This window comes from Budorcas taxicolor, chromosome 4 (assembly GCF_023091745.1).
Source record: "Budorcas taxicolor isolate Tak-1 chromosome 4, Takin1.1, whole genome shotgun sequence".
Taxonomy (NCBI): domain Eukaryota; kingdom Metazoa; phylum Chordata; class Mammalia; order Artiodactyla; family Bovidae; genus Budorcas; species Budorcas taxicolor.
In genome coordinates this window covers 114,001,245-114,071,037 of record NC_068913.1, presented here as the reverse complement: position 1 = coordinate 114,071,037, position 69,793 = coordinate 114,001,245, and the positions used below count along the sequence as shown (strand labels likewise).

General features: G+C 52.3%; 3 protein-coding genes across 14 annotated transcripts; all 3 read right to left on the bottom strand.

Moving 5' to 3' along the window:
- Positions 1–12,372: 12,372 nt before the first annotated feature.
- Positions 12,373–17,329, bottom strand: LOC128046763 (zinc finger and SCAN domain-containing protein 2). Of its 2 annotated transcripts, XM_052638957.1 has the most exons (4): positions 17,206–17,329; positions 14,639–15,550; positions 13,611–13,751; positions 12,373–13,049 (listed from the first exon to the last, which is right to left on the bottom strand). In XM_052638957.1, exon 2 carries the CDS (start codon positions 15,520–15,522, stop codon positions 14,911–14,913), a length of 612 nt encoding a protein of 203 aa, XP_052494917.1. In that variant the 5' UTR covers positions 15,523–15,550; positions 17,206–17,329; the 3' UTR covers positions 12,373–13,049; positions 13,611–13,751; positions 14,639–14,910. The 2 variants fall into 2 exon arrangements, with proteins under 2 accessions (XP_052494917.1, XP_052494916.1); XM_052638956.1 differs by lacking the exon at positions 13,611–13,751.
- A 7,665-nt stretch (positions 17,330–24,994) lies between these two features.
- ZNF775 (zinc finger protein 775) lies at positions 24,995–46,770 on the bottom strand. Of its 5 annotated transcripts, XM_052638752.1 has the most exons (6): positions 46,680–46,704; positions 45,192–45,264; positions 44,647–44,737; positions 44,126–44,187; positions 37,223–37,294; positions 24,995–27,264 (listed from the first exon to the last, which is right to left on the bottom strand). In XM_052638752.1, the coding sequence occupies exons 5-6, from the start codon at positions 37,248–37,250 to the stop codon at positions 25,751–25,753; spliced, it is 1,542 nt and encodes a 513-aa protein (XP_052494712.1). In that variant the 5' UTR covers positions 37,251–37,294; positions 44,126–44,187; positions 44,647–44,737; positions 45,192–45,264; positions 46,680–46,704; the 3' UTR covers positions 24,995–25,750. The 5 variants fall into 5 exon arrangements, with proteins under 5 accessions (XP_052494712.1, XP_052494714.1, XP_052494715.1 ...); XM_052638754.1 differs by lacking the exons at positions 45,192–45,264; positions 46,680–46,704 and adding an exon at positions 46,219–46,251; XM_052638755.1 differs by lacking the exons at positions 44,126–44,187; positions 44,647–44,737 and having other exon boundaries at positions 46,680–46,714.
- Positions 46,771–50,647: 3,877 nt separating this feature from the next.
- On the bottom strand, positions 50,648–55,743 carry REPIN1 (replication initiator 1). 7 transcript variants are annotated; one of them, XM_052638695.1, is made up of 4 exons: positions 55,612–55,743; positions 54,694–54,891; positions 53,740–53,946; positions 50,648–53,415 (listed from the first exon to the last, which is right to left on the bottom strand). In XM_052638695.1, exons 2-4 carry the CDS (start codon positions 54,848–54,850, stop codon positions 51,722–51,724), a joined length of 2,058 nt encoding a protein of 685 aa, XP_052494655.1. In that variant the 5' UTR covers positions 54,851–54,891; positions 55,612–55,743; the 3' UTR covers positions 50,648–51,721. The 7 variants fall into 7 exon arrangements, with proteins under 7 accessions (XP_052494655.1, XP_052494656.1, XP_052494657.1 ...); XM_052638696.1 differs by having other exon boundaries at positions 50,648–53,412; XM_052638697.1 differs by lacking the exon at positions 53,740–53,946.
- Between the last annotated feature and the right edge of the window lie 14,050 nt (positions 55,744–69,793).

Here is a 69,793-nt window from a genome sequence, read left to right as displayed (position 1 = left end):
AAGTGGAAGTTCTGGAGGGTTTACCAAGGGCCTTTTGGAAGTCCTGGAAATCCCGACCCGCTGATCACTGCATTTCCCTGGTCAGGTGCAGATCCCCAGAGCCAGCCATGGCCCTCCCTGCTCAAGGGTCCCCCCGACTCTCCCCTCCATGCATCTCTTCTGCCTGCCAGGTGGGGTGCAGGCGGTCAGGGTGGGGTGGCACCTGTCCCGCGCTGGGACGAGGACTCAGGGGTGCAGCCCTGAAATGGACACTGAAGGAAGTGCTTTGGAAAGAAGGGGACACCTCACACTAAGTGAAGTAAGCCAGAGAGAGAAAGGCAAATACCACCCGATATCGTTTAGGGGTGAAGCCTGGTGAAATGACACAGACCCACAGCATAGAAAACAAGCTTATGGTTACCAAAGGGTAACAGGGGGAGGGATAAATTAGGAGTTGGGGATTAACATATACGCACTACTATGTAAAAAATAGATAACCAACAAGGACCTACTGTATAGCACAGGGAACTCAACCCAATATTGTGTAATAACCCATAAGGGAAAAGAATTTGAAAAGGAATATATATATATAGCTTCCCAGGTGGCACTAGGGATAAAGAATCCGCCTGCCAGTGCAGGAGACATAAGAGACTTGGGTTCAATCCCTGGGTCGGGAAGATGCCCTGGGGGAGGGCTTGGCAACCCACTCCAGTATTCTCACCTGGGGAATCCCATGGACAGAGGAGCCTGGTAGGCTACAGACTATGAGGTCACAAAGAGTTGGACATGACTGCATCGACTTAGCACGCACACACACACACACACACGCACGCACACACACACACACACACATATATATATAACTGAATTGTTGTGCTACACCCTTGACACGAACACTAAAAATCAGTTTTACCTCAATTGTTTTTTTAAGTTAGGAAATAACAAAAAAAAAAAACAGGAAGACACTCCCCAACAGGCATTCATGCCTTTCTTCGGGCAGAGAAACAGAAAATTCCTGTTAGGAGCCAGTTCACCCAAGATCACAGCTGGAAGTGACAGAGCTGGGATTCTAACCCAGTTTTAATACCAAGACTCACGCTCTTCCAACCTCAGCCATTTCTGTGCGGTGGTCACTGAAAAGTCAGTGGAAGCCCCAGCAATGCAAACAGCAGTCCCGTGGCATCCCACCGCCCATCCCACCTCATCCAGAAAGAAGACCCAGAGTGTGGAGCCCAGAACCTGTCTCTACTGGAAGCTGAATTAACGCTGCCTTTCTCAATACACTCCCTAGGCATTCCTAGTGTTCCTTAGAATTTTTCTAAGGTCAGGCAAACACCAAAATGACTTCCAAAAATTCAAAAGAGCAGCCATTCACTCAGAGAACTCTGTTACAGCTGAGCCTCAACCTCTGAAATCCAGGCAGGGGCTCAGCATTCCCCACCGGCTCTCTTGATACTTCAGAGGCATTGCACCGCACCTCCACCCCAAGGGATCAGACTCCTCTGTGATCCTCTGTGATCGTAATCACGCCAAAGACCTAGGATTCTCTCAGAAGTGCTTTATGTTGGTTTTCCTTTTAAACACATTTAGTTCAACAACAACAACAAAAACCTTCAAGACATCCCAGCTTAGAACTGCCATTCTCGAGGTCAAAAATCGATTCATACTCAACCAGCTGATTGTCTTTAAGGCAATTTTCTTTCCTCAGCAGCATTTGGGAAAGTTTTCAAATTTTCCACTAATGTATCCTTAAGTCGATCCGGCCACGAAGCAATTTGGCCCAATTACCTATTTAATAATTAGATCATCTTTCCTCGTCTTGAAGAGACCCGTATATGGCATCACCCCTTAAGAGGGCATCCTCTGGACTCCTCCCCATCCTCATCTTTTGGACAAAAGGAAAGGGCTCAAAACCAAGACTTTAAATCAGCCTCAATCATTTCCTCCCCGCCCCAACACTTCTGCTTTTTCAGAAGTATTAAGAAGGGAACATTCTAAGGGCTTGAAGGATTGGGCTCGAAGATACTTCACCTTGTTATTACAGAAATCTTCTAATACATGACAGTGGTAGACAGAAGGCTGTAATGACCCCCAGTCCCCTCTCACCCAGCTTCAAATCATCAACACACAGTCAATAGTGCCTCACCTCTAGCTGCACCTTCTCACACCCATGCCCCAGAAGGTCTTGAAGCAAATTTCAGAGAGCATTGCATTCCCTGCGTAGGAACACTAAAAGTCCTTTCATTGTACAAGCACAATAACCTAGTTAGTAATTCCATATTATCAAATATCCAATAAGCATTCAAATTTTCCTAATAACAGCTATATATTATCAATATTTTTACTGACATATAGATGATTTACAATTTTGTGTTAATTTCTGCTGTACAGCAGTGTTTCCGTTATATGTATATACACATTTTTTTAATGTATTCTTTTCCATTATGGTTTATCACAGGATACTGAATATAGTTCTCTGTACTATATAGCAGGACCTTGCTGTTTATCCATGCTATATATAAAAGCTTACATCTGCTAGCCCCAACCTCCCACTCCACCCATTCCTCAACCCCCTCCTCTTTGGAGGAGTCTGCTCCTATCGCCAATCTGCTCTCTATATCCGCCATTCTGTCTCTGTTTCATAGATAGGTTTGCCATGCTAAGCTGCTTCAGTCGTGTCCAACTCTGTGCGACCCCATGGACTGTAGCCCGCCAGGCTCCTCTGTCCATGGGATTCTCCAGGCAAGAGTACTGGAATGGATTGCCATGCCCTCCTCCAGGGGGATCTTCCTGACCCAGGGATCCAGTTGGCGTCTCTTACGTCTAACCTGGTAGGTGGGTTCTTTATCACTAGCACCACCTATGAGCGTGAAAGTGTAAGTGCAAGTCCCTCAGTCATGTCTGACTCTTTGTGACCCCATGCACTATACACTCCATGGAATTTTCCAGGCAGGAATACTGGAGTGGATAGCCCTTCCCTTCTCCAGAGGATCTTTCGAACCCAGGTCTCCTGCGTTACAGGCAGGTGTTTTATCAGCTAAACTACAAGGGAAGCCAACAACTGGAGTGGGTAGCCTATCCTTTCTCCAGCAGATCTTCCCGACCCAGGAATCGAGCCCAGGTCTCCTGCACTTCAGGCAGATTCTTTACCAACTGAGCTATCAGGGAAGCCCACTATACACTGGTTTATTTGTGCCATATTTTGGATTCCACATGTAAGTGTAACGTCTATATTTTAAAGATTTGCTTACAGATGAAAACAACCCACCGTTTTCAGCTGGTCTTTGTGTTTCCCACTCTTACTGCATTCTTCTTTTTCTCTCATCCTGTGGTCGACTCGGCAGCCTGTAGAGTTTGTGCCTCACCCCATTTGGGGCCTATTCCCGTTTAAAAAGTCCCTTTAAATTAATTTTGATGAGCAAACTTTCATCGCCAGATTTTTGGCTCATTCCCTTTGGAAAGTTACTCCACGTTTTCTTCTTCTCCCCTCTTGAAACTCAGACAAGAAATGTATGTTGAAATTCATTACCTCCATGTTTCTCTTCTCATCAGCCTTTGGGTTATCATCAACCTTCACTTCATCTCTAAGGGGACAGTTTACAGCTGTGATTTTTCTTTTTCACTCACTTCCATAGGGCACTCGAAAGCCTCATGGTTCTATTTAGTCATCCAGCAAATATTTACTAACCGCCTGCATAGTCCCTGATTTGTACACTGTAATAAAAACGCGGCCAGGCAGGCCTCAGAGAACAAAGTCCAATTCAAGCCACATCAGTTCTCGAAATGTGCGCTAGAGGGCGCGTCTTTCCCGTTGGCATCTGACAAGCGGCGTGGCTAACTCTATGTGCAGCCTACACCTCAGGACACAGGAAACCGATCATCTCACACAACTTGCACCTTAAAAACGAAGTAAATTCCATTTACTGGATTCACGGACAAAAAGAGAAATATATAAATTACATAATTCCCCCCAAAAGGTCCAATTTTCCAGTAGACATCACAGGTAGAATGCCTGGGGCTTACAGGTTTTGCAAAATTATAAAAATGTTAAGGACTATTTTCATTCCAGAGTACCTAAAGAAAACTGAAAAATTGAAATCAATAAACTTTCAACTGAATGTCGATGAGAGTGACATATAAACTTTGCTGTTAACTGCAGACTCAAAAAGACTTCCTTATACTTAGAACAATTAACAAGTTTAATTCTCTATACAGTAAAATTTCCTGCGTATGCCCCAGTAACAGCCAAGAAACCCAAGTCAGCTGACACAACCAGTATTTATACAGCACCTAACCTGTACCAGGCATTGTTCTGGGCTGTGGATGGACAGAGTCCCACTACCCTTGGTACTTACATTTGAAGTGAGAGATAATGAACAAACCAACAAATAAATAAACAAGGTCATGTCTGTGATCACTGTGGCAGAGGAAATAAAGCTGGTTGATAGGGAAAAGCACACATAGGGAGCTGTTGAGTCAAGCATTTAGAAAATGTCTCCATGAGATGACAGCTATACAGATATCTCATTGACAAGAGAGCACTGGGAATGTCTGGGAGCATAATTTTCCAGAATATTCCAGGAAGAGGAAACAGGGGCAAAGTCTTACCCATGAGAGTGTGAGTTTTTAAAAGATAAAGAAGAGTAGGAAGAGCACAAATAACAAGTATTAGGATGTGGAGAAAAGGGAACCCTCCTACACTGTGGATGAGAATGCAAATTGGTGCCATCATATGGAAAACAGTATGGAGATTCCTCAAAAACCTAAAAATATAGTTACCATATGATCTAGTAGTCCCAGTCCTGGATAGGTATCTGAAGAAAATGAAAACCCTAATTTGAAAGGATACATGCACCTGATGCAGTGGTGCAGTGGCAAAGAACCCCTGCCTACGCAGATGATGCAAGACTTGCGGGTTCCATCCCTGGGTTGGGAAGATCCCCTGGAGAAGGAAACGGCAACCTGTTTCAGTATTCTTGCCTGGAGAATTCCATGGACGGAGGAGCCTGGTGGGCTACAGTCCATGGGGTCACAAAGAATTGGACACAACTGAGCGGCTGAGTGCACACACACAATGTTTATAGGAGCTTTACTTACAGTAGCCAAGATATGGAAGCAATCTAAGTGTCCATTGACAGATGAATGGATTAAGAAGATATGGTGTATATATATATATACAATGGAATACTATGCAGCCATTAAAAAATGAAGTTTTGCCATTTACAGCAAGATGGATGGACCTGAAGGGCATTATGCTTGGTGCGATAAATCAGAGAGAGAAAGACAAACACTGTATGTTATCACTTATACGTGGAATCTAAACTATAAAACAAATGAAGAAATGTAACAAAGCGAACAAGCTCACAGATATTGAGAACAAAACTAACCGTTACCAGTGGGGAGCAGGAAGGAGTGAGGGGCAAGATAGGGGTAGTAGCCCGCCAGGCTCTTCTGTCCATGGAATTCTCCTGGCAAGAATATTGGAGTGGGCTGCCATTCCCTTCTCCAGGGAATCTTTCTAACCCAGAAATCACACCCAGGTCTCCTGTACTGCAGGCAGATTGTTTATCGTCTGAGCCACTCGCAGGCACAAACTAGAGGTAGAAAATAAATAAGCTACAAAGAGGCATTGTACAGCACAGGGAATATAGCCAGTATTTTATTATAATAACTTTAGAGTGTAATCGATAAACAATTTGAATCTCCATGTTATATATCTGAAAGTAACATAATGCTAATATCAACTATACTTTCACTTTTTAAAAAATAGCAGAGGAGGAAGGTAAACTGAGGTGAGGAGGAAGACTGCTTTTTCTGAATATACTGAGATGGCCATGCCCTGTCTCCATTAATCTGTTGCAGCGGTATATTTTTTAATAGATTTTCCTTATGTTGAAACCTCTTTATATTTTTTTAATAAACCCTTTTTGGTCATGATACATTTTTAAATATATTTCTGGATTTGACTTGCCAAGATTTTATTTTGGATTTTTGTGGAGATCCTCATATGTGAGACGGGCTGAAAATTTTCCTTCATTGTCCTGTCCTTGTCTGGTTTCATTTTCAAGGTTATACCAGCCTCATTAAAACATTTGGGGATATTTTCCCCACTATTCTCTGTTTATATATGAAGAATTATCATTAGAGGTTGAAAACTTTCCCAAATAAAGCAATCTGAGCTCCTATTTTAATTAAATTTTACCTCTCTTATTATTTTTTTTTCTTTCTTTGGGCATATTCTGTTGTTCTTTTCCTAACTTTTTAAGTTAAACTCTTGACTTCTTCATTTTCAAAATCAAGAAGTCCTCTCTTCTGATGAATATATTTAAGGGTTAAATTGTGGTTGCATGACTCAAAGTTTGTAAGGTGGTGTTTTCACAGTCATTCATTCATTTTGTCATCTTTTTGTTAATCATAGGCATACATCTTTTTATTGCACTTCACAGATGATGCGTTTTTTTACAAACTGAAGGTTTATGGCAATATTGTGTTGGACAAGTCTACCTGTGTCATTTTTCCTACAGCATCTGCTCACATCATGTCTGTGTCACATTTTTCTCACAATATTGCATACATTTTCATTATCATGATATGAAATAATGTTAACATATTACATTACAGTGATCGGTGATCAGTGATCTTTGATGTTACTCTGGGACTTACTGAAGACTCAGATAATGGTTAGAATTTTTTTGTAATATAGTATTTTTAAATTAAGTTGGCATACATTGTTTTGTTTGAGATATAATCCTACTGCACACTAAACAGACTATAGCGTAAACAGAATTTTTATATGCACTAGGAGACAAAGAATTCACGTGACGCTTCGTTACAATATTCACTTTATTGCAGCGGTCTGAAAGCAAGCCCACAATATCTCGCAGGTGTGCCTGTATTTCTAATTTCATTGTATTCACAGAATACAACCTCTCAATGATACCTTTTTTTTTTTAACATCGTCCCATAAGTGGGACTGAAGAAGGAAATGGCAAACCACTCCAGTACTATTGCCTGGAAAATCCCATGGACAGAGGAGCCTGGTAGGCTACAGTCCATGGGGTCACAAAGAGTCAGACACGACTGAGCGACTTCACTTCACTTCATAAGTGGGACTGTTGTATTCACTGGCTCTGTCCCTTGATTTTCTCATATTGCAAGATTTCCTGAATATACTCGGAGTGCTGGCCAAGCTAACAGTCCCCCTTTATATAACCCTCTCCAGGCATTAGGGAGAAGGGACTCCAAATATTAACATACACCAGCCAGGCAGAGGTCATGGGAACAGAAAGAAGGTCCAATGGGGATTTTTTTGTTGTTGTTCCAACTCCAGCACCCTACTCAGAGCTCGAATCCAATCAAAACTAACATGCCCTCCACCTATCCCAGGGAGGGGCGGGGGGCGGTGGCAGAGAGATTTGCACGTAAAAGTGAGGGAGAAACCAGAATCCAAGGCTGGACAAGTCAGACCCCAGGAGCCTGTCAGCTGACCCTCCCTTCCAGGAACACGTGCTCAGGCATCCCCGAGTTCCCGGGACTGAAACTTTCAGCGGGGCCACTGGGCCTGCGCCTGGGATGCCAGCTCCAGGCTCACAGGTCACATGGGAAGCGCGGGGAGAATGAGCTCTGTCCAAGGGACGGTGACTAGTCACATCAATCCTGTCCCTGGGATTCTGCAGCTGGAATAAAGAGGGGCACACAGGGCAGGCAGCCGGGCTGTCGAGGGCGTTGGCAGAGAAAACACGGTAACAGGCCCCCTGAGCCAGCACAGAGGCAAGGTGGGAAAGCGGTGACCAGTGTCCTGCTCCAGCAGCCTGAAACAGGCTGTTACATACAGACCAAGCGCTCCCCTGCCCCCAGGACTCTGCGGGGTCCATTCCTCCCCTAGGAGCCCACAGCGCACACCTCTAGTCATTTCTGGGGGTGCTCACGTGCGCCAGAGGCTCTGTCCCCTCTATCCTCCAGCCACTGTCTCTGCCACCTCTAGGGACCCACAGGCACCATCACACCACCCCACTCCCGAATCGCTCAGGCTCCACACCTGGACACAGTTCACACTGCCCCTATCAACTCAGGCCTCCAGAACCCATGCGCCTGAACCCTGATTCAGGGTGCTGCTTGTCTGCTAGCAGGTTTCCAGGAGCGGAGAAGGACCAGCTCAGCCCCTAGGGTCTTTCCACATCTCCAAGCCGCCTTGGTCCTCTGGTGCTCTGCCTAACAACAGCCTTTTAAAAATGATTTTTATTAAACACAAAGGGCTTCCCAGGAGGCACTAGTGGTAAAGAACCCACCTGCCAATGCAGGAGAGGTGAGAGATGCGGGTTCCATCCCTGGGTGGGGAAGATCCCCTGGAGTTGGGCATGGCAACCCACTCCAGTATTCTTGCCTGGAGAATCCCATGGACAGAGGAGCCTGGCAGGCTACAGTCAATGGGGTCACAAAGAGTCGGACATGACTGAAGCAGCTTAGCACGCATGCCCAAACACAACAAGCTAATATGCTGGTCTGAAGCATCTGTGTTTGAAATGCTACCTAAGTCTAAGGCTGGCACAAGAAAAGCAATGGTTATCTGTTCTACGTGGGTTTCACCACCTCACAAAGAACACAACCACCTCCAATCTGTCCACCAGCGCTCTTTGATGAAAGCCCACAGCAGCAGGCAGAACTCGATACTAGTCACGATCTCATCTGTGCGAGATGCTTTGATCATGTAATTGAGCGTGTATGTCTCAGCGACACTGTCTTAGATTGAGGTCCTAAGAAGTGGAGGCTGAGCCAAAGATTCTGTTCAAGGGGAATGAGAAGTGTTGGGAGGGGCTCTCAGGAGCAGGGGAGTGGGACGCAGGCTCAGGTTGGGGAAGGAGCCAGAGATGTGGTCTCAGCAGGAGCCCAGTGTAGCCTGATCCCCAGCACAGCCTGCCCTCAGGTCTGGCCCCACACCCAGACACAGTGACTGCTGGGTCAGCGCTCACTCGCAGTGGCGGGGATGGTCTGGGAGCAGCCCCCAGGCTAAGCAGCTGTGAAGCTTAGCAGTCAGCGCTGGAAGCAGCTTGCAAAGGGAATCCACAGGGTCCTGGCAGCCTCCACTGTAGACATCCTCCACTGTAGACATCCTCTCACGTGGGCATTACTAGGGTGAGGAGAGGGAGGCTTAGTGATGCTTCGAAGGAGGGTGGAGCAGGGAGTCAGGGAGGGTGCACAGACTGGGTGGAGGAGCTGCTCTGCTTTCTCAGGACCGGCCCTTTCCTGGACCTTTCTCTCCTGTGCTGTGCTCTCTGCTGATGGAAAATTCTCATAAAGCCAGGCTGCCCAGGCCAGGCTGGGCACCGCTGATGAATGCTCTGTCCCCTGGGGACGTGGGATGGAGGGGCATTGTGTCTGGGATCCTGGACCCTGGAGGTTCCAGAAGGTGGAGACAGCGTCTTGTCTCTACATCCAAGCTGCTTAAGACAAATGACATGCTTTAGTCTCCTGCCTCTATGCACAGTAGGGTTGATGGCATGTCGGAGTCAAAAGGCCCACCCGAGAGAGGTGGGAAAGTGCGGTAGGGCAGACCACCTGCACACACGACAGCCTGGACCTCTTGTTAAAGGGCCGTTTCTGATTAGAGGTGGGAGGGGGCTGCAATTTTGCAGTTATAACAAACCACGAGGTTGCTGGGTATAGCAGGGGTGCTGGACTGCCACTCGGAGTCCACTCGCCCGCCCTCTCAACTCTGGTTTTCCCTGGTGATTCGTCCCTTCCCACCACCACCTCCCCCCCGCCCCCCCGCCACCCAACACACACACCACGGCCTCCAGGTGGAGCTGAGCCTCTTGGGGCGGCATGTGCCCAGGCCAGGCCATCCAACATGTGGCGCTCCCCAGGTCTAGTGAAGCCACTGCTCTGGCAACAAGCATCAACAGATTCCGGCCGAGGATGGTCAGCCCTGCAGCTGGTTCTGACTCTCAGGGAAGGAACTGAGCCTGGGCAAGCAGAAGGCAGAGCTGCTGCCTGCTCCTTCCTGCCCTGCGAGACAGGGAGGCAGCAGAGAGGGAGATGGGCTGGGTCCCGGCACCACGGTCAAGTCCCCACCCTTCTCAGTTACAGATCCCATGGTTCCCCTTTAAGGTGTCAGTGGATCTGAGTTGAATGAGGTTCCTGCTTTGACTCACCCCGACCTGAGTCTGGTCTCCCAGGCCCTTGTCCACAAGTTACCCCGACTCAAGACCCCCATCGGCTGATAGACACGATTGACGCAGCCCCAGGTGTGAGTCGAAGAGTGAGGCATGGAAGGAAGGTTCAGGAATGAGCCCATAACCATGGGCCATGACCAGACCCAGCCCTCACCAGGGACTGAAGGAGAAATCACTCATCGATGTCTTGGCAATCCGGCGGCGGGCCTAGCACAACGCCAGGCTCCAGCACCTCCTGCGCCAGGAGACCCCGGGCTGTGAAGCTGAAGCAGCGTGTCAGCGGCCGGACCTGCCTTTGGTGGGAGACACAGCAGGATACGCCCCTCCCTCTGCGTGGTCTCTGCAGTGCATGCGGTACTTGTTCGAGTCTCAGAACCCGTGACGCAGGAGGAGCAGAGTCAGGAGAGGGACAGGACCGGCCAGGGCCTCCTGGTGGGGATGGGCTGGCGCCCAGGTGTCCCAGCGCTCAGGGACCAGCAGAGGGAACCACCTCGAAGGTTCTCTGCAGTTCTGCCTGGCCTCAAGCTGGGCAAGCTGCGGGGGCTTACTCCAAGGCACCTTGATATCTATCTATTACCCAAATCCAGTAGCAGTCATTAGCCAGCTGGGGGGAGCCCAAGCTGACTCACTGCTGTGACTTTGGAGCTCTGTGACCTTGAACGTAACCCCGAAAATGAAGGAGGCCGAGGTAGAGGCTTCCCTGCTCCCAGCTGAGCTCAAATGACCACTCCTCACACGAGCTGGTGTCGCGAAAACATCAATTCCTGTTAGTCAGCTCCGGCAGGCGTCGGTCACCTAGGGAGACATCCAGCCTGAACGTCCAATGCCACACACTCCTGAGGAGCCAGACGGGGTTGGGGAGGGGTGGCGGGGGCAGGAGGGGGTGGGGGGACGGGGTCTCTCTTGTCCCACTGCCCCAAGGAGGGGAGAACCAGAGGCCTCCCATGACTTCCCATTATTGTCTGGGAGACCAGCCCACAGCCCAGTAAAATGCACTCAGTGGGCACACCGCCCCCCCCCAACCTCCCATCCCGTGGCCTCCTGCCCTGGACCCACCAGCCAGTGGGCAACTAATTCCTGGGTGTATGAGTCCAGCCCTGCTGTAGACCCTGCCAGAGTTCAAGAAGGAAGGACACGACCCTCGCCTTCAGGGAGGCCCCCCCATCGCCCCCGTGACACACACAGAGGAAACTTGAGTATAAGCCTGCACATACCTCTCATGGGCGAGATGGTGTGTTAAAACAGGGACTGTTCCAAGGAGGGAGGGGTGTGTGCTAGGTGGTTCTAGAAGGCAGGCCTGGTGGAGAAGAGGGCTTAGGAGGGAGGAGCAGAGGTGGGCGGAGGGGCACAGGTCAGACCGGCACCAGGGGAGGTGGAAGATGAGCAGAGCAGGGGTGTCTGCGAGGGTCCCCCCAGGTGAGCCAAGGACCCAAGTGATGGGAGTTCCAGAAGCGTGGGGCCTTGTTCTCTGACCTCCGCAGAGTGGCCTGTTATCCCAGAAGCTGGCGCATGGCAGGCGGTCAGTAAGAACCCATGTGCAAATTGCACCAGAGACCCATGGGGGCCCCCAGCAACCCTGACTGAACCCCAGCTCAGCCCTGGGAAACCCCCACCCCCACCTCAACACAATTCCCCCTCACCCCGGCACTCACATCCCTGGGATTTGACCTGCATGTCATAACTAAAGTCCTATCCCACCCCCAAGGGTTTCACTCTCCATAACCCACCTTACAAAGTCTGGTTGTCCCCAAAACCCCAGCCGGGCCATAGTCGGTCCCCCTTTTTCTGAGGGGCGGTCCACTCTGGGGAGGCCAGGGAGCTCCAGGCCAGGTGTGAAGCCCGGAGGAGCCCTCGCCCTGTGGCTGGCCCCAGCCTCGCCCTCCTCTTGTTCCTCTGTGCCCTGTGGACAACCGGAAACTTGTCTGCCAGCCTCTCTCCCTGCCCGGAGCTGGCGGGCACCAGCAGGGATGTGCCGCTTCCTCCCCAGCCTCCCTCCTCACCCTCTCTGCATCATCCTGAGCCAGCACTCAGGAAGCCAGAACAAGCAACCCCAAACCAGAGGAGAGCAGAGCAGCGCCCCCCAAGCTTCCGGATGATGACGACGGCTGGGGAAGGGAACTGAGGCTCCTGATGTGCCGACTGTGGGCTGTGCGAGGACAGAATGACTATTTGGAGTCCCTCCTCAGAATTCTTTATTCCTGAAAAGGGAACGAAGGTCGATGGGCACAGAATGGGGGAAACGAAATGTGACTCGAACGAAGACCCTGACCCAGGACTCTGTGTCAGCTCAGGAAGGAGCAGCGGGCTAGCACCAGGGCCCAGGGATCTCAGCCTGGAGTCCCGGAGCTCCTGGAATCCCTCGTAGATTCTGCATCCCCATGAGTATGTGCATCTTCCTAGGGAGAAGGTTCATAACCTTTGCCATCTTGCCAGAGGGCTTCGTGAGCCCAAAAGTGTGAAGAAACCACTGCCCTGAAAGGAGAGGGAAGCCTGCAGGCGTGCTCATCCCTGGGGGGCTGGTCTTGCCTCTGGAGCCGGGTGTCTGCTTCCACTTGCTGTGTCCTCCCCAGAAGCTCACTTCCTGTCTCTGGTGGGCCAGGCGGGAGCACAGAAGTGGGTTCCCCACACATGCACCATCGCTGCTACCACAGGAGAGGCCAGGCAGCCAGGACCACCTCTCCTCTGGCTGTAATTCCCAGCAGGCCCGGGGAGTTTTTCCACCAAGGCACAAAGTCTGTTTCCAATTCCAGGCTCCATCGGACCCTCTGCCTTCTCCTCCCGAGGTAGGTCTTCTTAGGGGACATGTCCTCATGCTGGGGCGCAGGCCCAAGGCCCCATTCCGAGTCTCTGTGTCAGAGGCGCCCTGCACACTGCCCAGAGCTCCTGACCACTCCACATCTGTGCATAAAGACAAAGAGACCAGGGTCAGGTCTGGGGTGGAACATGGCCCCGCCCAGCCTCCCCGCTCAGCCAGGGCTAGGAGGGAGCAGTCATGGGCCCCCTGCACCCAGTCCAGGGTTTTGCATCCTCTTAGCCCCTACCAAGCACCCCAGGATTATAATCCCATTTACCACTGAGACATTGTGGGTTCAGGGTACTTGGTGACTTGGTTCCAGATGTCCCAGGTCCCGACTTAATCTCTTAATCTCCACCACTAAGCACTAGTCCACATTGCAACAGCCACCTACGGGCTGCAGGCAGAGGACAACTGATCCCCAAGAAGCCACACGGCTCTAAGGAAAGGGGGGAGGGCAGAGACAGGTCTCCAGCACTAAGCACCAGCCTGGGTGTGGAGCAAGGGCCCTGTGGAGGCAGGTCCTCTCCCAGCCCCCAGCTGCCTTCTTCCCAACCCACCACGCAGGAGGCCACGTCCCCTGCACACACCCATATCTCCCACCAACGCCCCGGCCCATGCTCCTACTACATGGTCCCGCTTCCTCAAAGCCCCATTTTTCCCACCTGTAGGAGCATCTCTTAATGATGGTACAGGAGAGATACAAGGTCTTGGGGTCCAGAATCCAAAATGAGGTCCAGGCTTGCACTGCTGCACCACTAACTCCTGTGTGTGACTCAGGGCCAGCCTGGGGGAGCCTCACTTTCCTTGTCGACCACATGGCGGAGAAGCCCAAGCATCAGCCTGGAATCTGAGGCCTGGGGGACAGGTCATGGCTCACCCCTTTCTCACTGCATGACTTTGGCCAGTCCACTCATGGAACCTCAATTCTCTTGCCCGGACGACCCCAGGACCCCGGCCCTACTTCCATCTCTCTTCCATGCCTCCAGTTGTCCTTGAACTACACTCGTGCTCACTGGGCTCTTTCCATTAAACATTTTGGCGTCCCCTCTCCCTGCCACAAATCCTTTGTAGAGCAAATATAAGCCTCCAAGTTCAGACGCCCACCTTAGAAACCTTCCATACTCTATGGAAGGCTCTGTGTTCCCTATGAGTCCCCAGGACCCAGCTCAAACCATCAGATTGTCTTGGGTGTCACCAGTCACCTCTCCACCCCCCAGAACACTTTTAGTCTGTCCCCTACGGTAGCTGGCATCACCCTGTATGAGCACCCCAGGGACAGGGCTGTGCTCCTCCCAAGGACCCCACTCAGCAGACGGCTTGGCACACTGGGGCACTCAATTAATGATGTCACCCCCTCTTATCTGCTAAACTTAACAGTCCTCAGAACATCTCCGGGAGGAGGAGGCCCTCCTCATCTTTAGCCCCTACTTATAGATAAGCAAACTGTGTCGTGAAGTGAAATGACTTCTCAAAGGTACTAAATAAGAAGCACTTGTGCCAGGAGACCTTGGGGCTGGGGGAAGCCTGAGGATTGTGGACAGTATCCTCTCCAGGGGGCTTTCAATTCTGGCATTCAGGGAATGAGGATCTAGTAAGAAGACAGTCCTACGCCTAGAAGCCCTGTGTGCCCCACCTTCCCCACGTGACCCCCAACAAGACCGAGAGGGCTCTGGCCAGTGCTAAGTCTCACCTGCTCTAAGCTGCGTGTGCCTGTGGAGGAAACCAACACTGGGGCCCAAAGCAGCCGGGTGCAGCCACCCGGAGGGTCCTGGAGGATGAGTGGAAGGAGGCGGCCCAAGCTAGGCAGCGGCCCACTCCTTTTGAGACGCCCCCCAAGCCAGCCCTTATAGTCTCGCAGGATCCCGTCCAGAGAGGGGGCCCCAGCCCAGCGGCATCTCCAGGGGTCATAGATGCGGCTCTGGGGCGGGAAACAGTCGGCGGCGGCGGCAGGTTCTGCGCGCATCAGAGCACGCGGCCTAAATGGGCCGCCTGGCCCTCGGGCCCGTGGCCGTGGCTGCGCTGGTGGGTCTTGAGTGAGCCCTCGCGCGCAAAGCTTTTGCCACAGCGTGCGCAAAAGTAGGGCCTGCGCTCCCCGAAGACGCCGGGGCGGCGCGGATGCGGCGCGGGCATGCGCGCGTGGGTGCGCTGGTGGTTGAGCAGGAAGCGCGGCTCGCGGAAGCAGCGGCCGCATTGCGCGCACTGGTGCGGCTTCTCGCCGCTGTGGATGCGCTGGTGCGTGAGCAGGTTCTGCTTGAGGCTGAAGCAGCGCCCGCACTCGGGGCAGGGGAAGGGCCGCTCGCCCGTGTGGGTGCGCTGATGCACCTCCAGGTTGTGCTTGACGCTGAAGGCCTTGCCGCACTCCGGGCACACGAAGGCGGCTGCGCGGCCCGCCCCAGCGTGCGCCTTCTGGTGCCGCACCAGGCTGGGCTGCTGAGCGAAGGTCTGGCCACACAGCGGGCAGCGGTGCGGCTGCTCCTCCGCCGGGTGGTGGATGACCAGGCCTCGATCGTCCCCCAGGCCCTCCTCCCCGTCCCCCGCAGGGGACCCGCCCCCGGAGGATGCCAGCTCGGTCATGGGCACGTCCGGCTGCAATCACCAGCCCCTGAGGAGGCAGAAGCAGAGAGAGGAGTCAGAGGGCACCCGAGGGTCGGCCAGCCCCCAGCCTCAGTGCCCATCACTCCCCAGTCCTGTTCGAGCCAGTGTCCCCCTGCTGGAATGTCCTTCTTTCTTCTCTACCCCTTAATCACATCCTACCCCTCCTTCAGGCCTTTCTCAGATGACACCTCCTGCTAGAAGCCTTCCTTGACCCTTCCAGCTTCTTTTGAGCCACATGGCCCAACCCTGTGACCCTCATGCATCACACAGCACACGGGGTGGTCATGCCACCTCTGTCTCCCTAATCTGTGAGCAGCTTAAGGACAGACCTGCTTCCTTTTATGACCCACATCAAACGCTGTGCCTGCCACACAAGGCATGGAATAAATGCTGATGAGTAATACTCAGGGGCTTCCAGTCTTATAAGTTGTCCTGAACCCGGGTGCGCCTTATCCCTCCAACCAAAGTCTCAAGGAGGAGGGGAGGGACAGACATCCCCAATCTGGAGGGAAGGGTGGGGTCGACAGTGGTTTAAAGATATTTTTGCAGAGCTTAAAAGAAGAAACAAAACAAAAGCCCTGTAAACTTGAAAGTAACCTCCGTTAAACATTAAAGGCAGCAGCTCTTTGTTTATCAAAATGAGGCATGCCTGTAAAAGGTTTGCAAGTCACTGAACCACAGTGTGAGCTCGCAGGGGGCGGGTCTCAGCTTGATTCCTCTTGGCAGCCCCCCAGGAAAGCCTGGCCCAAGGCTGAGGAACACTCTCAGCTCAACAAACACCCCCAAGTTCAGTTCCACCTCACACTGCTTCTCCTAAGGATCCTCTTTCCCAGGGTACTGTGTCCCTCTTAAATTGTTGCCCACAACAGCCCTGAGGAAGGGGCAGGCTTATTGAACCCCAATTTATAGATGGGGAAACTGAGGCTCAGTGAGGTCGACTTACTTGCCCAAGGTCGCCCAGCAAGGTGAACCGGGACTAGGCCGTAAATTTCCTCATTGTCAAAAGTTCTTCTCTAGGTACTAGCTGCTCACCAGCTAAGTGCCCCTCAAAACACACACACAGAAGACCACCACTCTCCTGGCCCCCACAGGTCATCAGGACCCAAAGGACCGCTGCTTCTGTGGGGCGCTGTCTGTGGCCAACACCCTCACACCTCCCCCAATCCTGGGCTCCAGCTCCTGCAGAGCACTGAGGCTTGCTTCAAGGGGTCGAGCTGACCTCCCCCCATGCTATTCCCCGCCCCTATCAGGGAAGCCTCCTGGCCCTTCACCTGGACCTCCATGCAGGCCTTCTCCACACTTGCAGATCTCCCTGCTACCACCGCCTCAGTGGACCTACCAGCAGAGTGGGGTCTCAGAGGCACCCCCTCTGTTTCCCCCTACCCCCAGGCCCCCGGTGGAACACCACTCACCCCGGGGAAGGGGACAAGGACTACTTGCAACAGACCCCACCCCCAACTCTCCCCAGGCAGCTGCACGGATGTTTGCAAAGACAGATGATCTCTGTCCCCTTGGGCCAATCTCAGCCTGGCCTTGTCTCTGAGCCGCCTCCCCACTCCCCCAGCTATACCCCTGGTCGAAGGCCCCGCCCGCCGAGAGGGTCTCAGGCCACGGTCCCCAGTCTTTCCGGCGGCAAGTTGCTCCATCCCATCCCGCACTCACAGCCCAGGCGGCGCCCCAGGTCCTTCGGCCTCCGGCAGTGGCTCTTTCCTCGAGTCTGCGCTGCTCAAAGCAAATACGGTAACTCTCCGCAACGCCTCCGGGGGCCCCTTCTCCCTCACCCCCAGAAAGACGGCCAGCCTCCAGCACCTCTCTTCTTATCAGATCGCGGCGTGAATCGGAAGAGCTGACCCCACCCACCCGAACCCCCGCACACAACCTTGCCAGCTCCTCGGGCCAGAGCAAGATCCTGGAGAAATATGGTAAACTCTGCGTCGCAACCCCACCCCCACGAAAATATGTAGGCCTCCCACTCTGCTGCAGCAACCCACCCCATTCCGCTGCAAGCCCTGGCTCCCTTAGGGGATTCGTGCAACCCACCCCGCTCCCGCAACGCCGGGGGTAAGGCGGGGGGGGAACCACGCCACCCGGGATAAATACGTAAGTCGCGGCGCTCTCCACTCCCGGAAAGGGTCTGCGCGGCTTCCGGCAAATACGGTAGCGCGCCCGCAGTGACCCGCCCCCAAGGGTCCGGCACCGGCCTGGGTAAATACGGTAATCTCCCTCCACGGCCTCCGCCCCGGCCCCGGCCCGGGACTCCCGAGGCGCCGCCTCCCCGCAGCCCGCCGCTCCCTCGCAGCGCCGCAGCCGCCAACGTCGCCGCAGCCGCACAGCAGCCCCGTGAGGCTGGGAGGTCTAACTCGCCCACAGCCTGGCTGGAGCACCGAGGAGGGCTGCGAGCGTGGCTCCCGCCAGGGGCAAGACAAGGAACCAGGCTGGGGGCCAGGGTGGGGGCTGTCAGGACGCCCAGGCGGGCGGATAGCCCCGGGTCCCCTTGTCCCAGCCAATCCCGGTTCAGGATTCCCCGAGGCCCCCCGATTCAGCAGTTAGAGCCGTAGCCTCGCCTCCTTCATCCTACGGCTGTGTGCTCGGTCGCTCAGTCGTGTCCGACTCTTTGCTACCCCATCCATGGACTGTAGCCCGCCAGGCTCCTCGGTCCATGGAGCTTCTCCAGGCAAGAATACTGGACTGGGTTGCCATTCCCTTCTCCAGGGGGTCTTCCCCCACCCAGGGATTGAACCAGGGTCTCCCGCAGTGCAGGTGGATTCTCTACTCTGAGCCACCAGGGAAGCCGAGCTACCCTAGTCAGGCCCGCAGACTGGCCCCAGCACCTGGGAAGCCGGGTCTGGGGGCGCTGGAGGGACAAAGCCTTTCCTTGCAAGAGAGAGAAAGGTGTGTGCTCAGGAAGCTGCCCCACCCCCACCCCCACCCCCGGGGAACCTTTCTGAGCAAGGGCTTCATGGGTGGGAGACAGAGCCCAGTCTACCATCAGGTTGTGCCATCAGGATGACTGGATGACTGGATGCCTGGGTGGAATAGAAGAGACACTTATTCCCCTACTATCCCATCCTTCCCACAAAGGAGGCCATTACAGTCAAGCTAAAGACCACCCATGCAAGAGTCACTTGTAACACCCCAGGAGGCAGCTGGTGTGGACAGAGCTGGGCTGAATTCCAGCTTCCAAATGTCACTTAATAATACACCTTACCTAAACATTACTTCTCTCATTACAAAGCCCTTTCCCATGTATTATCTTGCAAGAGCCTTCCAATAACCAGTGCCAGCTGACCTATACAGGTGTTATTATCCCATTTCATAGATGGGAAAATAAAATAAAATTGAAACACAGAGAGGCTCTGCCGACACCCCACCCCTGCCTCTCCCCATCCCCCCTTCCCCACTGCTCCACATGGCAGAGTCCAGGTGGAAAGGCAGGCCCAGCTCCCTCTCCTTGGCATCACCCTGGTCCCTCAGCGGAGAAACAGAAGCAGCGTGCTGACCAGGATCAGAAGGAATAATCTCATCCCAAAGGGGAAAATCCTCCAAATTTACATTTTACAGATGAAGTAACTGAGGCTGGAGAAGGAAAATTATTTTTTAAATTAAAAGTGCTAGAGGAACATTCTGGGCTTCCCAGGTGGCACTAACAGTAAAGAACCCCGTCTGCCAATGCAGGAGACATAAGACTCAGGTTTAATCCCTGGGTCAGGGAGATCCCCTGGAGGAAGACAAGGCAACTCACTCCAGTATATTCTTGCCTGGAGAATCCCATGGACAGAGGAGCCTGGCTGGGGGGGTGGGGGGTGCGGGGGGGGACACAAAGAGTCAGACAAGACTGAAGCGACTTAGCATGCATGCATGCACACACGCAGAGGAATATCAGTTGGCCCTTTCCACCCTGGCCCTCTGTAGCTGCCGGGTGGATAAAACTGCTAGGATTCTGGAAGGTCCAGGCAGGGCTCCTTACAGCAGACCGTGGATATGGCTGTTGGGGTGGCAACATCCCTGATGAAGGCTCCTGGGAGGCACGAGCCCCCCAGCCTCAGGAGGTGGCCCCCGCAGCCCTGCAGGCACCCAAGGTCCCTTCCAGGGCCTGGGAAATGAATTCCAGGTGGGGGTCCATCTGGGAGTAAAACCAATCCCTCATTCCCGACACCAGCTTTCACAGCTTACCCCGTGGACCAGTTCATCCCAGCAGGTCCCCCCTTGGGTCACTCTCAGCCTCTGAAGGACCCACCCCATCCACGCTGCTCCAGTAGCCCCTCACTGAGGTTTGTGGAGCTCCCCAGAGGAGACATCCCAAGGAGACTGCTATTTCAAATACAGTCAGTGGTGGGGTGGGGGAGGAATTCTGGGAAAGCCGAAGACGTGAAGCCACCAGGGCAGATGTTTACTCCAGGGCCAAGTGTAGATCGCCCATGGTACTGACAAAAGGACCCTCTAACCACTGACGATAACCCACACCCACACCCCACCTGGCCCGTGGAGCTTGGTTTGTGAACAGCCACGCCACCCAGCTCTCTTTGGTTGCAAACATCACCTGCCAGACCGACCAGCTTTCATCTCTCCCACAGGCTACAGGAGAAATGGGAACACTTAGGAAATGACCAGATTTCTCAAAAGCAAAATAATATACCTGAGGACGTCACCCTTATTTTTAGCATCTGTGCCATATTTCCGGGTAAGCTACACCAACATAGAAAGGGAAGGAACACAGCTGCGGGGGTTGGGGGAGGCAGACACCACCACCTAAAACTCGTTGCTCTCAGTGAAATGCCCAGGGCTCCGAGAGGCCTCCTTCCTCGGCCCTGCCTGTGTGTGTGTGATTTCTGCTGACTCACTTCACTTCTCTGGTTTCATACACATACGCCCCCGCACACATCTCCCGCTGCCGTTGGCACGTGCTGTCGTGAGCACAATAGAATGACAGCGAGGAAGTATTCTGCAAACACAGTCACGGCTTCTCCGTCCAGGCAGGGCCAGGGGCTGGCATGGAGATCCCCACCACTCCACGAGGCTCAGGTGACAGCTGGACTCTGGATCCTTAAAAAAAGGCCCGGGCTGCTCACAGCCAAGAACAGCTGGCCTGTGAGCCCCCTCTGGGTGAGGCATGTCCAGCTCAGCTGAGTCCTGCCCAGGGCCCTGTATTCCCTCCCTCCCCCACCTCCAGGGCACACTGGCTGGACCAGAGATCCCCGTGACTCCCCTGGACACGTGTGCTCCCTCGCAGAGGTCAGCCTGGTCATCCTGTGGCTCCCCCAGCTCTGGGCTGCAGCCCCAGCGCTTCTGCACTCAGTTCGGTGACCATGCCACCGGTCTCCATCAGCTCATCCCATCTCCCCAGACTGGACGGTGATCCCTAACCTCCCTCTCCAAGGGGACTTAGCTCACTGTGGTTTTCCCACCAGCTCACGAGCTTCAAAAGGCAGGGACTGTGTTCTCAACATCTCTGTATCCCAAGAGCCCAGCATATCATAGACCCTCAGTCAGTGTCTGCTGAATGAATGAATGAATGCATGTCTGCCAACTTCACCTGGGGGAGGGGGTGGCCCACAGCCAGCAGGTATGCTGATGTGATGTGTAAGGGGTGAGGGACTGCAGGCAAGCTACAGCCCCAGCCACAGCTCCGAAGGCCAGGAGGCACTGTGAGACGATGGTGCTGTGGGGCTCTGGGCGCGAGTTCTAATCTGCTCCCATGTTCTCTTTCCTTGAAATTAAAACCCCAGATGTGACCTAGGACATCCATTCGACCCCTAAGCTTGCAGCCTGCTTGATAACAGCTAATTTCTATGGCAACTGAGCTCTGTTTGGGGAAAATGATTTCTTCTCTTTCCATGGTACGACTTCCATTTCTACAAATGCCATGCAAGTAGCCAGACATGGAGGTTCATTTTTTAAGTGACAACAGCAATCATTTATTGACTGAGTGCTGTGTACCAGGAACCCACACTACATGCTCTACCTAGGTGACTTGCCCAAGGTCCCCCAGCTTACATGGTTAAGGCCAGAATTTAGCCCCAGAACAGAATCTATCCACTATTCCTAACAACAAAAGAAAGCTCTTTTTAGACTGGGGTGAGAGATGGGGGCAAGAGAAAACATTTCTACTTCTTCTCAATAGGAGCATTATTCCTAGGGCTGTACTGTCCAATAGCCACATGTGGCTCTTTACATTGAAATTAACTAAAATCAAATAAAATGGAAAATTCATGTTTTCTGAGGTCCACCACCCCACCAGCTACAGCTAAGTGCTCCACAACCACACGTGGCTGGTAGCCATGGCATTGAGCGGCACAACATTGTTGTACAAATGATGTACAACATTTCATCATCACAGAAACGTCCTCTGAACGTCACTGGTCTAGGGCCCCTCTCCCTCCAGATCTGGGAGACTCTGGTCTCTTTTTAACCCAAAGATCAACCTATGCTGGGATCATTCATTTCCCTCTGTCTGCTGGGATCATGTAAAAGCCTACTGTTTTCAGCCCCAAGGACTCCTCTTGCCAAAAGGTCAAGGCTATTTCTTTAGCAAACCCAGACTACTTTAAAAAGGAAAAGTAAAAAGCTCAGCAGAGGCTCCGCTCCTGCCATGCACTCCCTGCCAAGTCCCTGCTGGTTCTCTTTTCTCCTCTGGTCCCGGGACTGCTCTCTGGGGCTGGGCAGTGGGGAACCACACTCTCCCAAGAAGGCTGCCATCTGGCCAGCTGAGTCGAAGCTCATGCTGCTTGCCAAGGACAAGCATTTGCCCAGTACCTAAGTCATTTGTCGTAACTCCCAGCCTGCTCCTAACAAAGGACACAAGGATGCTGTAGGCAGTTACTGGAACCCCACCCCACCAAGCTCATCTGGTGTGTTGGAAGCTTGGCCCGGGGTAACCCCACTGCAGACTTGCACTTACCTGGCTGTGGTTAGGCTATAAATAAGTCTTTGAAGATCCTGATTTATTTACTCATGGTTGTTTTCTGTTCCCCCACGCAAGCCTTTAATCTCAGCATGCTCTGGAACATTTTGAACTGTAAAACACGAGGCCAGGTCTGACCTTCTTGTCTTTGATTTTATGGCGTGCCTCTTCCTAAATTTTCTCTGACCTAGTTTATTTTTAAATGAAAGGGGATTAAAAATTGAAGCTGATGATGCCAGACCTCCCTTGGAGAAGCCTGAGCCTTGTGAAGGTGGAAGAGGTGGAGGCTAACAGGAAGTCTAGGACCTACCATCCACTGGCAAGGGGACTTGGTGAACTAGTCCGACCATCCCCACCCCCTCCCCATATCTCTGTCCTGCCCAGTTCACAGCTCACAGTGAGATGGCGAATAAGAAAACCTTGTTGGGAGAGCCAGGACTGGGAATTAGTTGTTGATTAACTGTATATAGATTGTTCCAAGCTATGTATCAAAATGAACTCGAGAGCAGGGACTGTGACTGCTGTAGACTGAACTGTGTTCCCCAAATTTGTATATTGAATTCCTGACCCCCAGTATGATGGCAACTGGAGATGGAGCCTTTGGGAGGCAATAGGAATTAGGTTTAGACAAAGTTGCTCCAATACTTAGGCAACCTGATGCGAAGAGCCGACTCATTAGAAAAGACCCTGATGCTGGGAAAGATGGAAGGCAGGAGGAAAAGGGGACGACAGAGGATGAAATGGTTGGATGGCATCACTGACTCAATGGACATGAATTTGAGCAAGCTCCAGGAGATGGTGAAGGACAGGGAAGCCTGGCGTGCTGCAGTCCATGGAGTTGCAAAGAGTGGGACACGACTGAGCGACTGAACATCAACAAATAGTGCGAGTGAGGTCCACCTGGTGAGATGAGTGTCTAAGAAGAGGAAGGGAGAGACCAGGTCCTCCCTCTCTTTACTTTTCCCTCTCCCCCTCCGTCCCACCACGTGAGGACACCAAGAAAAGGTGGTTGTCTGCAAGCCAGGAAGCAGGCCCTCACCAGGAAAAGAACCTGCCATCTCCTTCATCTTGGACTTCCAGCCTCCCAGACTATGAGAAGCGCATGTCCATCACTGAAACACCTAGCCTGTGGTGCTGTTCTGCCAACCCGAGCTGACAAAGACAGTGGCTCTTCATCACAGCGTCCCTGAGGTCTGGTACAGTACCTGGCACACTGGAGGCTTGTTTAAGAAATCAGTGACCTGGTCAATGGGCCCTGCACCTCAGTTACTCTTGGTCTGATGGACTTGGTCCTGTCCCCACTGTGACCCAGAGCACCCATTTGTGAGGGGGTGGTCACCTGGGGTCAGTGAACAGGCTTTCATTCTCATGACTTTGGTGGCCAGGGGTGGGGAGAGGAGGCAGTGGATGGGGTGCTGCAACCAGACCTCACTAACCCCAAATCCTACCAATACAGCTGTTTGATTGATCTGATCATCAAACACAGGACATTTGTGAATGGTAACACATTCACTGTACAGAAACTCCTGCCCAGCTGATCTCTTCAGTATCACAGACATGGTACCTCTGGGATGCTTCCTGGAGGAGGAGGGCTTGCATGAGTTGGCCTCAGGATTTGAGGAAGCGAGTTCCCCATCATTAAAGTGGGTTTTGATGAGATCCCAGGCGCCCAATTTCCCTGAGCAGGGCAGGCTGGGGGAGGCACTGAAGAAGAGCAGGACATCACAGGGACACAGCAGAGCCCCTGGGGCGGGGGAGGGCCAGAGAGCCTGCCCAGGAAAACCCTTCTGACTTGGTCTCCAGCTGGTCCTCAGAGCTGAACTCCGGATGGACACACCTCACCCATTCATGAGGTTTCACACAGCATGGTTTGCGATCAAAGGCCAGGACCACGAGTCAGCAGCCCTGGCTGCACATTAACCATCCCCAGCATCGTTACCCAGGGAAGCTGGATCACCTCCATGTCTTTTTGTGATGCTCCTGCCAGATGAAAGGGATTAAATAAAACCTGAAAAGAGGGGTGGCCGGAAGCCAGGGTGACCGCACAGATCCCAGAGAAGGTCACACTTGTCTTAGTTCAAGGGAGAACCCGGAGAGCCCCTGGGAGGCAGGAAGGCAGAGCTCCTACTACAGAATCATCCTGGGGTCCCCCTTTTCCCTCCCTTCCCAGCTACCCAACCCTGGTACCCCCATACCCACCCCCTCTGCAATTCCTTCCCCTCCCACGTGGGAATATGTGGTCCAAGGCCACAGTTGGGCTGGAGCCCTGGGTTCTCTGTTAGCACTAGGGCCCCAGATGACTCTGCTTTTGGAAGGGTGTGAGTGGTGACCTCAAGGGGTCTAGAGGTTGAGGGGGTTATGTGGGAAGCGATCAAATTGTCTGAGAGAGGGAAAGGGGGAAGAGAATCCTGCCCTCCACCCCCAGCAAGAACTGGCCACTGGGACTGGCTGCCCCCGGCCGGGGTGGGGGACAAATGGATCCCTCCGAGCACACAGGGACCCGGAGTTCAGGAGGGCAGCTTAGAGAGGACAAGGAGACCATGTGAGGCAGGCAGCCCTTCATTTCTCTCTTCTGCGACATCGGCATCAATAAGGGTCCCAGGTAGCGCCCCCGAGAGGGACCAGCACGTTGGGTGCTCTCCCTCTGCAGGGCCCTCCCCAAGGAACCAAACCCCAGTGAGACCACTCTCCGAGTCCCAGCCGTGACCATCACACACACACACACAATCCAGTCCTAGGCTCAGGCCGCCCACGATAGCACCCAGGGCAGTGGGTACTCAGGGTTGAGGGCCACCAAGCCATTCACGCCTTCCTAGCACATGTATTGAGTGGCCATCAAGTGCTGGGCGCTGGCTTCGCACTGGGGACATGCTTGCCCCTCCCCAGCTGCAGCTTCTAGCTCCCATCTGGGTATCGCTCAGTCTGTTGAGACTCCTCCCCAGGGATGGACCCTGGACGGCCACAGCTGACCAGTCCAGACTTGGGCCACCTCACCCAGGGCCTCCGACAGCCCCCTCATTCAATGCCTGAGAGCTGGGGTCCCACCTCCCAGGAAGGACACATCCAGGCTCCACAGTGCGGGATGTGATCTTACTTCTGCCTTCGGCCCTTCCCAGGACTTTTCCCGATCCCCTTTTGGGGGTGCTCCAGGAATTTGTTGTCAGGTCTCGGAGCCTTGAGGAAGGCACCTTTGGAGAGGGTCTCAGCCCCTACAGTTCTAAGCGTCACCATTCCTGGTCACTCGCCCACAAGCACGAGGCAAGCCTCCTCCCACCCCGCCCACGGGCCTGCGTTGGTCCAGCCTCACTAGAGCGCGTCTCCCTTGGCGCTGAGGGTGGGCGCCAGAGCCCCCAGGTGAACGCGCTGGTGCTTGAGCAGGTGCTGCTTCTGGCTGAAGCCGCGGCCGCAGGAAGCGCACAGGTAGGGCCGCTCGCCCGTGTGGTTGCGCCGGTGGCGCGTCAGGTTGGGCTTCTGGCTGAAGCGGCGGCCGCACTCAGGACAGGGGTAGGGCCGCTCGCCCGTGTGGATGCGCTGGTGGATGGTGAGCGCCGACCACCATGAGAAGCTCTTGCCGCACTCGTTGCAGATGAACTGGCGTGGCTCACCCGGCGCCCCGGCCCGCGCCCGGCCCCACGGCAGGTCCCCGGGTCCCCGAGCGGGCGAGGGGCCCCGGGGCGGCGGCGACAGGCCAGAGACGGCTTGGGCGGGCGGCTGGGCGGGGGCGGCGGGGCGCGCGCGAGGGTGGGCCCGCAGCGCGGCGCGGCCGGGGCGGGGCGCGGCCCGGGCGCCGGGCTGGTGCGTGCGCTGGTGCTTCAGCAGGTGCTGTTTCTGGCGGAAGCGGCGGCCGCAGTGCGCGCAGGGGTGCGGCCGCTCGCCCGTGTGGTTGCGCAGGTGGCGCGTCAGGTTGGGCTTCTGGCTGAAGCGGCGGCCGCACTCGGGGCAGGGGTAGGGCCGCTCGCCCGTGTGGATGCGCTGGTGGATGTTCAGCGACGACCACCACGTGAAGCTCTTGCCGCACTCGTTGCAGATGAACTGGCGTGGCTCTCCGGGGGCGGCGGGCCGGGCCCCGGGCGGGCGCCACCAGGCCTGGCCGAGCCCCAGCCAAGCCCACTCAGGGCGCCCCCGCTGGGGCCCCGGCCGCGGGCGCCGGCCCCGGGGGGCTGCGGTGTCCCGCCGCAGCGCCTGCAACCCGGCGCGGGGGCCCTGGCCGTCCCGCGCGTGCGCGCGCTGGTGAATGCGCAGGCCCACCTGGTGGCGGAAGCAGCGCGCGCACTCGGGGCACGGGTGGGTGGCGGGCCGGGAGTGGGTCTTCTGGTGCTTGAGCAGGTGCTGCTTCTGGCTGAAGCACCGGGCGCACTCGGGGCAGCAGAAAGGCCGCTCGCCCGTGTGGTGCCTCTGGTGGCGCGCCAGGTTGGGCTTCTGGCTGAAGCTCTTGCCGCACTTGCCGCACGGGTACGGCTTCTCGCCCGTGTGCGTGCGCTGGTGGATCTTCAGCGACGACCACCAGCTGAACCTCTTCCCGCAGTCGGGGCACACGAAGTGACCCTCGCCAGCAGGAACAGCCGGGCTCAGGGGGCCGGGGGCCGCCCTTGGAGCCCGGTCTGCCGGCCCCACGTCCTGCTCAGAGGGAGGGGCCCACTTTGGACCCCCAGTCTCATCCGGGCGCCCCCAGGCTCGAGACTTCCCCACCGCCGTCTGGCATGGTGGGGGGACCCGACGGGGCCGGAAAATGTTCTCCTTATCCTTCTGCGAAAGTGCGGCCTGCGTCTGCAGCAGCCACTCGGGCTTCTCCTGCTTGATCTTCATCACCAGCCCATCTCCTGCCGGAGGCAAAGGGAGAGAGGTCAGGGAGAGTCATCCGGTGGGTGCTGTGCTCCTAAGGTGGAGGGAAAGGGCGGGTGGGTGGCAGGGAGCATCAGGAGGGTAGGGCAGGGTAGAAAATGGGATAGGAGGAAAGGATGCGGACGGAATAGAGTAGAGGGAGAAGAGGAAATGGGGGAAAGGAGAGAGCAGGGAGGATGGGAAGGACAATAAAGTCAGAGGAGCTGGAGTGTGCAGGAGGGCAGAGAAGAAAGAAACGGTGAGTGTCGCAGGTGCCAAGCACATCGCTGCCCGCCTCCTCTACCCTGAGGCCCAGGAGAGGCAAAGAAGATAAGCCAATCCAGGGGAGTCTTCCGACTCAGGGAGCAAGCAGAAAGTGGCCAAGTTTCAAAACATCTGGTTCTCATCCTAAGAGGATGGACGTGCTGGGCGCTTGCTGGGTGAGTGCATGCCCAGTCCCCCAGAGGTTGGGCAACCAAGCCCGGCATCAATGCCAGGCGGCTCCCGGGCAGCAGCTGTGGTGCATGATCACCTCACCCGCTTGGCAAATTCTTCCTTCAACAAAACCAAGAACAAGAAAGCCAGCCAGAAAGCTCTCAGCACCCAGAACAGGTTAAGTGTTGCCTTGTCCTGTACTAAAGGAAGCCTGCACACCAGCGGCACACTGTTGCTAACCCACCCTTTAGACTAGACTCAGGTTTGCTGGGAACTTTGCTTCCAGGCTCCTGGACATAAGCCATGATGGAAAAGGTCTGCTACAGACACCACATATACAGGCTATCTGAATTCCATTTATACAGAGGTCAAAAGCTGGCAACTAAAGGATGAGTTAGAGTTAAGAGTAATGCCCCTGACAGAGGGTGCTGTGGTTGGAAGGCGGCCTGGGGCACTTCTGGGGTGGATATATATAGGTAGATATATATATCTATATATATCCATATATATGTATATACATATATATTGTGTTTTTTGTGATATATATATGTTCTCCTTGTGGATCTGGGTGCTGGTTACATAGGCATGTTCACTTTGAGAATTTATAGAGCCCAAAACCTGTGCACTTTTCTGTGTGTTATATGTCAATAAAAAGTTTATGGCCTATAAAAATAGATGAAACAGGGACTGCCCAGGCAGTCCAGTAGTTAGGACTCCATGCTGCTAAAGCAGCAGATGTGGGTTTGATCCCCAGGCAGTGAACTAAGACTTCACATGCTGTGCAGCCAAAAAAAAAAAAAGTTGAAAAAAAAATAACTGTGAACAAAGGAAAAGAAACCCTAAACAACAGGTGCCCATATGAAAAAGACAGTGATGCAAACCCAAAGGAAGTAAGAGGAAAGAATTAATACAGACAAAAGCAGAGATTACAGGATAAAGGGAACATAAAGATATAGACAGGATTCTGATGAATCCCCAAAACCTATGTATAGACATATCAAGTTTTTTTAGACATATCAATTTGAAAGACCTATCAATTGAAAACCAACAGACATATTAATTGAAAACCAATTTGTAAAATGGATGATTTTGTGAGAAAATAAATTAACAAAACTGACTCAAGACGAGGTAGAAACCATGTCTGCATAAACATAGAAGAGACTGAAAAGAAAGCTAAAGTTAGACCTCAAAAGTGGGTAACAGGTCACTTAACTGTGCAAAAGTTCTGCTGAAACTTCCAGGGAAGGACTGTTCCCAGCTTACATAGACCATGACCATAACTAGGTAGGCAGGGCAGTGGGGTGGGGTGGGGAATGTGCTGGGGAAGCTTACATGATACATGACCCCAAAGAAGGCAAGGGTGCGGTAGGCAGGAAATTATAGGTTTATCATTCTTTGAAAGTAGATGTAAAAAAACAAACAAGCGAAAATACTGGCAAAACAAGTTTGGCAATGTTAAGAGAACAAACTTTCATGACTTTGCTGGATCTTCCCCAGGAAAACAAAGATGACTCAACACAGTTCGTGACACTGACTTTTCAAATATTAAACACATATGCAGAGTACATCATGAGAAACGCGGGGCTGGAGGAAGCACAGGCTGGAATCAAGACTGCCAGGAGAAATATCAATAACCTCAGATATGCAGATGGCACCACCCTTATGGCAGAAAGTGAAGAGGAACTAAAAAGCCTCTTGATGAAAGTGAAAGAGAGAGTGAAAAAGTTGGCTTAAAGCTCAACATTCAGAAAACTAAGTTCATGGCATCTGGTCCCATTCACTTCATTGCAAATAGATGGGGAAATAGTGGAAACCATGTCAGATTTTATATTTTGGGGCCCCAAAGTCACCACAAATGGTGATTGCAGCCATGAAATTAAAAGACGCTTACTCCTTGGAAGGAAAGTTATGACCAACCTAGACAACATATTGAAAAGCAGAGACATTACTTTGCCAACAAAGGTCCGTCTAGTCAAGGCTATGGTCTTTCCAGTGGTCATGTATGGATGTGAGAGTTGGACTGTGAAGAAAGCTGAGCGCCAAAGAATTGATGCTTTTGAACTGTGGTGTTGGAGAAGACTCTTGAGAGCCCCTTGGACTGCAAGGAGATCCAACCAGTCCATCCTAAAGGAGATCAGTCCTGGGTGTTTATTGGAAGGACTGATGCTGAAGCTGAAACTCCAATATTTTGGCCACCTCATGCGAATAGTTGACTCATTGGAAAAGACCCTGATGCTGGGAGGGATTGGGGGCAGGAGGAGAAGGGGACGACCGAGGATGAGATGGCTGGATGGCATCACCGACTCGATGGACAAGAGTTTGGGTGAACTTCGGGAGTTGGTGATGGACAGGGAGGCCTGGCGTGCTGCATTTCATGGGGTCGCAAAGAGTCGGACATGACTGAGCGACTGAACTGAACTGAACTGAACCATTTCAATAGAGGTGGAAAAGGTGCACAATAAAATTCAACATCATTTCTGGAGGAAAAGGAGGAGGAGAGGAAGTTAGGAGGAGGAAGGGAGAGGGGGGGAAAAAGAAAAAAGAAAGGAAGAAGGCTCTTAGCAAGCTAGGAACATAAGGAAATTTCCTGAAGTTGACAAAGGAGCTGCACTAGAAACTGTAGCAAATGTAATAACCAAAGGCAAAAAATTAGAAGCCTATTCCAGTTAGGAACAAGGAGAAAAAAGAAAGATATATATAAATATTGGAGATTAAGAGAAAACTGTCATTTGCTGATTATTATTAATCTATAACTATCATTTGCATGAGAATCCACTGATGAAGTTTGTATTAGAAATTAAAAGTTTCAACAAAACTACCAGCTTAAAAAAATTAAAATTCATAACTTTTTAAAATGGCAGTAAAATAACTGTAAGTATACCTAATATATAAGCAAAACATAAAACTATTATTTATTGAATGAATTAAAAATGTAAATAAAAGAACAGGTACATCATATTTCTAGATAAGCTCTTCACTCCAAACTGACAAATTCACTATAATCTTAATTAAGTAATTTATAAAGTTTACTGTGTAGTAAATCACCCACAAATTCTAAAAATGATCAAGGAAGAATTTGACTTATACAACACTAAAAGGTAAAATACTATCACCGCACACCTGTTAGAATGGCTAAAATCCAAAACACCAACAACGCCAAATGCTAACAAGGTTGTGAAGCAACAGGAACTCTAATTCATTGCTCGTAGGAATGCAAAATGGTACAGCCACTATGGAAGACAGTATTGTCAGTTTCTTACAAACCTAAATATACCCTTACAATACAATCCAGCAAATCATTCTCCTATATATTTACCCAAAGGAGTTGAAAACTTATGTCCACACAAAAAAACCTGCCCACAGATGTTTACAGCAGCTTTATTTGTAGCAGTCAAAACTCGGAAGCATCCAAGAGATGTCCTTCAGTGGGGGGATGGATAAACAGTGGTATACCATACAATGGGTATTATTCAGCGATAGAAAGAAATGAGCTCTCCAGCCATGGAAAGACACGGAGGAAATGTAAATGCATATTACTAAGTGAAAGAAGCCGATCTGAAAAGGTACACTGTGTGATTCCAACTATATGACATTCCGGAAGGGGCAAAACTATGAAGACAGTAAAAAGAAGATCAGTGGTTGCCAGGGGTTGAAGGATCAGGGGGAAGGGATGAAGGAGGCAGAGCACAGAGGATTTTTAGGGCAGTGAAACTGCTCTGTATGATACTATAGTGGTGGGTATAGGACGTTAAGCGTTTGTCCACAGAATGCACAACGTAAAGAGTGAACCCTAAGGTAAAGTATGGACTTTATGTAATAAAAATGTATTAATAAAGGTTCATCAGTTGTAACGAATGCCCCATCCTAATGCAAAATGTTGACAGTGGGAGGAAATGGGGACTTCCCTGGCAGTCCAGGGGTTACGACTTTACCTTCCAATGCAAGGGGTGCAAGTTTGATTCCTAGGGAGCTAGGATCCCGTATGCCTCACAGCCAAAACACCAAAACAGAAAACAGAAGCAATACTGTAACAAATTCAATAAAGACTTGAAATATGGCCCACATTAAAAAAAAATCTTAAAAATTGTTTTAATAGGAGAAACTGGAGAGAGGGGGCATAGGGCACTCCTTGAACTTTCTGCATTTTTTCCTATAAACATAACACTACTCTAAAAAATAAAGTCCATTTTTTAAGTCTTGACAGATGCAGTTGTTATTGACATGGTTGCTCCATAGTGAGCCAGGTAAGGTGAGGCTGTGAGTAAGGGTCTTTCCCACCAAAAAAAAAAAAGAAAGCTAAAAACAATTATAAGTGTTGAATACACATAACCAGCAGATAGATCAAGAGAACAGAAATATTTGATAAGTGATACATGGTAGCATTATACACGGTAGCATTCCAAGTCAACAGTGAAAGGCTGGCCTATCCATCAGTTTAGGACTAACTAATTATTTGGGGGAAATATTCAAGTTAGATTTCTAGTTCATACAGTTTATAAAAATCAGTTCCAGATGGATTTAAGTGCTGGTTTAAAAGAGGCAAATATAAGTAGTAGAAGAATTAGGAGAATTTGTTTAGAATCCAGAAGTAATTGAAAATCTTCTTAAATAGGATGCAAACCATAAAAACTAAATTTAAAACACCTGTATAACAAAAGTCCCACATATGAGTAAAGTAGAAATGATTGTTTGGGGTGGCCTTTCCTAACAGAGCTTTCCACAAGAGTGAAAATGTTTTGTTGCATCCAAGCTGTCCAACACATGTGGCCTCTAGCCACGCATGGTTTCAGAGCACTTGAAATGTTGTGAGTACAACCCAGGACCTGAACTTATTTTCTTTCATTTAAATTAACTTAAATTTAAATAACCACATGTGGCTATTGGCCACCTACTGGATAGTGCATGTCTAGGAGAACACATATATAGATATATAATAGACCAAGGATTAATATTAATAGACCAAAGGGGTTTCCCTGATAGCTCAGTTGGTAAAGAATCTGCCTGCAACGCAAGAGACCCCAGTTTGATTACTGGCTTGGGAAGATCCCCTGGAGAAGGGCTAGGCTACCCACTCTAGTATTCTGGCCTGAAAAATTCCATAGACTGTATAGTCCATGGGGTCGCAAAGTGTTGGACACAACTGAGCGACTTTCACTTATATAAAGGACTTCTATAGACAGATGAAAAGAGGCTCACCATCACTAGTAATTAGCAAAGTGCCAAATAACAGTGTAGCATCTCTTCACCCATCACACCAGCAAATACTGAAGAAATTGATAATATCCTGACTTCATGATACACATGGAAACTACACAGGAGGATAAGCACAACATGGATATGCTGGGGGCATAAATGAATTCAGACTCTTTGAGGATAACTTGACAGTGCTTATTAAAATTATAAACGTGTTCTATCTTTTGTCATGTAAGGATGTGAGAGTTGGACCATAAAGAAAGCTGAGCACTGAAGAATTGATGCTTTTGAACTGTGGTGTTGAAGAAGACTCTTGAGAGCCCTTGGACTGCAAGGAGATCCAACCCGTCAATACTAAAGAAAATCAACCCTGAATTTTCATTGGAAGGACTGGTGCTGAAGCTCCAATACTTTGGCCACCTGATGCCAAGAGCTGACTCATTGGAAAAGACCCTGATGCTGGGAAAAATCGAGGGCAGAAGGGGATGACAGAAGATGAGATGGTTGCATGGCATCACTGACTAAATGGACGTGAATGTGAGCAAACTCCAGGAGATGGTGAAAGACAGGGAAGCCTGGCGTGCTGCGGTCCATGGGGTCGCAAAGAGTCAGACATGACTGAGTGATACACTGACCGAGCGACTGAACAACAAGCCTTCACCTCTTCCGCCCAGCAGTTCACTCTAGGTATTTATCCTAAGAAATACATGTGAGTCCAAAGAGGAATGTCCAAGCATATTCACTGAAATGCTATTTGTAATAAGCAAAAGGGAGGATAACAACCAGATTACCTATCAATAATAATCTAATCCAATGTTCACTCCCTTCATAATGTGGGGGAACTGTGCAGAGACTGAAAAGAGCTACACGTGCCAATGTGAGATTTCCAAAAGATGTTCAGAGAGAAGTCTGCTCCAATCTATGGAAAACAAAGCCATGCCTCTCTGTGTATATTCACATGCTCAATCCGAGCCAGTTTACACCAAACCCAAGATTGTGGTCACCTGGCAGGCGGTATGGACCGCAGCAGGACTAGATGGACAGGCAAAGGGGACTTGCATGTTGTATGTGTTATTCAAATATTCTCATAAAAATTCAAACATTATAGTTTGTAAATCTTTTAACTATCTTAGGAAATAAAGAGAAAACCTTCCCTTTAATCCAGTGGCCTTTAGTTCTGAGGCCAAAGAGCTCTGCTCCACTCCACAGCCTCACTGGCCCCACGAGAGCATAGAAACCAATGTGGTGACCTGGGGGTGGGGCGGGGGAGGGAAGTGGGGGTTCCCTTACAGAAAGCACCCGCAAGGGGCCAGCTCTCCTCCTGGCAAAGCAATGCCATGGCTCCTCCCCAGGTGCTGGTTGTGAGAAATCATTTTATCAGGAGTAGTAATTTGAAAATGAAAGCGGTGATTTAAATTGTGTACTGGCAGCAATCAAAAACGCATGTGTAATGAGTTTCATCAATTATAAAAACATTCCCTTGGAGGCACTGACTTGTTGGCCAGTGGACGTCTTTGACAGGCCCGGCTGTCCAGATACTGGTTGGGTAGTGAATCCAAAATACAATCAGGTCAGAGGGGCACCGCTGTCCCCAAGTGACGAGGCATCCATGAATGCCCCCACGTGTGCATGCTCAGCCGCTAAGTCGTGTCCAGCTCTTTGCAACCCTGAGGACTATAGCCCACCAGGCTCCTCTGTCCATCAGATTTCCCGGGCAAGAATACTGGAGTGGGTTGCCATTTCCTTCTCCAGGGGATCTTCCTGACCCAGGGATCGAACCCCCATCTCCTGTTTGGCAGGTGGATTCTTTACCACACCACATTGCCAGGGAAGCCCACGAATGCCCCCAGAACCCCACAAAAGCCACTGCCTTTCCCTAATTAAACCTGACCTAACATCTATCACGCTGGCTGATGCCTCGGAAGGCTCACCCTCCCAGCCAGACATATAGTGGAGCCTGAAAGCCCAGAGAATACCTGCATCCACTGCTCCAGGGCCCCGGAGGGTATACATGGCTGAGTTGTATGGGGAGGCCCTGAAGCCCGCAATGGCGGGTATGGACCCTTGACCTTCGTGCTCTGGGACTTCAGTCATCCCGGGCACCTTCCCCTAGTGATCAGACACTGATACAGAGGGAAACAGGCCTCCGCCTGCCAGTTCCAAGGATACTGCTCCTCAAGTCAGCATAAAGAAGCATCATTTTTTAAACGTCTTCATGGTTCATGAGAAGCAGAGAGGAACAGAGGGCTGTTGCTTCACAGGTACAGGCTCTGACATTACGGGTCACTTCAGGAAATGGACGGTGATGATGCTGCGCCTCTATGTGAATGTGCTTCGTGCCACTGAACTGTACCCTTCAAAGTGGGCAAAGTGGTAGATTTCCTGTTTTGTATGTTTCAGTACAGTTTTAAAAATACATTCAAATACAAATAAAAAAGTAAAGGGTACTTAAAAGAGGTAAAGTCTCAATTATGTGCAAACCTTCGGCCATCCAGAAGTCATTCCTTCAGCCCAGCCAGCAGGCATGGGAGCCTGGAAGGCTGCGGCCTGAGGGGTCCCCAGGCCCCAGGGTTTTCCCACCTCTTCCTGGTGGAGGAGCTGCCTTATGGACAGAGAAAGCCTGGTGGAGCTCACTGCTCGTGTCTGAATTAGGACCCCCCCTTATGAGTTTATGTGGGCAAAATGGCCCTGCAGGGACAATTAGGGACTTTGGGGAAGGTCATGGACACACTGCTGTATTTAAAACAGCTAACCAACATGGACAGCACATGGAACTCTGCTCCATGTTTGCCAGCCTGGATGGGAGGGAGGTTTGGGGGAGAATGGATACATGTATCTGTATGGCTGAGTCTCTTCACTGTTCACCTGAACCTATCACAACATTGTTAATTGGCTATACCCCAGTGCAAAATGTTTTTGGTGTTAAAAAATTAAAATTTGGGGGAAAAATGAGAGCCCTTCAGCTAAAACGTTTGGAACCATCTGCCCTAGGTTTTCCTATAACTACTATAACATCAGCATCACACACACACACACACACACACACACACACACACACACACACTCACACACACCCCACCCAAGTGCTCTCAGCATTCAAAGTGACAGCCTGGGCGGGTGGGGAGACTGGGAAGTGGGCGGCTCAGCTCACTGCCAGGCATCAGGACTCAGTCACAGAACAGAAGAGTGTCACAGAGCATACTGGCCCTCTGAGCCAGTGTTTTCTTTCTTTCTTACTCTGTTGCCTGATTTTTGTCTCACCTTAGGTCCACCGTAGTAATTGTCCTGGGGGCGGGGGGTGCTCTGGGGCCTTCGGGGCAACTCCCCTGGAGGGAACAGGAGGTAAAGAAACCTGGTCACTGTGCCCACAAGGGGCAGAGCTCCCATCGGCCCGGCCGCACCCTCTGCAGGGCTGCTGCAGAGGCTGGGAGAGCGGGTCTCAGACCTGGGGCTTCTCCATCCTGGAAGCAGGAAGCGGGCAGCTGGGGAGGGGTCTCCAGAGGGCACTTCCCACGTTCAGTGGCGCCCGCCCCCTGCCCGGGAGACACCAGGACTAACTGCTGTGTTTCCCCCCCACCACCACCGGCTCTAAGTGCATCAGCTGAGACAGACCCAGGAAGCTTTCATGGACCGAACTAGAGATGCTCTCCTGATGGACAGACAGCAGGCTTGCTTGTTCCAACCACGTGTCCTCCCCAGAGCTCTGGCTTTCAGTACATGACCAGCAAGAACACGGTGTACTCCCTGATCTAGCACTAACGGGGTGTGTGTGTGGGTGTGTGTGTGGGTGTGTGTGTATATGTGGGGTGTGTATGTGGGGGGTGTGTATATGTGGGGTGTGTGTGTATGTGGGGTGTGTGTGGGGGGCAGGGTGTGTGTATGTGGGGTGTGTGTGTATGTGAGGGGTGTGTGTATTGGGGGGTGTGTGTATGTGGGGGGGTGTGTATGTGGGGTGTGTGTATGTGGGGGGGTATATGTGGGGTGTGTGTGTATGTGGGGGGTGTGTGTATGTGGGGGGGATGTGTATTGGGGGGTGTGTATGTGGGGGGTGTGTATTTAGGGTGTGTGTATGTGGGGGGGGGTGTATGTGGGATGTGTGTGTATGTGGGGGAGGATGTGTATGTGGGGTATGTGTGTGTGGGTGTGTGTGTGTGCCCCTGCCTGACAAGCAGGGGCTGGGCTTGTCCAGCTCTTAGCCCCTATTCTGTGTTTGCTCCATCCTTTCCCAGACTGTGGGTCTACTGGCCATCAGCAAGCCCTGCTCAGCTGCAGAGGGATGGGGCTGGGGAGGAGGCAGCGGGGGGCTCCCACCTGCCCACCTGCTCTTACCTGTGCTGCCAGCCAGGCCCTTCTCCATCCCAGGAGGCCCGTCTGCATCAGCCTGGCTCCCCACCTGGCCGTCTGTGGATGGGGTGGAAGCAGAAGAGGATTGGCCTGAGACAAATGGACAGATGGACCTCACACAGGGCGGTCCCTTTTATTTTTTTAATTTGGCCACATCTCACAGCATGTGGGATCTTAATTCCCCAACCAGGGATGGAACCTGTGCTCCCTGCAGTGAAAACATGGAGCCTTAGCCACTGGACCACCAGGGAAGTCCTCAGTCCCTCTCTTTCATGTCTCTCTACCTATGGCTTCCGTTGAAATGTGCAAGAATTTCCAGAGCGCATATATACCTACTCAGCAGGTAAAATGTGTACAATTCCCACTTTCTAAAGAAAAAACTGAGCCCCCCGACATCCGCCCAGTCACGGAGGTGGCTGGATGGCACAGCTGGGCAGGGTCCTGGGGCTTCTGATGCCTACACTCAATACCTGCAGGGTGAGGTATGCAGGAGGCCACACGTGAGAACCAGGAAACTCAAATAAGTCTAGAGGACCCCCCTTCATGGGCATGAGGACACCCTGGCAGGGGGGCAGAACTGTCCCCCCCAAAATCACCAGCCCCCTGTCCTTCAAAGCCCCCATCCATGTCCCAGTGAAAAACCCTCCCGGGGCCTCCCTGCCATCCCCCCCACCAGCACAGGAACACACACACGGCCAACCTGGGTCCCAGTGGCCTGGTCCTTCACCCGCCACTCTGGGTTCATAATGAGCATTAAGCTTGGGTCTTTGGAGCATCTCCCACCTGGCTCATCTGGTGCCTGGAACACAATCAGGAAGGGGTCCTGCTGCTCTGTCACCTCTGCCTGGGGTGCCCCCTTCCCAGGTCCCTGTGTGGCCACTGCCCCTTCCAGGCCTGAAGGTCACCTGCTCTGAGTGGTCTTCCCTGGAGACCCTGTGTACAATCACAACCCTGACCCCACCTCCCATTCCTCCCTGACACGTCGGCCATCCAACAGGGTCTCCTTGTCTGCTTATCCCCGACAAGTCCATGCCGGGGGCTGGCACCAGAGAGCCGTGTGTGGCACCAACAGGCTGCCAGCTGCGGGCACTCAGAGGTGCAGCAGCTGCCCCGTGGTGCTGTGGGCAGCCCCTCCTGAGGACACGGATCTCGTTTTCCGTGCAAGTACCCCCCTTGGCCCCCCTGCATTCCCAATGGGCCCCAGCCTCTGCCCCACATACCTGGGCTCCCCCACCACTCAGGCACAGGGGCCCAGCCCCCCCCCTTGCTCTGCACCTCAGGCCCCAGACAGCCTCCCCGCTTCCCTCTCCCAAGTCCCCTCCCCTCCCAGCAGCTACTCTGGGGCAGGGACCCAGGGTGGGAATCTGAGTGGGGGGTCAAGGGTGTCAGGGAAATACAAATCTGATAGAAAAGTCTGTCTCCCTGCTGAGAAAACGGAAAGAGACTCCCTCCCCTTTCTTTCCTTTTCTTTAGAAATCTTCTAACTGGAAGCCCTTTCTCTCCCCCTTCAATGTAAATGTAAATCTTTTGAAAAGTTCACTCAGTCTCTTGCCAGGACCCTTTCTCGAGGACTCGGGAGCCATCTCTTCGAAGCGCAAATATCAAGGGATCAGCAGCCAGTGTCCCCTCCCTTGGAAGGTGAGAGCCTAACTCAGCAGGGCCTGGCTCCAAGATGCAAACCTCCTCCCATCGTCACCGAGATCCTTCCTTTGCATGAAGGCAGTTAGCGCTCCTGGGTGGCCGCCAACTCCAGGTGAATGTAGGGCGAACTCTGTGTGACGAATGGTGCTATCAGGTCCCTTCACCCAGAACCGGTTATGCTTTCCCTCGAGAGCACGTGCGTAGTGGGGTCGCATCTGCTGGGCTATAAGGTATCGTGACATTTCTGTCTTTGCAGTCTTTTAGTGTGTCGCCTGTGATGTGCATGTTGCTGGCTTAATGCCTTTCCAGTAATAAGACTATTTCTCTCTCTTCTCTCTTGGTGCAGAGCTTTCCAGGGTAGGAAGGAGATTTTGTTTTTAATTCTATTTCTCGCACATGGGTCTGTTATGTACTCCTGCTGTGGGTTCTCAGAGATGCTGAAACCTGCCTGAGGTGCAGAAGAAAGAGGGCCTCAGGGCCCCTGATGGATGCTGGTGCACCTGCCTTAACACCACCTCTTCCCTCCAGGTTACTCTACATCCCACACTGTGGGGCAGCTTCTCACCAACTGGAGATTCAACGTCTGCCCAAGGAGACTCAGAGGGCTGGTGAACAGGGAGGTCACCTCAACGCAGGGAATCTCAGATGGAGGGTGGAGGCTCAGGCCACAATTCAGGACAAGGACAGTGGGTGGGTCTTGGCTTCATTCATGAAACCCCTACACAACATAACTGAGGCCTCTCCAGCCAAATCAAATCTGTCCTGGTTGATCCATTCTGTCTTAGGAGATATCCAGGAACTCAAAATCGTCTCAGATGGCAGAAGGGCTTCGATTCTTGGTGACCAGTTCATGGGGAGTCACCAAGCGGCTCATGGTCCAACAAAGACCAGAAATGGAAACGGAAGGAAGGGACCCTCATTGGCCGAGGGGAGGAAGGGAGAAAGGACAGGGCAGGGCACAGGAGGAGAGGCACATGGGACAGGAGCGGGGACAGGGGCTGTGTCTTAGGGGCCCACCTCCGCCTGTGTGCTTGGGGGGACTTGTCTGGAACCCAGGCCGACAGGAGTCCCGCAGGCAAACCCTTGAGATGGCCAGACCTCGGAAGGACCCAGTGTGCAGCGGTATCTTTCCAGGATGGCCAGGCAATGGCACAGCCCACCCTGCCACATGGCACTGGCTGCCCCTTCTCACCCACAAGCCACATCGCTCCGCTGGCTGGAGGGAGACACGCCCAGGGACCCGGCGAGCAGAACACCCCAGCCATGGGGGCACCAGTCCCCATCCACCAGCACCCCGACTCTGGCCTCTGATTACCGCTCCACTCCCTGCCCGGCAGGTCCCATGGAGGGCAGGACACCCACCAGGGCCAGGTCTAGGTTCAGGGCCCTGTCGCCTCCCCCTTCCTGGCCCTGGCTCCGGGTCAGGCCCCCGTGGGGACGAGAGCCCCGGGACGGGAAGGCCTCTCGGGCAGCTGCCATGACAACCCCCAGGCCACATGATGCAGGACTGTGGTCCACGGCAGCGGCTGCAGTCTGAGGGGGCAGGGGAGGTAACAGAGGAGTTTTGGGCTCAGCGGGAATTTGAGGAGGGGGAGGTGCTCAGTGGCCGGGGTTGGACAAAGCCCATGGGCCGGAAGGGGCAGTGCAGCGACACGTCCAGGCCACCCCGCCACGCCCTCCTGATCTCAGGGCCCTGGATCTTTCCCACCAGCCCAGGACAGCTCTCCTCACAGACTCAGGCCCCAGGTGAGGAAGAAGCAGATGGCACTTCGTGTGACCTTTGTCATCAGTGGAGCGGGACTGGCCACATGCCCTCCACCGGGAACTGAGGCTTCCAGGGTGGCACAAACCCAAACTCCAGCCAAAGTCCAGCTCCCAGGCCAGCTTCCCTCCAGGGCCACATCCAGGTCTTCGTCCTCAGCCACTGCTGGCTTTGCCCAGACCCCTCCCCATGGGAAACTGTGGACAGGGGGCAGTCTTCTCAAGGTACCCTCCCCATCAAGCTGACTGCCCCTCTGCCCTCACACTAGCAGTCAAGACCCCCAGGGAGGAGCACAGGCCAGCGTATAGCAGGGGATAGGCAAAGGCCCGTGGGCTCCAGCCAGCCTCCACCCTGACAGTGTGCTCTCAGAGTCCTCTGGGGACACACAGACCCTGTCTGTCCTTACCTCATTCACTGGTGGCGGGGGCGGGCGGGGGGGGCAGGCAGGGGGTGCTTCAGTGGACACCTCGGTACTGAGCTGGCTCTGGGAGGAAGAGGGGGTGGCCAGCCAAGACTCATCAGGGAGCGGGAGACGGACTGTGTACCAAGCACTCGGCAAGCATCAGCCGCTTCATCCTAAGGATACACAGCTCCAGCTCTGAGACGTTGAGCAATTTGCTCAAGGTTACACAGCTAGGAAGGCTGCAGCCAGAACTGAACGAGCTGGGACGGGTCAGGTGGGTGGGCCCCCAGCCAGAGCGCCTTCTCCTGGACCACGCTGTCTCTAAGAGAAGGTGAGGGATGCACCAAGCTTTAAGCTACCAGGACCTCGTTCAGGAGTCTGGCCCCTGTACTCACATGTGGTTATTTAAGTGTCTATAAATTAAGTTAAAAACTCAGTTTCTCAATCATGCTGGCCATGTTTCAAGTGCTCAACGCCCACATGTGGCTAGAGCTACCATAACATCCAATGGAAGAAAAGATTTCCAAGTTCATGAAGTTCTGCTCGAGATATAAAGCTCCGGGGAGTGGGGGTGGGGGGGGTCCCGCCTGCCTGGGCCCGAGATGGACAAGGCGCTCAGTTTATACTGAATGAGGGCATGAAATGGAAGGACTGACGAGGGGGGTCCCCTGCCCCCAGGGCTTCATCACAAACGACAGACACCTCAGGATGAGCTAACGATCTCCTCTGCCTGGAAGACGGAGTTCAGTTCACATCAATGGATGTTTCATTTAAGGTTTACAGTCACAGGTGGTTGCCAAGGGGGAGGGCATCGGGGGAGGGAGGGACTGGGAGTTTGGGATTAGCAGAGGCAAACTATTATATAGAGGATGGATAAACAACAGGGTCCTCCTATAGAGCACCGGAAACTATATTCAATAACCTGTGATAAACCACAGTGGGAAATAGTAAAAAAAAGGAATGTATATATATGCATGTATATATACATTCTTCTTTATTATGTTTATATATGTATAACTGAATCACTTTGCTGTCCAGCAGAAATTACATCATTGTGAGTCAACTATACTTCAATTTAAAAGATATTGATAAAATACAATCACAGGCATATGAGAAGAAACTGATCTGAACACTCAATGCACACAAACACATTCAGACATAATACTATCTCACATCCAACACAGCTGAGTGCACACAAGTTTAAAGATACAGAAATGCAAAGATACTCACACGTACAAGAACGCTTGCAAAACTGCACATGCAAAGTACAGAGAAACTGAAATAGGAAGAAACCCATGGACACCCCTACAAATCCACAGAAATACAAGTGTGCCACTGTGAACCACATGAGCACACGTCACTGCCCTTCCAGCAATGTGACTCCCGGCTGACACAAGTGTCCCTGGGACCTACGACCAGCCCTCCAGGTCCACTGCTCCAAGGAACGGAACTAGGGGGGCACCGAGGCCACAGGGAGCTGGGAAGCAATAGGGAACAGTCACCTGCTGGGTCACCTGTGGGGTGAGCTGAGGGCAGGGGCGGCATGAGTCAGCACGGGGAGAAGCTGGAAGGGCGCAGAAAGCTCTAGAAAGAAGATGAGGCTGTGCCCAGCAGGCCAGGGCAGCCCAAGACTCAAGGCCAGGCTGGAGGGGTCCGGCCAGGAGGCGACAGCAGGCCGCGCCCCCCTCCCCTGGGAAGCTGAACCTCCGACTCTGCCCCTTGCAGTCCGCTCCCAGCACTGCCCCCTACTCAGGCCCACGCACGCTGGGACCCAGAATCAGGGGCCCTGAGTTCTAGCCCCGCTGCCCTGGGCAAATGACCGCCCCTCTCGGCCTGGGTTCTCAGTGGTGAAGGTGACGGAAAACACCTGCTCTGGGGGTTTGCTGCCAACATCAGGTAGGGAAACATTCGACTTCCTAAAAGCCTGTAACCATCTTTTCTCTCCCATCACTGGGGCCTGAGAACAACCCACGCCCAAAGGTTCTGAGCCCTCTCCCCAGACACCCTCCCTACCGGCTCACTCTAAACTGGCCCTCTTTAAGCGGCTTCAGAGTCTCCAGAGGCCCCCGGAGCCCACACGGGAACCCCATGCTCTGCTCAGCAATGGGAGCTGGACTCCCAGGGGAGCAGAACGTAGACTGCTTGCAGAGCCAGGCTCCACAGAGCAGCTCCAGGTCCCGTCTCTCTCAGGAGATGGAGGCTGAGCCGGAGGATGGTCTCCTCCCACCTGATTGGGGCAGGGCCTGAGCGCCAGCCAGGGGGCTGGACTAAAGAGCCCTGGACGCTCTGCCGGCTCAGCTCAGGCGAGCCCCAGGACCTCACACCCCGATTTTACTGGGGGGAAAGGGGCTCGTCCAGCCTCTGTCTCCCAGGAGAGAGCCCCCAGGCTCTCTTCCAAAGCCGATCCCAGGCAGGCCACTCACACAGGAGGCCTGGTCCCAGGGCGTGGGCTCTGGCTAGCCCCTGGATAATCAGCACCCTTTCTGAACAGCCATCCCAGGACCCACCAGACCTCACACCTCCCTCTCCTCCAGAGTTTATGACCAAGGAGAACACGCAAACCAATCCCCAACAAGTGGCTTTTAAATGTTATCAAAAAGGCAGGGCAACTGCCGTTCCCACTTTCTAGGGCCCGGTGCTGAGGACAGACAGGCAGGCCGAGGTCCTAGGCCAGCCCACGTGAGCATCACCTCTGCCCCGACCTGCAGGCCCGCCTCCATCCCACGTGCCAGCATCTTTCTACAAGTCCCACAGCACCTCCCAAGCCCCTCCAGGGCCCCCACCCCATCTTTCTGTCTCATCGCCCTCCCTCTCCCACCCTCATTCCTGGGGTCTATTCACCACTGGATCAGGTGTCCCCCTGCACGCCTACTGTTATGGCTTCTAAGTGCCGCCCCTTCCCCTCCTCCTACGCCAGCATCTTCAGGCCTCGGGCTCCCAGACACCATGGTCCTCAGTCCCAGGAGAGGGGACGGAGGTGGGCAGCAAGGGGGTGGGGCAGGCCAGCACCCCCCAGAGAGACCAGGCGGTAGGAAGGAAGAGCCCAGGACCGGGAGGCCTGAGACCTGGGGACCCGGCTTACTTCTGTTTAGCCAGGTGGCCCTGGACCAGCCAGTCTCCTTCCCTGGGCCTCACTGTCTCCACCTGCAAATGGAAATCAGGCTTGGTCCTCTGTGGAGGATGGTTCCACCAAGCAGTGCCCGCAAACATTGTGAAAGGACTCTTGGAAAGGTTCACGAGGTGCAAGAGGAGTTCTTTTCAAGTCGCTGCAAGGCCATCACCCCCTCCCTGCTCCTCAGCTGGACCTCAGAATGGTACCCCATGGCTGCCCTGACAGGAACAGCCCAATTTAGGGACTTCAGTCTCAACATTCCCTGGGAACCAGGTCCACGGCCGGCCAGGGCAGCTCCCCTATCCCATTACGCCCGCCCACTTCCCAGAGGTCCCGGGTCCCACACTAGTCCCCAAAGGACCACCTTCCGGGACTCCTGCCCCCCCGGCCCTGCCCAACATGCACACCTTTGCTGGGACTGTCCCACCCCCCGCCTCCCCGCCCCAGGCCTGCCCCCACCCATGGCATCCACATCGCCAGTCTTTGCTCACCCATCTCCCTTCAGAAGACAGAGCAGCACCATATTCTTCTGCCCCCAGTCCAAGACTCAAGCACCTGCCAGGGTTTGGGGACCCCAGTTACCTGGCCGAAGACAAGGGATAAAACCAGCTGCTAACAGCACTCTGAACAGTTATCACATTTTAATTCATAAACACTTTTCCATCCCTCACTGTATTTACAGGAGCATGACAAGGATAAGGAGAGTTTCCCCCTTTTTGGATGAGTTAGAGCTCAGGTCTCCTTCTGCACAGCTTGTCTGCTACTTCCCTGCAGGCCACCCCCATCCTAGGAAACCTGAGATTCCACAGCTTACCCCTCACCAACGGGTAAGCTTGCACCAAGGGGTGCATAGACCAGCTCTACACTTTGCTCCAGGCATCCCTTGCCCCTCCAGTGGGGACTCTGCAGGCCTCTCAAAACTCTCACCCCCTTTCAATACTGCAGAGTGCAGCCCTCACAGTTCACAGGCCACTAAATCGTACTAGTGCTGTTTTAATACCTCCAACACCTGCAGCGGCTACAAGCTTCAGCTCACCTGGAAGCAGCACCCATATTACAGCTCACCTTGCTCTCCAATCCATCCGCCATCCAGACTCATAGCAAATTTCCTAAAATTACAATTTAAACATGATACTCCTTTGCTTAAAAACTTCAGGGAGTCCCCAGTACTTTCAGGTTATTCTACAAATTTTTTGGCAAGACCATTTAAAATCTGGCCTCTGAGCACCTCTCACTGCACCATCAACCTACCCCATTGTCCCCAAAAGGAGCTCCCTGACCTTGCTGTGCCTGTCATCAGTCTTGGAATACCCTTGCCCAACTCTTCTCTGCCCAGACCAAACCAGGGATCACTTTCACCAGGATATCCGTGTGGATTCACCAGGCTCAGAGCAAGGACCTTCTCCATTTAACCTGTGCACCCACCCAACCCAGTACCATCCACACGGTACAATAATATAATCTGTCTCAACAGCATGACTGTAAACATCTTAACACAGGGAGCCTTTCTCTCCCCAACACCCAGCACAAGATCCAGCATGCTGTAAACCATTAATAAAAATGTTAACAAAGGAATATTTAAATAAAAGAAACGTAAGGCCAAAACAGATTAGAAGCACAGAATCAGGGAACCTTAGAGCCGAAAGGAGACTAATACCCTCTCACCTCTTCATTTTACAGATGAACCCTGGGACCCAAAATGGACACCTAATAGTGGAGTCTGGCCTCGGGGCTTTGGCCACACCCCATCCCAGGTCGGGAGGACCAAGCACGCACCAGGCTCCATCCTCCCAAAGGGCTGGAGCGGGACCGCATCTCCATATACTCCACCTTCAGGAGGGAAGAAACCCCCAGCGCCGACCCCCATCCCTCCTAAGATCTTGGCTTCTTGTGCCCATCTTCCTGGAATGGAGGTTGCGGGGAGACCCCTACACACACACACACACACACACACACACACACACACACACACACACACCTCTTCGATTTCCGTGGTGCTTCCCTCTCATTGTTCTCTCCCCCAAGCTCAGGCCCACTCATTTAATCATTTATTAAGCACCTACTATGTGTCACTCTGCGGCGAGCACTGGGGTTCCCGCCCCTGCAGGAACTCGGTCTCTGGGGGAGGCTGGCATCACCCCCAAACATCGGGACCCCCTCTGGCAGAGGGCGCCCAGAGCCGGGCGGGCGAGGCCGAGGGGCAGTCCCCCCTAGCCCAAGCTCACCTCCCCGCCTCTCCAGCTCTCACGCTCCCCCTTCCAGCTCTGCCCCGGCCTGCAGCCCCTCCCCACGCACGACCCGAGCCCCTTTTTCCCGGGGAGCTGTGTGCGTGTGGGGAAAGTTAGGGACTGAGAGCGCGAGGGGCGGGGGGCTCGGGGGACCCCGGAGGCCGCCCCCAGCCCGAGGCTGAGTGGAAACGGCGCGGGGGGAGCCGGGCGCTGGCTCGCGACACGGCCCGTCCCTCCGCACGCCCCTCCCCGCCCGGATTCAGAGGGACTCGGAGGGAGGGGACGGGAATAAATACCTTTGACTTTGTGGCTAAGGTTAACGGGAACTGCCACCCCGGGGCGACTTGGGCACTGCGCTCCCCGGGCCCCGCCAGTCCCGGGGCGGGTGGGGCGGGCCCGCGCCCCTGATTGGCTGGCGGGCCCGGTCTTCTCCGGGACTGCTCCGCCATCTGATTGGCTGAGCCTCTCAGATGACCAGTTTAGCCCTATCGGAGCAGCCTGCGGGGCGGCCCCTTTGTTCTCCAGAGCCAATGGCTGGGGCGGGCCGGCTGACCCCGCCTCCAGTGAAACCAGCTCCGGCCCAGCCGGACTTTAAAGCGCGGGACGCGGGGCGGGCGCGGGGCTGTGGTCTCCGGGTGTGGGAGGAGGGGTGGGGGCGACGCCGGGAGACTGGTGACCTGACGGTGTCGCAGCACCCGCTCCTCCCATCCGCCGAGCTCTCCCCTCCAGGTCCTTGCCCCGCAGACGCGCGCTCTGAAACCGATCCAGTCGCTGGGCCACTCTCGGTCCGACGCCAGCTGCGCTCCCGCACCGCCCTAGGTGCCGGGATCTGGAGGGAAAAAAAAAGACACACGGAGCCTGCTCCGACGCTCACACTCGAGTGTCCATGTATCATGGTGGTGGCACTTTGCACGACAGCACACCAGGTGTTGGCGTGAGATGTTCGCGTCCCGTGTGACCAGAGAGAGATCGCCCTCCGCACCCGCGCGGCCCTAGACACGTCGTAGGCGCGTGATAAATGGCCCCGGGTTAAATCCAACCCCTCGCCCTGCAGTTGAGGAAACACTGACTTAACGTTCCTGGGTGGAGTGCGACTGCTGATTTAGAGGGAGCGTTCAGATGGCCAAGCAGGGTCTTAGTCCTTCAGAAGAGAGGATTTTCTCATCTACCCACCCTGATCGGAAGGCAGTGCTCCTTCATCAAGTCAATAAAATTCCTCACTGCCAGCTCAAAGCGGGCCGGCCACCTAGGGCAACTCCCACGGGCACACTCTCTCCGGAACTGCTTAGAAACTGCCTTTGGGACATGAGGTTGATACGGAGAAAAACCGGCCTCACTCTGAGACTTCCTACAAACCTTACTGTTAAGCCGTTGGATCTTACTCTAATCAGTCAGCAACAGTCTACTAAGCGTTTGCCCCGGGGCTCAGCTGTTGTTTAGCCTCATATCACAAGAGGAACCGGAAGCCCAAGATTCTATCTTTTGCCACAGTCTTAGAGTGCAGTTTTGTTCTGTTTTGTTTTAACAAAAGATATTTTCTGTCCCTGGACTTTGACATTCATCTGTTAGAGTTAATAATTTCCTAGTTACAGTCAGCTTTCCACATCTGCCAATTCCACATCCATGAATTCAACCAATAGCCCAATAAAAATATGCGACGGAAATAAAAGTTCCAAAAAAGCAAAATTTGAATTTTCCCGGGCGCAGGCAACTAACTGTATATAGCATTTACATTAAGTATTATAAATAATCTAGAGATAATTTAAAGTATACAAGAGGACATGAGTGCGTAAGGTTATATGAAAATGCAATGCCATTTAAAGAAGGGACTCCAGCATCCAAAGATTTTGCTATGCAGAGGAGTCCTGGAAATAATCCCCTGAGGATCCTGAGAGACCCTGGGTTTTTGCAGGACCCTAATTGGTTCTATGGTCTACAGAAGCATTTGTAAAGTGTAAAACCCTACCCAGTGGCCAGACATCCCTAGGTTCAGTTCAGTTCAGTCGCTCAGTCATGTCCAACTCTTTGCGAACCCATGGACTGCAGCATGCCAGGCCTCCCTATCCATCACTAGGTTATCAATCCTTTAAAGAGTCTCCGTCATCTTATTTTCTAGAGTACCTAGGGGGATGTTCAACTAAGACTTACGGAATTCCTGGGTTATAGTTCTGCTCTGCCACTGGCTGTGAGTGGGAAAGTCATCTCTACTCTCTGGCCTGCTCCCTCTTTCAACAGAGTGAAAGACTTCCTCCAGATGGACATTTCATGACCAAGGCTGCTTCAAGGGTGGAAAACAATGAAGCACATCTGGGATCCTATTTCCCTTGATGGAAAACAAGAGGGAGGCTGCACATGCGTGTTTGTGAAGGCACAGAGAAAATGTCAGGAAGGCCACCCCCACACTCTTTACTGGATGCAGAGAGAAAAGCCACAAAGTGGGGGGGAAGGAGAGGGGGCTGGAGTGGGGGAAAGTAAAGGATAACTTTCACCTTAAAAAACCTAAATATCTCTTCATTGTTAAATTTGATAATTTAATACTTTGTAATTGTAGAAGGAGGGGAAAAAAAAAAAAAACTGGACTCTTTAGAAGGGGAGGTCCTCTTAGCGTGTTGACCCCTCCAGTGGGGCCATCCCTCACATGCCCTGCTGAGCAAGGACTCAGCTCTCACCAGGCCCCCTGAGGGACTCAGGAAGGAGCCATGGGCAAGTTCACTCTGTCCTTGCCCCCGTAAGGTCACTTCCGTGGCTTTCCCTGAACTTTGGTCCTCTGCTCACCCTGTGCCCCAAAGCAGTGGGCAGGCATGTTTCTAGGGGACCCACCGCCAGGCATTTCCTATACAAGTAATGACTTCTCAGGAAGTCAGGAACCCTGATCACATTCCCTCTCCTTCATCCTTTTCCCCAGTCACCCCCTCCCAATCCTTGATGCCTGAAGACTGTTTCCTGCCATCATCCTCAGACATCTAACTACTCTCCTGATCACTTGAAAAAAAGCTCCCTTCCCTAGAAACTCTGCACTGCCCTGGCATGGCATGTGCGTTCTCAGTCATGTGCCTGTTCAGTCACGAGAGCACTCCGCCGAGCCCAGCTCTTTGAAACCCCAGGGACTGTAGCCCACCAGGCTCCTCTGTCCATGGAATTCTCCAGGGAAGAAATACTGGAGTGGGTTGCCATTTCCAGGGGATCTTCCTGACTCGGGGATGGAATGTGCATCTCTTGCACCTTCTGCACTGGCAGGTAGATTCTTTACCTCTGGTACCCCCTAGGAAGCCCTGAGCTCCCTTAAAAAGACATATTTAGGTGGGGCTTTCTTGAGACCATGTTCCTAGGCTCCGAGAGATCATTTGCCCTCAATGACACAGGTTTTGAAGTGGCCCCATCACCCCATAAACCTCTAAAAAACTTTGAAGCTGTCTGCTTCCATCCTACACATTTAGAACCCACCCCACCCCACATCCATCTCTCTCTATTCACAATCTGGGGATAGGAATAGGTCCTCCCAGACTTAGGCCTCTTAGGGGGTAAGATTGGGTCTTATTTTTGTAAACTCCCAGTTTCCACTGCATCAAGCACACCATAGACATTTAACACTTGTCTACACCAAAAGCAGCAGCGCTGCATTTGTCTAATAAACATGCAGTGGTGGTCAACAGCATGGTTTTCGGGTTGAACAGACCCGGGTTTGAACTGCTTCTGGTGATTAACGGTTATATGACCTTGAGCAAATGTTTTCATCTGGAAAGAAAAAAAAAAAAAGACAAAACAAGTACCTATTGAACTCCTAAGTTGTTAGATCATTTAGGTAAACTTCTTTGCAAGGTGCCAGTCATATAGACAAATGGTGGTTGCACCAGACTGTGTGTGAGGTGCTGGAAATCTATATAGAAACTAGTAAGACAGTCAGAAGAGCCTGTCAAAAACAGGCACTCAAATGCATGTGAAACAATCAGTGCAGCAAAGCATACACTGTAACAGACATGAGCACTGCGGCAGGCGAGCCAGGGAGGCCCAGCAGGACAGCAGCAAGTCAGACCTTCTCTCCCAAATGACTGACACTGAACGGGGCTGAACTGACCCCACACAAGGCTGGACCCCTAGAGAATAAACCTCACTTGCTGAGGGTGCCTGACCCTAAATTGGGGCGGGGGTTACAGCCAGGGGTAGTAGAGAAGCTTGAATCCAGCCTTCACCCTTCCCAGCCCCCGGTGCTGTGGAACAGCCACCCCTCCCTCCCCAGGACAAAGGAACACTTACAGCCACCAGCTCTAAAACCAGATCTTTATTCTCTAGTTGGAAAAGGAGGGTTAAGTGGTTGTGTTTAGTTCCAGAGAACAAGGCCCAACAGTAGAAATTACAGGGAAGCGGACTTCATTCATTATAAGGAAGAATTTCTAACAATTAGAATTATTCTACAACAGAACCAGGGCCTCAGGAGATTCCCTGTCACCGAAGTGTTCAAGCAGAGGTTGGGGATCCACACGCTAGAATGCTGGAAGGGAAACTCACTCCCACTTCCCATCAGCTGGCCTTCTGTTAGCAATTGGAGCAGTCCTCCCCACAATATGCTGAGCTCTGAAGGGAGTGAAGGCAGGCTGGGGTGTTCGGACAAAAGCCCTGACACAGGGCGGCGGACAGCCATGGGATTGCTCTAAGTGCTGGGAAGGTGGTTGGATGAAGGCAGTCGCAGCGTGGGAAGATGCTCTTGGGGGGGCGGAACTGATCTTTCGGTAGAGGAAGGGGAGCCAGGGCACTAACAGTAGACGGGTCTCTCCAAATCTGGGTGCCTGTGCAGGGGCAGGAGCGAGGGGCCGGGCTGGGGCAGGATGGAGGAGCTCGGCTTTGCCTCCCAGGACTGGAAAAGGCCCAGGTGCTGCCCAACAAGGCTGGCAGGTTCTCCCAGGTGTGCCCAGCTGGTCCACTGATCTTCCCGGGCATTCATTCACTAAAGGCTGAACCACACCTACTTGCAAAAAAAAAAAGAAACCGAGCCGAAGGAACTCATAATTAAGAGACGGGACGTTAAGGCGTTAACACCAGAGGAGAGGGGTCCTCCTGTCCACTGGTGGCCCCTCCGGCCGGAGGGCTCTAAGGGGTGGGTGGAGCTGCTATTGCTACTTTTCCAGGGCAGAGGATAGTCGGACGAACCTTAGCAAACACGAGCGGGAGGCCGGGGTCCCTGCTCTGCAAGTGGACTCCCTGATTACTGCGGGGGACCTCCCTCCCTAACGGGGCCGGCTCACCCCACCTCGCCACCCCCTGCGCCGACAGCAGCAGCAGAGGGCACAGTGTGAACGACGCCCCGGCCCGCCCTCCCTCGGCCTCTGCCGCCCCGGCCCGCTCAGACGTCGTGCTTCTTCTGGTGGGCCAGGAGCTTCCCCTCGTCGTCAAAGGTCTGGCCACAGATGGCGCAGCAGAAGGCGCCGTCCCGGATGTGGCTCTTGCGGTGGGTGATGAGGTTGGACTTCTGGCTAAAGCTGCGGTCGCAGTCGGGGCAGGCGTAGGGGCGCTCGCCCGTGTGGATGCGCCGGTGGGACACCAGGTTGGACTTCTGGCTGAACGCCTTGCCGCACTCGGGGCAGACGTACGGCTTCTCGCCGGTGTGGATGCGCCGGTGCGCGGCCAGATAGGGCTTGTGGCGGAAGGCCTTTCCGCAGTCCGGGCACACGAAGGGCCTCTCGGGCGCGTGGTCGCGCCGGTGGGCGGCCAGGTGGCTCCCCTGGGAGAAGCGGCGCCCGCACTCCTCGCACGCGAAGGGCCGCTCGCCCGAGTGCACCCGGGAGTGGGCCACTAGGTGCGTCTTCTTGCCGAAGTGCTTGCCGCACTCGGCGCACGCGAAGGGGCGCTCGCCGCCGTGCTGCCGCTGGTGCGCGCGCAGGAAGCGCTCCAGCCGGAAGCCCCGCCCACAGTCGGCACAGGTGTGGAGGGAGGGCGGGGCCTCTGCCGCGGCGCCTGGCGGCCCGGGCCCAGCCGGGACCTCGGCGGGCTCTTGGGCCGGCTCCGGAGGGGGCTCCGGGGCGCGCTCCGGGGCGCTGGCGGGCGGCTGGGGCCCGCCCTGCGCGGACCCCTCGGAGCGCTTGTGGATCTTGCTGTGCGACAGCAGGTTGGGCTTGTGGCGGAAGCGGCGGCCACACTCGGTGCACGGGTACGGCTTCTCGCCCGTGTGGATGCGCCGGTGCGAGGTCAGGTAGGGCTTATTGGTGAAACGCTTCCCGCACTCGGGGCACTGGTGCGGGCGCTCGCCCGTGTGCACGCGGCGGTGGGCGATCAGGTTGGGCTTGTGGCGGAAGCGCTTGCCGCAGCAGGCACACTGGAACGGGCGGTCGACCGCGTCCCCGCCCGGCCGGGGCGCGGTCACTGCCGGGCGCCCCCGGGGCCGCGGCCCCAGGGCCTTGGCCGCCGTCTCCTCCAGCGCCTCGGCCACGTGGACCCGCTTGTGCGTCACCAGCTGGTCCCACTGGGCGAAGCTGCGGCCACAGTTGCCGCAGATGAAGGGCCGGGCCTCGGGGGCCGGGGGGTGGCAGCGCCGCAAATGGGCCCGCAGCTGCTTTCTCCGCCAGAAGCGTCTCTCACAGGCGGGACAGGCGATGGGCCGCTTCGCCGCCGAGTGGGCCCGCAGGTGCAGAACCAGGGCCACCCAGCCTCGGAAGCTGTGCCCGCACAGGTGGCAGGCAAAGCCCAGGTCTGGGGTGGCGGCGGCATGGACCTGGCAGTGCAATGCCAAGAAAGGGGCGTGGCGGAAGCGGCGGCCGCACTCGGGACACGGCCGGGGCAGGCGGGCCTGGCAGCGCCGGGCATGAAGCCAGAGGGCCACCCAGCCGGGGAAGTGCCTCCGACAGTGGGCACAGCGATGAGCCCGACCTAGGGGCTGGCCGCCCGACTGGGCCGCGGCGGTGCTTCGCGACCTCAGCCCTTGGGGCTCCTTCTCCAGGGTCTGGGGCGACTCCTGGGAGGGCCCAGAAAGGAGTCGGGGCTGGACCGGGCCCATGGCCACGGGGCCCCTGCAGCGACGTTCCAGCATCGGTTCTTCCTCTGCTAAGGGTGGAAAGGCACAATCACGCTGGAGAACCACACAACCTGCACCCCCCCTCAGCCCCTCCCAGCGGACCCAAGAGGAACCTGCCCCCTCCACTCCTCCAGCCCTGGATTTAGGACCACTAGACTACTCTTCTGCTTCCTCCTATTACGTTATTTCCATCTTGGGTTTCTAGAAAGCATTTCAAGTGGATCTGCTGTTAAGTCTTTATTGGCCCTGGAAACGACTAGAAGGAAGAACCCTGACCCTTCTTGGAATCCCCCTCCGGCATGGAGTAAACACGCCAGGGCTGGCTGCACAAAGATTGCTGCCTTGGGACTCACCAAAACACGCAGTCACCTCCCCCTTCAGCGCTTTATATGCTTTCCCGAGTGCTTCCCTCTCCTTGTTTCTATTTGCTCTTGTCACATCCGAGCTCCGCAGCAACTCAGTGAGGCTGGGCAAGAGATACGAACTCCCGGTCTGATGGATGAAGCCACTGTCAGGAACGACAGGGTGACGGGACTTGCCCCAGGGGCCACAGAGTAAACCTACAGCAGAACCCGGACGAGGGCTCCAATCTAACCCCGTCTTAGGGAAGGCACTTTGACCTCCCGAGCCTCAGCCTCCCACGGCCAGGAAAGCCAGTGAGAACAGCCCCTTCTCGGGAGCAGGAGAGAGCTCCGGATGCTACTGCCAGCCCAGCGCGATGCCAGGCCACTGCCTGCCCAGACTGTGCCCGCATTCTGCCCGCCTGCCCTTCTCCGCCCCCGCACGTGATGAGGACATTGCAGGAAGGAGAGCGCTCTTGAATCCAAAGAACGCCCACAGCTTGCTGCCCTCGGGGGTGAGCCTGCCTCGCTGCCTTCCCTCGGGGGACTGGGATTACTGGGGCAAGGAAAGGGAAGGAGATTGTAATCTCTGCCCCTTGTCCCGGCCTGCCCCAGCCCCGCCAGGGGCTGCCCCATGGGCAGCTCTTCCAGAGCGGGGAGAACCCAGACTCCTGCAGGGGAGTCTCCTACACCCACTGCCAGATGGGGTGGTGATGAGACTCCTAAAGGACCTTCACTGCCTGCTCACAAGTTCCCCCGAAGTTCCCCCAAACCTGTAGTCCTCTCCAAGAGCACAGACATGACTCATTCCCAGCGGCCAGACTGAGCCCTGGGAAGACTCCCAGGATGTGATGAACGTGAAACTTACCCCCTCCTCCCTCCAGCCCCCCACCCCCACCCCCGCCGTAGTGGGGCACTGGGGCCACGAAATGGTGCAAGAATCCAACAAAGAAGGCCACACTCTACCCTGGAGGCTGTGGAGCTGGAGATGAGGCTTGGCCCAGCTCCTCCTGGGGCTGTTCCCGGGGATACTTCTGCGGCTGGAGCGCCTGCTTCGGCTCACACTCGGGTAGCCCCCGGATGTCAGCGAAAACTGCAGCAGTAAAGACACCCCTACCCCCATGGCAGAGCTCAGACCTCCGGTGGCAGAGAGGCCAGCCTTACCTGCGGGGAGGGGAGAAGACGCGTGCGTGAGGCTCAGCGCTCCCCGAGGGAAGTCATCTTTGTGTCCTCGGCAGCCACGGCCCCCTCCCCCACCCCGGCACCCCGCGGGGCAGAGTGACCTCAGTGGCCATCGTATTAATAACTGAACGTGCCCCCTACACCAAGGAAGCCCAGGGCTGCGTTGGAGGCTCACTTCCTCCCCTGGTAAGGTCACAGCACGAACTGTCCATTCTGATGGCCAAAGGCCCCCGGGCCGAGGGCAGGAACTCTGAAATCCCCGCTGGCTCCCCTTCCCCCACCCTCCTCCCGACAGGAATTCCAGGCCGGGTTCCCAGGGGGGCTGCCAGGCGCGCTCCTGTGACGAGGACTCGGGCAGAGTCCCCTGCCGCGTCCCAGGTGGCAGAGGGCCGTGCAGACCCCCACACCCCCCCTTTTTGTATTCGAGAGTGTGCTTTGCCCCCCTCCCCCCCGTCCACGTTCGCGGACACACGGTTCCGCGCTCCCCGAAGGGGGCCCCCCCCTCTGGTCCGCACGCAGAGCGCGGCTCGCGGATCCTGCGCGCAGGTGCGCGGACTCGCCCCCCGACTCGGTCCAGCAGTGCACCCCCCCAACACAGCGCGCACCCGGTCACGCGCCCCGCAGGTAGGGCCCCCCCCCCTCGAACCACCACCACCACCACCACGGGCCCGCGTGGAACCCCGCGCCCTGCCCGGGACGAACCTCTCCACCGGGGAACGCGGAGGCGCGTCGCGCGTCCATGAGGCCCGAGAGCCGGCGCCGGCCGCGCTCGCCACCCCGCCGCGGCGACAGCAGCAGGTTCGGGTTCACCACCGCCAGGCCCGTGCCCAGCCCCCCCACCCCCGCCCGCCCCGCCGGTTCCCAGCGCCACGTGACTACAGGAGCTGCCGAGGGTCAGTCGCGGGCTCGGGCCGGCGGCCGAGGCCGGAGGGCGGGGCGGGCCGCGGGGCTGGCCGCGCGGGGCCCCTCTCCCGCCCCCAGCGCCCCCTCGCGGGCCGCGCGGGGGCCCGACTCCGTTGCTATGGCTACCACCGGCCGGATTTTTCCCGGACTGGCCCGGCTCAGGTTTCCCCGACCCTTTGTCCCTCCCGGCGAGCGCGGGTCCCTGGGCGACCGCATGGCCGGACCGCGGTCACTCGGCGAGACCCGACCTCGCTGGCCCGAGCCTTGGCGAGGGCGCTCCTCGACCCCTACCCACCCGGCCGTCCCCCTCCGCTTCTCCGGCCACCTGGACCTTTGGCCGCGCCGCAGAACGTGAATAGCGCAGCGGCTGAGCCCGGGCTGGGAGCACGGCTGACCCGAGAAAGTCGGCTTCTGGGTAGTTCAGAGCTGGAGAAAAGGAAAGGCCCGATGGGGTGAACTTTGAAAACGGGCTGCCCTCGCTTCCAGAAATCAGCCGAGCGCAGGCGCCCCGGCTTGCGTGCCTGGGGGACCCCGGGGCGCGGGCGGTCCTGGCACCTAGGGCGCTGCGCTTGGAAACGCACCGCATCCCAAAGGCGAGTGCGGAGGCAGGTGCGAGTCTGCGTCCCTGACTCACCGTCTAGCAGGTGGCCTTGGCTTTCCCAACGAAACACTTAATGGGTTTTATAGACTTGGACAGTCTCACGTTTTCTTATGCTTTTCAACACAGGCAACTTTATCATTGTACATTTTTAAAAAAACTTTATTTTGTATTGGGGAGTGTAGCTGATTACCAAGGTGTGACAGTTTCAGGTGGACAGCAAAGAGCCGTACGCATACATGTATCCGTTCTCCTGTACAATTATTGTTTAAAACACAAAGTCTTTTGCATTAATAGGAAATAAAATGCGCAGATTTCTCATACTTACCTCATACATTTACATTAAATGTAATGTAAAATGTCAGTTACATTTAATGCCTTGGTATGTATCACCATCAGGAATCCTTTTGGATATGAATTTGAGCAAACTCCAGGAAATAGTGGAAGACAGAGAAGCCTGGCATGCAAGAGTAGGACAGGACTTAGCGGCTGAACAACAACATAACGTATCATCGGGCATTTTTTCTAGGCTTATCTATGCTGTTTGAGGTTGGGGTAATGCCTTACAAAGATGTATTCTGCCTTTCTCGCTTAACAATGTTGTGAATTTTCTTCCGTTCTATTAAATATTCTTTTATAACAAGATTCTTAATTGCAACATAACTGCACATACATTTTCTACTTTTCTGTATCATGGATTCATAGTTTATTGCAGATGGCTGATTTAAAAATTCTAGAAGTGGGGAACTGGCAGGTCAAAGGCAAAGTATATTTTTAAAACGTTTTCTAAACTATCTTTGAGAAAAATTTATTGGTTTTATTATGAGAAATGCCCCTTTTTCCATATCCTTGAAAATACAGGCTGTTTTTTCAGATTTAAAGTTGTTCTTTCTCATTGTTTTGAATGTTGCTTCTTAAATTACTAATTAACTGGCTTGTTTTTCATGTAGTTATATATTAACTGTATTTTCTCTTTTGTGAATTTGCTTATGTCCCTTTGCCCACTTTTCTGTTTGTTCATTTTAAAAAGTTGGGAAATTGACTCCTGGGTATATGTCTGAAGATAATTCAAAAAGATACATGCATCTCAATGTTGATAGCAGCATTATTTACAATAGCCACGATAGGGAAGCATCCTAAGTGTCCTCCAACAGACAAAAAAGATAAAGAAGTTGTGGTGTACATAAACAATGGAATACTACTCAGCCTTAAAAGAATGAAATGTTACCCTTTGCCACAATGTGAATGGACATGGAGGATATTATGCTTAGTGAAATAAATCAAACAGAGAAAACCAAATACTCCTATGTTATCACTCATAAGTTAAATCTAAAACATAAGAAAAAACAACCTACTGAATATAACAAAAAAGAAACTGACTCACACATACAGAGAACAAACTTGTGGCTACCAATAAGGAGAGGGAAGGAGGGAGGAGCAAGATAAGGGTAGGTATACTACAGAGATATAAATAAGCTACAAGGATAAATTGTATCCTTTTATTTATTTCTTTTATTTCCTATAAGATCACAGGGAATATAGCAAATATTTTACAATAATTATAAATAGAGTATAAATTATAAAAATTTTGAATCACCATGCTGTATACCTGAAACTAATATGATATTGTAAATCAGTACCTCAAAAAAAAAAAAAAAAACAGTTGGGAAATTGGTTTTATTTCACTTTGTTTGGGGGTGGGGGCACTCCTTTTAAAGTAAAAGGCTTCTATGGTTTCTGCCTTATATTTAGAGAGATCACACCACCCCTCCCCAAATTCAATTTTATGTTTGTATTTTTATGACAGAAAATGTTTTAATATTTTTAGTGTAACTACTCCCCTTATACACAGATTTCCTTTTTCTCTCCAAAACTTTCTTAGCTAAAATGACTCATTTATCGCTTCTCCTTTTGAGATGGTCCACACTTTGTGGAATGTGTTTCTCTCTCAATAAATCCACTTCTTACCTGAATGAATAAATAAATAAAATCAATCATTTATTCTTCTAAATGAACTTTTGAATTTCTTGTCAATATTTAACATTTTTTCTTGTCATTATTTAAAAAACCCAGATGAAGAGATTTAAGATTCATGTCCCTCTATTTGTCCAGGCTTTATTTTACCTCTAATAGTCATTTTCTATTTGCTGATTAAATAGTGTAACTTTTATACTTATCCTATACAAAATTTACAGATATGAAAAATCTCTGTCAGAAACTTTGTCAAAGTTGTAAGGTTGAGAAAATATGGTAGAATGGATATTGTAGCACATAAGCCAGGTCTGATGATTATAGAATGGATTTTTCTATGCATGCAATCAGAAAATGCTTGAGTTTTTACTGAAATACTTACTGTGTGTTACTTGCTCAGTCATGTCCAACTCTTTCTGACCCCGTGAACTATAGCCTGCCAGGCTCCTCTCTTTATGGAATTCTGCAAGCAAGAATACTAGAGTAGGTACCCATTCCCTTCTCCAGGGCATCTTCCCTGACCCAGGGATTGAACCCAGGTCTCCCACACTGGAGGCAGATTCTTTACCATCTGAGTGACCAGGGACCCCAACATGCTTGATAATAATAGTTAATATTGGGCAGAATAGAGGACAGAAATGGTATGGACCTAACAGAAGCAGAAGATATTAGGAAGAGGTGTCAAGAATACACAGGAGAACTATACGAAAAAGATCTGCATTATCCAATAACCACGATGATGTGAACACTCACCTAGAGCCAGACAGCTTGGAGAGTGAAGTCAAGGGGACCTTAGGAAGCATCACTACGAACAAAGCGAGTGGAGGTGATGGAATTCCAGCTGAGCCATTTCAAATCCTAAAAGATAATGCTGTGAAAGTGCTGCACTTAATATACCAGAAAATTTGGAAAACTAAGCAGTGGCCACAGGACTGGAAAAGATCACTTTTAATTCCAATCCCAAAGAAGGGCAATGCCAAAAAGTGTTCAAACTAACGCACTACTGCACCCATTTGACATGCTAGCAAAGTAAGGTTCAAAATTCCCCAAGCTACGCTCAATAGTACGTGAACCAAGAATTTCCAGATGTTCAAGAGTTGGACTATAAAGAAAGCTAAGCACCAAAGAATTGATGCTTTTGAATTGTGGTGTTAGAGAAGCCTCTAGAGAGTCGCTTGGACTGCAAGGAGATCAAACCAGTCAATCCTAAAGGAAATGAGTCCTGAACATTCATGGGAAGGACTGATGCTGAAGCTCCAATACTTTGGCCACCTGTTGTGAAGAACCGACACATTGTAAAAGACCCTGATGCTAGGAACATTTAAGGCAGGAGGAGAAGGGGACAACAGAGGATGAGATGGTTGGATGGCATCACCGACTCAATGGACATGACTTAGAGAAAGCTCTGGTAGTTTGTGATGGACAGGGAGGCCTGGCGTGCTGCATTCCATGGGGTCGCAAAGAGTCGGACATGACTGAACGACTGAATTGAACTGAAGCTGGATTTAGAAAAAGCAGAGGAACCAAAGATCAAATTGCCAACATCCATTGGATCATAGAAAAAGCAAGAGAATTCCAGAAGAACATCTACTTCTGCTTCATTGACTATGCTAAAGCCTTTGACTGTGTGGATCACAATAAACTGTGGAAAACTCTTACAGAGGTGGGAATACTAGACCACCTTACCTGCCTCCTGCGAAACCTGTATGCAGATCAGGAAGCAACAGTTAGAACCGGACATGGAACAACACACTGGTTCCAAAGTTCATGGTTCACGTATTGCTGAAGCCTGGCTTGGGGAATTTTAAGCATTACTTTACTAGCATGTGAGATGAGTGCAATTGTGCGGTAGTTTGAGCATTCTTTGGCATTGCCTTTCTTTGAGATTGGAATGAAAACTGACCTTTTCCAGTCCTGTGGCCACTGCTGAGTTTTCCAAATTGGCTGGCCTACTGAGTGCGGCACTCTCACAGCATCATCTTTCAGGATATGAAATAGCTCAAGTGGAATTCCATCACCTCCACTAGCTTTGTTTGTAGTGATGCTTTCTAAGGCCCACTTGACTTCACATTCCAGGATGTCTGGCTCTAGATGAGTGATCACACCATCGTGATAATCTGGGTCATGAAGATCTTTTTTGTACAGTTCTTCTGTGTATTCTTGCCACCTCTTCTTAATATCTTCTGCTTCTGTTAGGTCCAGACCATTTCTGTCCTTTGTCGAGCCCATCTTTGAATAAAATGTTCCCTTGTTATCTCTAATTTTCTTGAGGAGATCTCTAGTCTTTCCCATTCTATTGTTTTCCTCTATTTCTTTGCATTGATCACTGAGAAAGGCTTTCTTATCTCTCCTTGCTATTCTTTGGAACTCTGCATTCAAATGGGTATTTCTGTCCTTTTCTCCTTTCCTTTTCGCTTCCCTTCTTTTCCCAGCTATTTGTAAGGCCTCCTCAGACAGCCATTTTGCTTTTTTGCATTTCTGGGGATGGTCTTGATCCCTGTCTCCTGTACAATGTCACGAACCTCATTCCATAGTTCATCAGGCACTCTGTCTATCAGATCTAGTCCCTTAAATCTATTTCTCACTTCCACTGTATAATCATAAGGGATTTGATTTAGGTCATACCTGAATGGTCTAATGGTTTTCTCCACTTTCTTCAATTTAAGTCTGAATTTGGCAATAAGGAGTTCATGATCTGAGCCACAGTCAGCTCCCAGTCTTGTTTTTGCTGACTGTGTAGAGCTTCTCCATCTTTGGCTGCAAAGAATATAATCAATCTGATTTCAGTGTTGACCGTCTGCTGATGTCCATGTATAGAGTCTTCTCCTGTGTTGTTGGGAGAGGGTGTTTGCTATGACCAGTGCGTTCTCTTGGCAGAATTCTGTTAGCCTTTACCCTGCTTCATTCTGTACTCCAAGGCCAAATTTTCCTGTTACTCCAGGTGTTTCTTGACTTCCTACTTTTGCATTCCAGTCCCCTATATGAAAAGGACATCTTTTGGGGGTGTTAGTTCTAGCAGGTCTTATAGGTTTTCGTAGAACCTTTCAACTTCACCTTCTTCAGTGTTACTGGTCAAGGCATAGACCTGGATTACCATGATGTTGAATGGTTTGCCTTGGAAACGAACAGAAATCATTCTGTCATTTTTGAGACTGCATCCAAGTACTGCATTTCGGACTCTTGTTGACTATGATGGCTACTCCATTTTTTCTAAGGGATTCTTGCCTGCAGTAGTAGATATAATGGTCATCTGAGTTAAATTCACCCATTCCAGTCCATCTTAGTTCGCTGATTCCTACCATGTTGATATTCACTCTTGTTATCTCCTATTTGACCACTTCCAGTTTGCCTTGATTCTGGGTCCATCACTTCATGGCAAAAAGATGGGAAAACAATGATAACAGTGACAGACTCTATCTTCTTGGGTTCCAAAATCACTGCAAATGGTGACTGCAGCCGTGAAATTAAAAGACCCTTGCTCCTTGGAAGAAAAGCTACGAAAAGCCTAGATCGCATGTTAAAAAGCAGAGATATTACTTTGCTGACAAAGGTCCATGTAGTCAAAGCTATGGTTTTTATAGTAGTCATGTATGGATTTGAGAGTTGGACCATATAGAAGACTGAGTGCCAAAGAATTGATGCTTTTGAACTGTGGTGTTGGAGAAGACTCTTGAGAGTCCCTTGGACTGCAGGGAGATCAAACCAGTCCATCCTAAAGGAAATCAGTCCTGTATATTCATCAGAAGGATTGATGCTGAAGCTGAAACTCCAATATTTTGGCAACCTGATGTGAAGAGCCAATTCATAGGAAAAGACCCTGATTCTGGGAAAGATTGAAGGCAGGAGAAGGGGACGACAGAGGACGAGATGATTGGATGGCATCACTGACTGAATGGACATGAGTTTGAGAAAGCTCCAGGAGATAGTGAAGGACAGGGAAGCCTGGGTGCTGCAGTCCCGGAGGCTGCAGAATTGGACAGGACTTAGCAAGTGAACAACAGCAAGAGCAACTACTCTGCAGTCCCCGGTCCTGACTAGAAGTATCCTCTTGTCCAGTCAGAAGTTTTCCATCCACTGTACCTTCATCTTTTATGAAGGGAACTTATATAGAACCACAGGGTCTTCCCTCTGCAGAGAGGAAACACACAGGAATAGAGAGGGACTCATGACCTTCACTCAGGCAGACATTCTAGAACCTTGGCATGCGGGGATTCACCACTCAACATACTTTAGGGAGGCACGGTTCTACGACCAGCCAAACGGCCAAATGGCCTAGCCCCGTGGACACTGTCTCAGCCTCAACATGCCTGTGAGAAAAAGATAGGCCTGTACAGGGTCAGGGGCCCAGTGGACAGTGAAATTAGAGAGGGACACTGGGAGGCTTCTTCTTCCCTCTCACTGGCGCCTGAACCCACGACCACACCCACTACTGGATTACATGGCAAGGTAGGTGGGCTTGCCAGGGGTACAGGGGGCAATGTCTCCAGAAATCCCCCATGAAGACATTACCAAACCAAACTTGGATCCACTCGCTGCCTGCATGCTGTGAAGCTAATCGACCCCAGATTGTGGTGAAGTAAAGTGCAGCATTTAATTCAGGCACCAAGCAAGGAGTCCAGGACAGCTAGTGCTCAAAAAACCCAAATGCCTTGACGGGTTTCAGCAATCCACTTTTTGAAGGTTTAATAAGAATATTTTAAAATTAATTTTTATTAGAGTATAGTTGCTTACTAGGGAAAACCGCTAGACCATTCAGGTATGACCTAAATCAAATCCCTTATGATTATACAGTGGAAGTGAGAAATAGATTTAAGGGTCTAGATCTGATAGATAGAGTGCCTGATGAACTATGGAATGAGGTTCCTGACATTGTACAGGAGACAGGAATCAAGACCATCCCCAAGAAAAAGAAATGCAAAAAAGCAAAATGGCTGTCTGGGGAGGCCTTATAAATAGCTGTGAAAAGAAGAGAGGCAAAAAGCAAAGGAGAAAAGGAAAGATATAAGCATCTGAATGCAGAGTTCCAAAGAATAGCAAGAAGAGATAAGAAAGCCTTCCTCAGCGATCAATGCAAAGAAATAGAGGAAAATGGGAATGGGAAAGACTAGAGATCTCTTCAAGAAAATGAGAGATACCAAGGGAACATTTCATGCAAAGATGGGCTCGATAAAGGACAGAAATGGTCTGGACCTAACAGAAGCAGAAGATATTAAGAAGAGGTGGCAAGAATACACAGAAGAACTGTACAAAAAAGATCTTCACGACCCAGATAATCATGATGATGTGATCACTCATCTAGGGCCAGACATCTTGGAAAGTGAAGTCAAGTGGGCCTTAGAAAGCATCACTACGAACAAAGCTAGTGGAGGTGATGGAATTCCAGTTGAGCTATTTCAAATCCTGAAAGATGATGCTGTGAGAGTGCTGCACTCAGTAGGCCAGCCAATTTGGAAAACTCAGCAGTGGCCACAGGACTGGAGAAGGTCAGTTTTCATTCCAATCTCAAAGAAAGGCAATGCCAAAGAATGCTCAAACTACCGCACAATTGCGCTCATCTCACATGCTAGTAAAGTAATGCTCAAAATTCTCCAAGCCAGGCTTCAGCAATACGTGAACTGTGAACTCCCTGATGTTCAAGCTGGTTTTAGAAAAGGCAGAGGAACCAGAGATCAAATTGCCAACATCCGCTGGATCATGGAAAAAGCAAGACAGTTCCAGAAAAACATCTACTTCTGCTTTATTGACTATGCCAAAGCCTTTGACTGTTGGATCACAATAACCTGTGGAAAATTCTGAAAGAGATGGGAATACCAGACCATCTGACTTGCCTCTTGAGAAATCTGTATGCAGGTCAAGAAGCAACAGTTAGAACTGGACATGGAAAAACAGACTGGTTCCAAATAGGAAAAGGAGTACGTCAAGGTTGTATATTGTCACCCTGCTTATTTAACTTCTATGCAGAGTACATCATGAGAAACGCTGGACTGGAAGAAACACAAGCTGGAACCAAGATCGCCAGGAGAAATATCAATAACCTCAGATATGCAGATGACACGACCCTTATGGCAGAAAGTGAAGAGGAACTAAAAAGCCTCTTGATGAAAGTGAAAGAGGAGAGTGAAAAAGTTGGCCTAAAGCTCAACATTCAGAAAACGAAGATCATGGCATCTGATCCTATCACTTCATGGGAAATAGATGGGGAAACAGTGGAAACAGTGTCAGACTTTATTTTTGGGGGCTCCAAAATCACTGCAGATAGTGACTGCAGCCATGAAATTAAAAAACGCTTACTCCTTGGAAGAAAAGTTATGACCAACCTAGATAGTATATTCAAAAGCAGAGACATTACTTTGGCTATGGTTTTTCCTGTGGTCATGTATGGATGTGAGAGTCGGACTGTGAAGAAGGCTGAGCACTGAAGAATTGATGCTTTTAACTGTGGTGTTGGAGAAGACTCTTGAGAGTCCCTTGGACTGCAGGAGATCCAACCAGTCCATTATGAAGGAGATCAGCCCTGGGATTCCTTTGGAAGGAATGATGCTAAAGCTGAAACTCCAGTACTTTGGCCACTTCATGCGAAGCGTTGACTCATCGGAAAAGACTCTGATGCTGGGAGGGATTGGGGGCAGGGGGAGAACGGGATGACCGAGGATGAAATGGCTGGATGGCATCACGGACTCGATGGACGTGAGTCTGAGTGAACTCTGGGAGATGGTGATGGACAAGGAGGCCTGGCGTGCTGCGATTCATGGGGTCGCAAAGAGTCGGACACAAATGAGCGACTGAACTGAACTGAACTGAATAGTTGCTTTATGATATTGTGTAGTTTCTGTTGTACAGCAAAGTGAATCAGCCATGCATATGCCTATATTCCCTCGTTTTTGGATTTCCTTCCCATTTAGGTCACCACAGAGCAGTGAGTAAGAGTTCCCTTTGCTATACAGTAGGTTCTCATTAGTTAACTGTTTTATATTAACACAAAGGACTTCCCAGGTGTCGCTAGTGGTAAAGAATCTGCCTGCCAATGCAGAAAATGTAAGAGCCTTGGGTTCGATCCCTGGGTTGGGAAGATCCCCTGAAGGAGGGCATGGCAACCTACTGCAGTATTCTTGCCTGGAGAATCCCATGGACAGAGGAGCCTGGTGGGCTATAGTCCATGGGACCAAAAAGAGTCAGACAGGACTGAAGCAACTTAGCACACATGTCGTATTAATAGTATATATGTGTCAATCTCCATCTCCCAATTCATCCCATCCTCTTTTCCCCACTTGGCATCCGTATGCTTCTTCGCTATGTGTGTGTCTCTGTTTCCACTTTAGAGCCAAGCGTTTTGTTTTATTTTTTCCACTTTTTTTTTTTTTTGGAGGCTAATTACTATACTAATTTCTATATTGTATTGGTTTTGTCATACACTGACATAAATTCGCCACAAGTGTACATGTGTTCCCCATCCTGAACCCCCTCCCACCTCCCTCCCCATGAGCCAAGCATTTTTAAAGGCCAGGTGAGGGAGGGGAGTCTTGGTGTGTGGTCAGCCTCTGGTTGATGGTGGAGTAATAGAGCTGTGTCACAGGAGTTAATCCATGACCAACTCTCAAGCTCATGGTCATCAAATAGTTAAATTCTTCCTTTTGGTGGGGGTTGTAGCTGTAAAACAACTCAGGAAATGTGCATCAGATACTGTTATCTAGGTACTTCAGAGAGATGCTACAGCCGAGAATTTGGTGGAGGGCTCTGTCCCCGAGAAGTCCCCACAGGGTCCTGCCCAGTTCCAAGACACCCAGGTATGGGTTAGCAGGAGGCTCGCATCCACAAGAAGGAAAACTGCATCCCTCTAGCAGGTACAGTATCCCAGCCCTGCTCAGAGGCCTTGCTCATGACACCCAGCAAATATGTTATCAGTGCCACCACCTGCTGCTGGGCCTGACCAAGAGCCCAACAGAAATGGTGTCTGCTGCTCCTCCTTGGTGCAGAAGGATGCTTAGAGGAAGTTGGTTTAGCGATGGAAGTACCTCTTGGGTTCGTGTGCACGCGTCCTAAGTTGCTTCAGTCCTGTCCAACTCTTTGCGACCCCATAGATGTAGCCCACCACGCTCCTCTGTCCATGGGATTCTCCAGGCAAGAATACTAAGGTGGATAGCCCTTCCCTTCTCCAGGGGGTCTTCCCGACCCAGGGATCAAACCCATGTCTCTTATGTCTCTTGCATTGGCAGATGGGCTCTTTACCACTAGCCCTACCTGGGAAGCCTCTTGAGTTAATACTTCATATGAAATAAAGCCAAATACTTGTTGCTGATTTCTGAAAGAACCAATAGGGAGCAAGAGAAGAGAGAGGAAACTTCGGTTCACTGTATCTTTTTCTCTGGCTTCACACAGCATCCCCAAGACCGATTCGGAAACTCTCAGGGCTCATTTCCCGGGCAGCAGACAGTGAGGGGAGGAGGCAGGAAGCTCCTCCCCGCTGACCATGGTGGAGGACACGTCTGCAGGGGGAGACGTCATGTGGGCACCATCACCCCTGGGTGCTCTCGCAGTCTTCGACTCCCGGAGTCTTCCCAGCCTCCCACAGGGAGACCAGGAGTGGAAGCCAGACTGTCCAAGGCCAGCATCCTGCGTGAAAGGGGTCTTGCTGGGTCCTGTGGAAACTTCAGGAAAAGGTCATAGTGCTCCTCCCTCTGCAGTTCCCAAACCATCCTTAAATGCAGGAACGTGACCTCAGGACACAAGGCAAGCACAGACCCTGTACAGAATCCAGGTTGAGATCAAATGTCATCCCTCCAGCCCTGTGGCCAAGTGCCAACAAAGTGCTTCTGTTGTGGGTCTAGTTCCAGGGTCCATTCACCTGAAAGGAAAGAACACAGTTGATCCAAAGAAAATCGGGTTTCCTGCCGGCTGACGGCTTCTGCCCTCCCAGCTGCCGTTTGCTCTCCCCACCCTGCCCCGGCCACCCTGAGCCCAGTCTTCCAGATCATGTAATCCTTTTAAACAGAGATCGGTGGCTCTCTCCCCATCTGACAACATGGCAATAGGCTGCCTGGGCCTCTAAGGTTCTGCAGGATCTGACCTCCCACCAGATGCTTGGGGTATCCTCAAAAGCCCATCCACCGCAGGAAGAGCCTCTGGAGTCCCTGCTTCGTCTGCCTGAGTTGTTCTTTCTCCAGCTCTTTGTAGTCACTCTTTCACTTCGTTCAGATTTGGGCTCAAGTATGGGTCGGGAAGATTCCCTGGAGAAGGGATGGTACCCACTCCAGTGTTCTTGCCTGGAGAGTTTCATGGACAGAGGAGCCTGGTGGGCTACAGTCCATGGGGCCACAGAGAGTCGGACACGACCAAGCAACTGACAAATGCACACACCTCATCTCCTCACAACATGCTCCCCAATGACCCTCTTCTCCCTTCTGCACCCCCACCTGGGTGAGATCACAAATGACAAATGACCACAAACTCCATGGCTTCAGACAACACACATTTATTCTCTCATGGTTCTGGATGTCCGAAGTCCCCCAAACCAGTTTCAACTGGGTGAAAAGCAAGGTGTCAGCAAGGCCACGTTCCCTGCAGAGGCTCCCAGGGCTAAGCTGGGCCTGCCTTTTCCAGCTCTCAGCGCTGCCTCCTGTGTGCTCTGAAGCTCAGGGCCCCTTCCTCCATTATCAGAGCCCACAGGGTGGCATCTGGGTTCGTGGCCACATCTGTCTCTGCTGTAGTCAACCCTCTCTCTGCACCTCTCTAATGAGGACACTCATGGTTACACTTGGGGGTGGTGGGGGGGACCCAGATCTCTCAGGGTAATGTAAGGGAAGATACAAGTGCAAACCAAGAAAAACATTCTAATTCTCCCTGGTGCTAAAAGGGGGAAAAGTCCCCCTCCCACTCTATCCCTAGGGGCATTTTCTTTAGAAAACTTCTAATTGGAAGTCCTTTCTCTGTGCCTTTGAGGTGTATGGAAATATTTTGAAAAGCTCACTAAGCCTCTTGCCAGATTTACACCCAGGACAGTGTTTTTTGAGCACCTGGGAGCCATCTCTTCGAAGCGCAAACATCAAAGGAACAGCAGCCAGTGTCCCCTCCTGTGGGAGGTGGGAACCTAACTCAGCAGCACCCGGCTCCAAGATGCCAACCTCCTCCCATCGTCACCGAGATCCGTGAAGTGTGTGCTTCCTTTGCATGAAGGCAGTGAGCTCTCCCGGGTGGCCACCAACTCCAGGTGAATGTAGGGCGAACTCTGTGTGATGAATGGTGCTATCAGGTCCCTTCACCCAGAACCTGTTATGCTTTCCCTCGAGAACACGTGCGTAGTGGGGTCGCATCTGCTGGGCTATAAGATAGCCTGACATTTCTCTCTGTTTTTGCCGTCTGTTTGTGCATCGCCTGTGATGTGCATCTTGCTGGCTTAATGCTTATCCAGTAATAAAACTGTTTTCTTTCTCCTCTACCTTGGTGCAGAGCTTTCCGGGGCAGGCAGGAGATTTTGTTTTTCGTTTTATTTCCCTAACATAATCTCCCCATCTCAGAATTCTTGGCTTAATCACATCTGCAAATCCTTTTTGCCATAGGAGGTAACAGTTCCAGGTTGTAGGGATTAGGATTGGGCAGGGATTAGGGTCTGGAAAGGGATTAGAGCCATGATTCAACCCACCACCCACTCCTACCCCATCCCCTTCTCGCCCCCTACTCAATTTTATTGCTCTCATAGGTTTGATCACCTACCTGACATTATTTGGACATGTGTTCAGTTAAATAGGGATCTTCCCTGGTGGCTCAGACAGTAAAACATCTGCCTACGATGTGGGAGACCTGGGTTCAATCCCTGGGTCTGGAAGATCCAGAAAGGACAGAGGAGCCTGGTGGGCTACAGCCCATGGGGTCACAAAGAGTCGGACACGACTGAGCAACTTCACTCACTCACTTCAGTGGAATATCTCTTGTTTAGTTACCCAGCACAATATAAGCCTCATGAAGTCAGGGATTTGACCTTTTTTATGCACTACATGGTTTCAGTGTGTCTGCCATCTGATGCCTTCTTGCGACACCCACCATCTTACTTGGGTTTCTCTTACCTTGGGCTTGGGGTATCTCTTCACGGCTGCTCCAGCAAAGCACAGCCATTGCTCCTTACCTTGGACAAGGGGCATCTCCTTACCACCGCCGTTCCTGACCTTCAACGAGGGATAGCTCCTCTAGGTCCTGCTGTGCCTGTGCAGCCGCCGCTCCTCAGACATCACCAGATGGTCAACACCGAAATCAGATTGATTATATTCTTTGCAGCCAAAGATGGAGAAGCTCTATACAGTCAACAAAAACAAGACCAGGAGCTGACTGTGGCTCAGATCATGAACTCCTTATTACCAAATTCAGACTCAAATTGAAGAAAGTAGGGAAAACCACTAGACCATTCAGGTATGACCTAAATCA

Excerpts from the sequence above, each read along its gene's own strand:
- LOC128046763 (XM_052638957.1), bottom strand. The coding sequence starts at position 15,522 with ATGACCGAGCTGGCATCCTCCGGGGGCGGGTCCCCTGCGGGGGACGGG.
- REPIN1 (XM_052638695.1), bottom strand. The coding sequence starts at position 54,850 with ATGGGGGTAGGGGTGTCTTTACTGCTGCAGTTTTCGCTGACATCCGGG. Across the intron at positions 53,947-54,693 it reads CCAGCTCCACAGCCTCCAGG|GTTTACTCTGTGGCCCCTGG; the intron begins GTAGAGTGTGGC and ends GTTCTGCTGTAG. Across the intron at positions 53,416-53,739 it reads GGAGGTGACTGCGTGTTTTG|CAGAGGAAGAACCGATGCTG; the intron begins GTGAGTCCCAAG and ends TTCCACCCTTAG.
- ZNF775 (XM_052638751.1), bottom strand. Across the intron at positions 27,265-37,222 it reads GGGCCTGGCTGGCAGCACAG|GAGATGGGCTGGTGATGAAG; the intron begins GTAAGAGCAGGT and ends TGCCTCCGGCAG.